This window comes from Thamnophis elegans, chromosome 3, assembly GCF_009769535.1.
Source record: "Thamnophis elegans isolate rThaEle1 chromosome 3, rThaEle1.pri, whole genome shotgun sequence".
In the NCBI taxonomy this organism is placed as follows: Eukaryota; Metazoa; Chordata; class Lepidosauria; order Squamata; family Colubridae; genus Thamnophis; species Thamnophis elegans.
Genome location: NC_045543.1, coordinates 34,935,770 through 34,996,717, shown reverse-complemented (window position 1 = coordinate 34,996,717; position 60,948 = coordinate 34,935,770). Strand labels below are relative to the sequence as shown.

Sequence of the window (60,948 nt, the reverse complement as noted above, 5' to 3'; positions counted from 1 at the left end):
ATTCTTCAATTTATGCAAATACATTTTTTGTTTTCTTTAAAATTGTCATCAGGACATATTGATGCAAATAATTTATTTCAAGTCTTTTTCCCATATCTCAACTGTGTGAAAAATTCTGACGCTACCCATCACTTTACTTCCAAACTTCATCATACATGTATTTCATTATTGTCTTATTTATTCAAGACACTTAAATGCAATGACCATTGAAAACAAAATTCAATTGCAAGAAAATGAAATGCCCGAAAAAAAACAGTAACATTTAATGATTTAATTACAAGTGAATTTTAAGATGCAAAAAGAAACATAAAAAGGGATAAGAACAAACCACAATGCAGGAACTAAGAATTTCAAGACGAAAACTCTGAAACGAAATTGAGATTCGAGCAAAATATATATTCATGCACATTGTAAAAAGGGTTAAAAAGACACAAAGAATTTTTTTATAGAAGGAAAGCAACAAAAATCATAGCGACAAATTTAATGCCTTAAACTAAAGAAAAAAATATATATCTACACAAAAAGTTTACACAGAGCACAACAAAAAAAATTGAAACCATAAAACAGAGAAAATATAATATTGAACTGGAGTGCATGCTAAAAAAGTACAATACAAAGAGACACACAAAATGTTTTACAGAGCACAACAAGAATTCGAAAATGAAGCCGAAAACTCAAACTGGAACGTGACATCCAATGCAAGCAAATACAATGATAAGAGCTGAGACAATTATTAAGAAAATGTATGTACACAAAAAGCAAAAAAAGAACTTCAATGGCTGCCTTGTGTTTGGTGTGCTGATACCAATTTCTTGATGTATGGAACCATTTTTGTTAATTTCATTCTTAAATCGCCGCGCTCAGTGATCTTCAACATGTTCCTTGACTTAGAAAGGATCTATTGGACGGCGCTGAAGCCCCTCTCCACTAAGTAAGTGGAAGGAAAGGCTAAAAAGAAGCAACTTAATTTCCTCCCACAATATTGGGTAAGTGTTCCTCATTTTCACTCAAAAAGCTTCGCAGCTGTAACTCTGAAAATGTGATTGGGATTCACAGTCGTATTTCAGATCTGTCAGTGGCTCTTGCAGTTTGGGATGAAGTTGTGCAAAGTCTGCTGTGAAAGGATTTAGCACCCAAGTGGGCACTTCCAGATTTATCAGATCTTAGAATCTGGTTTCCATATCTTCTTTTAGTTGCTTCAAGTGGCAGCAAAAAAGTCCAAATCTTCTGCTTGGAGTTGACGTTCATTACCAAGGCTTGGGAATTGATACAGCTCCTGGCGACTCATATTGCTTGCAAGGAGGTCCAATTTTGAAATAAATGAGCAGATTACTCCTTTGGCCTTAAGAAAATTGATTTTATCTCCTTGCAGCTTTACGTTCACTTCATTCACTTTGTCAAAAACATCAGCGAGATAAGTTACATCCAGACGTCGAAATTTAAGAGAACTGCTTAGATTTGGATCAATGGATTAAAGAAATTCAACAACTGTGTCAAAAAGTTCATGGAATCGCCGCAAACACTTTCCTTTTGAAAGCCACCTTACTTTGGTGTGCAAAAGGAGACGTTCAAACTCCTCGTCATATTCTTCACAAAGCTTGTGAAAAAGTCGGTTGTTCAAGGCATTTGACTTAATTTTATTCAGTGTTAATGACATAACGTATAGACTCGTGCAAACGGCCACTCAATTTTTTTGAGACAAGGTGCTGTCTATGAACAACGCAATGGACAGTCATAACTCCAGGTACAACTGATTTTAGATGAGCTTGAAATCCGCAATATCGTCCAACCATGGATGCAGCTCCGTCGGTTGCACGTCAAAGGGATGTTTTTCTCATTAAAAAACTCTTCAACCTTTTTAAATATTGAAAAACCTTTTGTGTCGGTGGCTAAATTTCGAGCAAATAACAGTTATTCCCCGATCTCTTCATTTCCATTGATGAAACAGACATAAGCCAATAACAAGGCTTCATTTTCACGAATTGTTGACTCATCAATCTGCATCACAAATTCTGTACTTTTCAAGGTGTCAATAAACCTTTCTTCCACTTCAGCAGCCATTTCATCAATTCTTTTTGATACAGTGTCATTGCTCAAAGGAATCGATTGTGTGAAAGTGCTTGCGCTGGGCCCCAAAATGGTGGCAACAATCTGTTTCACTGCTGGTAAAATCAGTGTTTCTCCGCATGAAGATGAGCGATGCTTATTCACATATGTACGGTGTTCTGTACTGAAGCTAGCTGCAGGAACATTTTAAAACACAGTTCAATCCACTAATGGTGAGCGATCTGATGTTTTTTTACGACAGATATACAGTGGTTCACTGTATGAAAAAAGTCTCAAAAGTGTCCCCGAAACTTCTCGCTCCATCGCCTCCATATTGCCCATCTTCCATTCCTTGGCCCCCACATCGCCCATTTTCGTTCCATCCCCCCCGAAAAATGAAATCACCCTCTGGGGGGCCATATCGCCCAGGTTAAGAACCACTGCTCTAGGGGACATACAGTACATTTTTGGTTTGGTAGTTTAGCCCCTAGTAAGATCTCGATAGTGCAATCTGTAACATGGGGGGGGGGGGTAGTTCATCTGAGCACTCTTCGCTGAAAACCTCTGCTATGTGCCAATATTCTTTTGGGATGCCTGAGGTCACCACAGCTCGGATGTGCTTGGCACATTGCTGTTTCGTTCTCCTCCCCCTTTTCTTTTTCTGCTTTTCATGTCATGTGTTTTTGGAAATTTATGGTCCCATTTCCAATTTACTCTAGAGTTTCATTTTTTCAGCCATGTGAGTCCCAGGACTAGCAACCATTCCATTCCAGGGACTACTATGAAGGTTAAAGTCTCATCATGGTGTCCTAGGCTTATTTGCAAGAATTCTATGGCAAAGATTGCTGTTCCCCCCCTCACCGCTATGGACACATTGAATTGGCAGAAAGCAATGTGGTTTTTTAGTTTCAGGTGGATCCCTAGCCTTCCTACCAGGGTGGAGCTAATTAAGCACCGGGTACACCTTGAGTCCAGCAGTGCTGATACTTTGTCCCCCTTCCCTTGGCTTGGGATAAACAGTCTTAGAGGTAGGGTGAGTGGTTGAATTGGTTCATTTACCAGCGGGTTGTCATCTGGATTGCTTTCAGATGGATTTGGGTCATCACAGGAGGGTGATGGAGTGAATTGATGGACTCCTTTAGCGAGGGGTGGCAGGTGAGGGGGGAATAGCGAGGTGCGCCTCTTACCTTTCCAGGTCCGTTACGTTCCTCGCCCTTTCATCCAATGAATCCCTTTGTAAAAAAAAACACGAGTTCAACTTGCGAGGTTTTTTTTACAAGGGACTTCAATGGGCGAAAGGGCGAAGAACACAACGGACCTGGAAAGGTAAGAGGCGCACCTCGCTTCTCCCCCCCCACCTGCCACCCCTCGCTAAAGGGACTGTGGGGAAGGGAACCAGGTAGCTGCCTTTACCATTGTGGTGAGCTGAGTGGTATTGGGCCATGAGGTGTGCCTCTTAGCTTTCTAGGTCCGTTGCATTCCTCGCCCTTTCATCCAGTGAAGACCCTTGTAAAAAAAACATTGTGAGTTGCAGTCACGAGGTTTTTTTACAAGGGGATTCACTGGAGAAAAGGGTGAGGAATGCAACGGACCTGGAAAGGTAAGAGGCGTGCCTTGCTCCTCCCCTCCACCTGTCACCCCTCGCTAAAGGGACAGCGGGGAAGGGAACCAGGCAGGGGAAGGGAACCCTTTACCATTGGGTGGGCGGTGTTTTTTTGCGCGAGAAGGAACAAGCGGGAGAGGGTGATCGCATTGCTGGTCTGCTGCTGTTTTTACGGCGGGCTTTTTTGCGTGGGAAGGAAGGGCGGGGGGTGGAAGCACTTTGCTTCACCTGCTGCTGTTTTTGCAGCGGGCTCTTTTTGCGCGGGAGGGAAGGGCGGGAGGTGGAAGCACTTTGCTTCACCTGTGGCTGTTTTTCCGGCAAGCCCTTTTTTTGCCCCACAAGCTGTACTGGTAGGTGGTACAGTGGTAATGGCAGGGACTGGTTGCACATTCGCTTCAATAGTTGGGGGCAGGCTTATTTTCGAGGGAGGGCTTATTATGGCGCATGCTCTGAAAAGCCCGATTGGGCATTAGCAGGGCATGTCTTATTTTCGGGGAAACACGGTAGTAATATGGTTATCAAGTGAATCTGGCTTCCCCATTGACTGTGCTTGTCAGAAGGTTGTAAAAGTGATCACATGTCCCCAGGACACTTCATCTGTTATAAATATGAACCAGTTGTCAAGCATCTGAATGTAAATCACATGATCATGGAAATGCTGCAATGGTCATGAGTGTGAAAAATGGTCATGTCACTTTTTTCAGTGTCATTGTAACTTTGAAAGGTCACTAAATGAACTGTTGTAAGCCAAGAACTACCTGTAATGCTAAGAGCTGACACTAACTTGACTGTATATAATCATCCAACTGTGTTATTTATAATTTGACACAGTAAAAATCTAGTTAGTGATTTGTAGCAGGGAAAAGCTACTTGAGAAGGGCTAACTAAAAAAATTTGTCTGTTAATAAAACAGAAAATTGGAATACAAAATGCATGCTTTCAAAAGGAGGAGGGGGGAGAAAAATGGGAACTGAGGGGGCTACAAAATTGGGTAACCAAACTGAGGGAGAATGTGCAAGATTAAGAATGAATTATCGTAGTTAATTATTTGCAAGGCAAGGCATCATGTGAAGCACAGAATGATTAAAGAGTTTGGGTGACAAGGAGATAATTAGAGTGACAAACAATATATAGAACTCCTTCTGGCTGCTCTCACTACATGTTCTTAGTATCTTTCTAAAACATGTAACCTGCAGGGATTTTTTGTTAGATTTTTCTTCCTTTTTTGAATCAGCTGAAAATGGAAAGGAACAACAAAACTGGGTGGGCAGTGTTCTTTCTGCTCATTACTAGTCCATAGGTGGATGCACCAGGCAGGAAGGTGTGAAGAGTAAGTAAAAACAGGGAGGTCTCAGGGAGGTCATCAGGGGAAACCAGGTCCTCCAAGACCTCCTCATGCAAAGATTGTGTGGAAGCAGTGGCCTGATCAAGACCTCTGATAAGGTCAGTTTAGACAAAACACGGGGCTAAAGTGGGACCAAGTTGGAGGAAGGCCTAAATCCAAAATAGGGCTTCTAAAGTGGTAAATTGTTTCCTAGCAATTTATCATGGAAGTCAAGTGCTTTAAGATCCCAGCCCAGAAAAGCCTTTGAAGGAGGTGTGGAAAATTATCACCCAGCCCTCTCCCAGAAAAATGAAATATCCTAGGAAATATTGAAATGGCAGAATATTATATTTCCTTGGATGTGAAAAGGAAGAAACATGTTTTAAAGAGAGAATAGCTCCCTGCAGCTTCCTGCCCCCATCCACTTTGTCAATGGGCCATTAAGAAGGCCAAGCCAGTCCCTTTACATAATAAAGAGTTCTCCCCTTCAGCTCCAAGAAGATGGGATTAAGGCATGATAATATTGGTCCTTTACCCAACTCACCACATGGCATCTGAGAACTCAACCAAACCTGGATTCAAAATGCAGCCTAGAGAGTTGCCCCTGCATGGCCCCATGGGAGTCTGACAATCAGAATTCAAGATCAAGATCAAAGGCCAGAGAGGGCATAAAACCAGGGACTCAGCATCTCAGTCCTCCCTTCTCTCCAACGTTGAAGCATGTGATCACCTTTTCTGTTCAGGACTCAAGCCATGTGGTCCTGTCCACCATTAAAACCACCTTTCCAAGCAGCCTCCATGTCTCCGATGTCTTTTCCCCACTTGGAGCCGAACCCAAGACATTTCTTTCAAAGAGGGGAAAAAAATAAGCCGAGAAATACACAATAGCTTCTTAAAACATCCGTATTAAAACAGTCAGCAAGACATCAGTCACCAGCCTCAATTCTGTGGCGGGAAAGGACCCAGTAACAGGGGACTGCAAACTTGTTGCTGATCTACTTTTCTATAGCTCCAGTGATGGCTGCCTCTGCGAGGACAACCCAAAGCAGAGTGCAAGCCTCGGTAGTCCCTAGCGAGTTACATCGGGGCCTAGAGGCGGAACGCCCCGGGTCATGGTGAGTCTCTGGAACCGCGACCCTCAGAGCGGGCAGGCCGGCGCAAGGAAGAGCCCTGCGGGGAGGTGATCCGGGATCCTCGGAAGCTTTGGGAAAGTTAAGCTGGGATTTTCCCATCCAGGAGACAGGATGTAGGTGATCGTGGCTCGCACGTAGATATCGGGAAAAACGCAATTCCCCGCTTCGGCGCTGTTCAGTGCAAGCTCCTGGGCGGCAGCAGCAGGAGGAGCTGATTAGCCGAGCTGCCATCTACAGACGCCTCTTCGAAGCGAGTCCTATAAAACTGGGAAGGAGCGGTTCAAAGGAGGCAGTCGCTTGCCGAGCCGCCCGAGGGAGGAGAAGCAACTCCCTGCGCTCGAGTGGAAGGGAAAAGGCGACCTCGCGGTAAGACAATTGCTCGGCCCTCCAGGGCAAGAAGCGTGCTGGCTGAGCCAAAGGGCCGGGGCGGCGAAGTGGGGCGAAGCTGCGCCAATCGTCTCGGTGGAGGGGTGCAGAGCTTCAAGGCTTTGGGCGGGCGGGCGAGCGAGCGAGCGAACAAAAGCCTCCAGGAGGCCAGCTTTCCTGGCCCCTTTTTTTGTATCAGTGGAGGAGAGGTCCACTTTCGGCGGATCCACTTTTGTGGTCTTTTGTAAGTTTTGGACGCTGCCCATTTCAAAGTCCAGTCTTGGTCACCTCTGTCGGGAGAAAGAAGTCCCGTTTCCGGAAAGAGACCCCCCCACCCCACCCTTGAGCCCTTTTCCTTTCTTTTTCTCTTTCTTTGACAGTAGAAGCCGCGCCTTTGCTTATCCCGGGGCGAATACCATGACTTGCTCAAATATGGCCAGACTTGTCTGCATCGTTCTTTTCAAGACATCTTATTAATGTATTTACTATTCCATTTTTTGCAATACTCTTCATTTAGCTCAACAAACAACTTATGGGCACATTTATTGCTTTTCAAGTTCGTTCTTTCTTCTTTCAGGATCTTAAATCACCTATTTCTTACTCTGACCGATCGCAGTTCTGCAGCCTGATCCCATGTAAATTACAGCACTTGCGTTAATGCAGACGTTATTATGCAATGTAATGCAGACATGCATTTGGAGTTACGATTTCAGCGGGGTGCACTATTAAATGAATGATTCTATAACTCCTTTTAAAATAGGATTTACTTAAATAGCATTGCATTTGGTCAGGCTTCCCAACTTCATTGCTAAGCCCACATATTGAGGAATCCTGCACATTAAATACACTGAAACTTTTAACCAAGCTTTTTTGACCAAGCTTTCTTGAAATGTCACTGAACTTGTGTAAATAAAGGGAATCTGATGGAGAGGGAAGCCATAGCAAATACCTTTTGATTCTCTGTGCAAGGTTGGCTGCTTCTAGACACTTTCTTAATAGCAGTTATGTCAGTGATCAATAGTTTAGTGAAATTGTAGGAAATCAGCCCCAGCAACCCAGGCAGTACTGCCAAGAAAAGTATGGTACTACTGAAGATGGTGGAGTTGATGTCAAACCAAACAAGCATTTAAATCAGATCACAGATATTTGACAAGTGAGGAGCCGTCTATGCCTTTCAATACTGCTTAAGAAGACCCCCAATATCTATCTATCAAAAAAGAAGATCCAGGTTTGCACTGTCATCTGTTGGGACAGGCACTCCTTGCTGACAAAGCATTCAATCACATCAGGAGTAGAAAGCAATAAACAGTTCCCCATACAACCTGGAGCAGTAATGAGAATTGTAAAGTTATTGTTAGTTGTTAAAAGCAGAATAATGACAGTTTTTAAAGGCAATAGAGGAGCTCATTAAAGGGTTTATGGTATGTTGAAACTATTTGGGGATATTCCCCAAAATATTTTACTCTACAAAATTACAGGGTTAGTTATGGGAATGTTGGGTTTCTTTAATAGTATGGATGCAGTTGCTGAGTTTGTAGAACAAATGATTCGTGTAAGAAGAAAGTTATCCAGAGCAATGTTCCTCTCTGCTGAACTTGCTATCAGCAGATCATCTGAGTTACTGATCTCTGGAACAGCCTTTTTTCTGTGGAAAAAAGAAAGGGAATTCATTCATATACTGCATACTGCAAATGATTTTGTTAGCCTTCTGAGCTACAATTAATAAGTTATATAAAAATGAAGTGCATGTATGAAAAAATGTCACATGATTTTCATAATAGTTTTTCTTCTACAAGCCAATATATAGTTTTAAACCAATAGGATATTCATTATAGTTAATGACATCTTATAAAGAATGGAGGAGCACTAGTATTTTAAAACATCTAATGCCATTTATTAATAGCCAGCAGCACTGTCTATAAATATTTTATAATATTATCTTCATTGTATCATTTGAGACTCAGCTCTCTTGTTATTCCTATTTTCATTTGCAGAACCAAAATCTGGATGCAGTTAGTTTGATTGCTTTAAGAGCCAAAAGTGTTTAAGAAACTTAACTTCAGAGGTTCATAGTTAATACTTTGGCTTTGTGCATGCTTGTTTATTTAGAAGATACTGAGCAGTTCTCTAGCTTGCTGTTTAGCTAAGTTGTTTGTGTTTGTTTGCAACATGATAGAATTTACAAAGAGACTTAATATGATGCAGGATATGCTGGACTATATTTTGTATTTCTTTTGTGAGACTTTTTTCGAAGATGATTCATTAGTGCAACCCCTTGGTACAGAAGCAAATGATGCTATTATTACTTTTGATTTCTCCACAATTATCATACAATAAATCCAGTGCTGCTTCTCTGCTAAAATATGATTGCTTTTAATTCAAAGGTACAAAAAGAGCAGATAAACCAGGATATTTCAAAAATATTACCTTACTTTAAAAAAATTATTTTGTGATAGTGAATTGAACAAATCCACTCTGTTTATCATATGCTCTGATGTTTCAAATATTAAAAATATTATTGAAATCTAATCAAAATTAAATGGCAGTTAAAATTCATTTATGGCATGGATTGAACAAAGTGTGCTCAATTCTGCATATTTAAAACCAGTGATTCTTAATGTTTACTTTGACAGAACTCATATCATTTACATCACCTCTTGATCAATACTATTGTTCTACTTTTCTTTTTATATCTTTCTCCTTCCACCAGTTAAGAACTTGGAGCAATTTAAAAGTTTCTGTATTCCTATAACAACAAAAGCTATCCCAATTACATTTTGAGTTACGAGCTATCCCAATACCATTTTGAAACAGATTCTTTATGTGCCAAGTACTGGATCAACAAATTGCATCAACAAATACTTTGTGAGGCATTTGTCAAGCATGTCCCATATGAAATATTTGTGTGTGCAGTCAATTGAACTAGATATATCTCTGCATTTAGTAAAGAAGGCAAAAAGAATGGTATGTATATTCCTTTCTGAAATGCAGCATTTTGCATAACATTGAAAATGATTATCCATAATGTTTAGAATGGTTTGAAGTTGTCAGGATAAAGTTCTGTAATCTAAAAAGAATATTCTAGAAGTATTTTAAATTTGTTAGCCAGATATTATCAGATCAGGCCATCCCTACCCTTTATTTAATAACATGTTAAGATCAACAAGGTGAGTTATTTAACTACTGTATACAATTTGGTGAGGGCAATAACCTCTAGGCTCAGCAGTATAATGGTTGCCAGAATAGTACTTCTAGGAATAACGATAGCTCAGAAACCCCCATTTTCACTCAGAAAAGAGCTATCTAAAATCAAAGTCAAAATACAGAAGGAAGACAATAGCAACATAATATGCAAAATCAATTGCAACAATTGTAAGCAATTCTATGTGGGACAAACAGGAAGGCAGTTGAAAACAAGGGTTCATGAACATCAACTAGTAGTTAAATGGCATGACCAAAAATCCCTGATCTCAAACCATATTGATAATAAAGACACCAGTTTGATTGGGAAGGAACAAAAAACATTGGCCATGCTAACACCTGCTACACACATGAATTTATTGAAGCCTGGTATTCTACCAAAGGAGCAATTAACAAGCCTATTGATCTAGATCAACATACGATATAAGAAACCAGACCATTGGAACAACCAATCAACAAGAGAACCAGTCAGCTCAGAATTTAAATATAGCTCTAAACAAACAACCAATCAAATTACCAACTGGCACACTGGCACACAAAGACATTTGTAAACTAAGGAGAATAAGACAAGAAAATCCTGCTGATTACCTAGTCTGGTAATGAAACGTTCAGAAATTAAATTAAAACAAGCTTGAAGAGCAACCACTGCCAAAATCGGTAGTATAATCTATCTCTATAGAAAAAGAACAGGGAAAGAAGCAGATAACATGGGAAATAACATGAGCCAGCAAGGACTGATGTATGAAGAGGAGAAGGGAATCAAGGAAGATGGAAAAAACAGGTGTGTAACTTTCTTTAAGGAATGCGGTGGCTTATGGCTAAGATGCTGAGTTTGTCGATCAGAAGATCAGCAGTTCAATGGTTCGAATCCCTATGTAATGTGCCATGTAATGGAGTGAGCTCTCGTTACTTGTCTCAACTTCTGCCAACCTAACAGTTCAAATCACGTAAAAAATACAAGTAGAAGAATAGGGACCACTTTGGTGGAAAGGTAACAGCGCTCCGTGAGCCTTCAGCATTTAGTCATGCCAGCCACATGACCACAGATACATTTTTGGACAGCGCTAGCTCTTTGGCTTAGAAACGGAGATGAGCACCACCCCTAGAGCTGGAAATGTCTAGCATGTATGTGTGTGGGAACCTTTACCCTTACCTAACTTTATTTAGAGATCCTGACAGGATAATTCAGCAACCTGACCTTTCAGCTTTTCAGCTCTTTTGTTTCTTCTGCCATTTTCTCCCAACTTTCTTTCTAAAAAGGAACTTGGAGACCGAAAAGAAAACAGATTAGGCCTCACTGCCCAGCCAAATACCTGCCTCTGATTACTTGAATAATCCCTACACTAGAATTCTACTTCAGTAATGACTGTTCCTGATCATACATGTTGAAAGCTAATCCTCTTGATATTCAGAATATCATTTTTCTGGCTGGACATGTGAACCTCCCAATCCCCCAGGAGTTACAATTTCATTGCATTCTGTTTAGCTGTAACACTGAACTAGGCTTTTTTTTTCTTCTTTTTTTTTTGCTGTTTTTGAGATGAGCACAATCCAGTTTATTCCCATCTTTCAAAGGTTTCTCTTCTGTTCCAGTGATGAGAAGAGAAGCACATAGTTTACTAAAACATGGAAATTCATTTAATTATTGATTTCACTGAGTGTTGCTCGTGGTGGCACCATTGATCAGCCTGAGGTCTTTTCTGAACACATTTGTTAATATTCATTCTGCAGTTCTCTTACATTAGGAGGAATGGGATGCTTTTAAAGAACACTTCAAGTGTAATGATCTGTTAATTCTACATTAAACCAAGTTAATTGTCAATGTGCTTGACTAAATTGGATGATTTCTTTTCAGTTACTATTTCAATTGTGATGACAACCTAGTACTACTAGCAGCAATAAATCAGTTTGTGCAAATCAAAGGAAAAATGATAAATCAAACAAATATGCATTCAGATTCCATTTTAAATATGTTTAAATTTGATTTAAAATAAATAGAATATCAAAGGGAAAAAAGAAAACTTACAAATACTAAAAGCAAAGAACATGAGGAAATCAAACTTTGGGATGTAACTTTTAAGATAGCCAAAAATATTAACATCTATGTAGAATGTTTTTAGACTAGTGTAATAAAAGTAACTGACTCCCCACCCCCATGCCTTTCATTTCCCCAGATGTTAAAGCTGTATACAAGCAAGTAGAATAATAGAATTGGAGGGGTCAATTTAGGTCAACTAAACCCACAGGAATTCATGTTTTTTCCTAACATTCAACTGGAATGTGTTGAAATCTATTCTTCTTGGTGTCCTGCCCTTTGGGATATTAGACAACAGGTCTTGGTCATTCATTTCTTGTGTTTATAATATGCCTGTAATCTTTTACAGATTATGACATGTCTATAATCTTTATTGTAATCTTTTCAAGACTAAATATGCTCAACTCCTTCGATCTTTCTTTGTTGGACTTAATTCCTAATCACTTGATAATCTTTAATTGGTCTACCTTTTTTAAACAATTGCTATCGTAAAGCTAGATATCTCCTATCACTACATGTATGTTTTATTTATTTCTTAAACGAACAACCTACATTCATCTTCATTAAATTTCATTTTGGTGTTCTCAACCTATTGCTCTACCCTATCAAGATAGTTTTGTATTTTATGTCTTTTTTCTAGAATATGGACTGCCTATGGAATATACTGTTATGTGTAAGTTTGATAAGCATTCTCCTAATTCATTAATAAAACTATTTGTTAAGTAGAGGCTCCAGAGTAAGGTACCTTGATCAATGCCTTCTTTTAGTGGGATGAGGAACTATTGATGAGCATTCATTGGATATGATTTTTGAGCCAGCAATATATTTATTCAGTTTTTATGCCATTCAATGCATAGATAATTGACTTGTTGGCAGGAATGCCATGGAATCCTTTATGAAATGTGTATTATGTCAGCAGCATTCCTATAATCTATCAAATAAGTTTCTTGCTTTTTAGTAAACAGATAAATTTAGTCTGATGAGACTTTTCTTGAGAAATCCATTCCAACCTCTAATAATTACAGCATTAAGTTAGATCATTTTCTATTTGAACAGAAAAATAACACTCTAGACATTGTCTTTTTCAAGTTTTCCTTTAAAAAAGCATAGTTTCTCCTGGAACCTTCAGATGCATACCATTATTAATTGTTGTTTTTTTTACTAGAGAAAGAGATAGATCACTCAAAATAGAACTGCAGGGACAGCAGCACCAGGGACAGCTAAGGAAATTTTAACCCAGTAAATACTTAGATGGGAGACCATTAGGGAACCTAATACTATAATTAAACTTATCATGAGTTCCCCAGAAAAAGAAGAGAGTAAAAATAAGTATTCTTTTTTTCAGTCTTTTTTCTACTGTTAATAAGATTACAAATTTGCGAAGGTGGGATTGGTGGGGGAGAAATTGTTTCTTTTGGTTATAGCTGTTCTCAGGGGGAAAGGTATATATATATATATATATATATATATATATATATATATATATATATATATATATATATATATATATATATATATATATATATATATATATATATATATATATATATGCATGCTATATTTATGCTGATAAATAAATAAAGGGAGACTAGTATAGATCTATTTCAAGCTATTTAGCTCTCATCAGCTAGCCATACCCAAGTTGGGAATCGAACCTGTGCTCTGTTGCCTCCCAGGCAGGGAGTTAACCATTTGAGCTACAGAGAACGACTCCTTATCAGCCAGCCAGGGTGGGAGGTATATACTTAAAGTCACAACCCCTGGTATGCCCAAGTATGGGAGGAAGGTCACACTTCCACTCTCTGTCATTAGGCTCGTCACAAGAGACCATCCGGACAGAAACCCAATATTTTTTACTGTTGCCTTTTTGTTACATTTGCTATATTTATGCTGATAAATAAATAAAGGGAGACTAGTATAGATCTATTTCAAGCTATTTAGCTCTCATCAGCTAGCCATACCCAAGTTGGGAATCGAACCTGTGCTCTGTTGCCTCCCAGGCAGGGAGTTAACCATTTGAGCTACAGAGAACGACTCCTTATCAGCCAGCCAGGGTGGGAGGTATATACTTAAAGTCACAACCCCTGGTATGCCCAAGTATGGGAGGAAGGTCACACTTCCACTCTCTGTCATTAGGCTCGTCACAAGAGACCATCCAGACAGAAACCCAATATTTTTTACTGTTGCCTTTTTGTTACATTTGCTATATTTATGCTGATAAATAAATAAAGGGAGACTAGTATAGATCTATTTCATGCTATTTAGCTCTCATCAGCTAGCCATACCCAAGTTGGGAATCGAACCTGTGCTCTGTTGCCTCCCAGGCAGGGAGTTAACCATTTGAGCTACAGAGAACGACTCCTTATCAGCCAGCCAGGGTGGGAGGTATATACTTAAAGTCACAACCCCTGGTATGCCCAAGTATGGGAGGAAGGTCACACTTCCACTCTCTGTCATTAGGCTCGTCACAAGAGACCATCCAGACAGAAACCCAATATTTTTTACTGTTGCCTTTTTGTTACATTTGCTATATTTATGCTGATAAATAAATAAAGGGAGACTAGTATAGATCTATTTCAAGCTATTTAGCTCTCATCAGCTAGCCATACCCAAGTTGGGAATCGAACCTGTGCTCTGTTGCCTCCCAGGCAGGGAGTTATATATATATATTATATATATATATATATATTAGATTTTTACAACCCCTGGTAAGCCCCAATTATGGGAGGAAGCTAACTGCTTCCATCATCTGTCCTTCGGCTCGTCACAAGAGTCCATCATGACAGAAACCCAATATTTTTACTGTTGCCTTTGTTATATTTGTGTCTTTTTATTTGTGCTGATAAATAAATAAAGGGAGACTAGTATAGATCTATTTCAAGCTATTTAGCTCTCATCAGCTAGCCATACCCTTACTGGGATTTGAACCTGGGCTATATGGCATACTAGGCACACTAGGCAGAGATCTTAGCCATTAGGCCACAGGCTCTTATCCGTTTATCAGCGAAGCCAGGGTGAAAGGTATCTATTAGATTTTTACAACCCCTGGTAAGCCCCAATTATGGGAGGAAGCTAACTGCTTCCATCATCTGTCCTTCGGCTCGTCACAAGAGTCCATCATGACAGAAACCCAATATTTTTACTGTTGCCTTTGTTATATTTGTGTCTTTTTATTTGTGCTGATAAATAAATAAACGGAGACTAGTATAGATCTATTTCAAGCTATTTAGCTCTCATCAGCTAGCCATACCCTTACTGGGATGTACCTAGTATGCCATATAGCCCAGGTTCAAATCCCAGTAAGGGTATGGCTAGCTGATGAGAGCTAAATAGCTTGAAATAGATCTATACTAGTCTCCCTTTATTTATTTATCAGCACAAATAAAAAGACATATATATATATATATATATATATATAATTTTTACAACCCCTGGTAAGCCCCAATTATGGGAGGAAGCTAACTGCTTCCATCATCTGTCATTCGGCTCGTCACAAGAGTCCATCACAACAGAAACCCAATATTTTTACTGTTGCCTTTGTTATATTTGTGTTTTTTTATTTGTGCTGAAGTCTCCCTTTATTTATTTATCAGCACAAATAAAAAAACATATATATATATATATATAACAATTATTCATGTTGAATATGCACTATGGCTTCTGTCCAGGGTCCTGAGCCTGATGTATAACCAAAAAAAGGCTAGAGGGCAGAAAACCAAGTGAATGGCCAAATTCATATGAAAGCAAGCAACCCTTTCTCCAAATTTAAGGGCAAAAGACCCATGAGGGACAAGACTGGATCCTTCTCCTCACAGGTCACTTATTTTCTTATTGGTCCTCGGTATCCTCAGTTTTCTCCTGAGTACACTTACATCTAAGAATTTGAATTTCAGGAAATAAGCGAACAGTCCAATAGCTACAGCTGTGCAAATGTACAGTTTCTACTAGATTGTGGCAGGGTTTGATCCAAACACAGCTTCCTCCTATTTCTATTCTCCTATTTTTTGCTCTTTGGATAGCACTAATAATACCAAAAAGCACATTTGAAGCCACCACATTCTCCATGATATCGACGGGAGACTTCAGGATAGGTTATTCTAGCCTGCTATCTTGTTGACTGAATTGAAATTCTGAAGACACGCCTCCTTGCCAATGGTCCTCAGTCTTTCAATTCAGTCTCAGCTCGCAGGACTGTTTTTCTTGAGCTCTCAGCTCAAGTTTGAAAGATTGTTGGATAATTAGTTTTAAAAACATCAAAAATTAATTTAACTTGAAAGAGGATTGAAGTGCCTTGTTGAGCGTTGTAGGCGCATTGAGGGCTTAATTAGCCAATATTTACACCGTTTGCCACCTTAGGCTATTGAGAGCCAATAATTACCTCAGCAAATAAGGAAGATCGTGCTGATAATTATATGGTGCAAGGTTAAAGCGACAGCTGCTTTGGGAGCACTGAGTGATTGCGTGGCAGTCATAGGCTGCAGGAACGCGAAAGCGATAGCACTAGATTTAAAGTGACAAGTATGACTGAGGTATCGGGGTCAGCTAACCAATTCATCTGTTTGTAGCGGTGGTGATGGAAAATCTGAGGCTTCAGTTACTCTCCGGGACAAGGAGGTTGCCTTGTTTTGCCAATGAATTGTCCTGAGTGCAAATCGGCAGTTAACGGTCATATTGAATTCTTTCTACTGTGGCGGCCATTTTCTTTGATCCATGCAGTCGAAGTTGACGCACGATCGATCTCCTCAGAGATTTAAATAGAAGTGGCCATTTTGTTGCCATAATGACTATTGCAAAGCTCTGTGGGCCACTTCATTACCTTTGGCTGCTATTACAGCGCTTTGAAGACTGAATTAGCGCAATTTAAAATATGGGGTTTGGGCCATTTTGCCTACCCCTTGATATCTAAGCACCTCTGACTGCTATTATAGCACCATGGGCTACTTCATTGCCTCCGGCTGCTATTGCAGATCATGAAAGAAGCTGCGATCTGAAATACGAGAATTTGGCCATTCTGCCTACCCCGTGGGCTGATCATCTGCTCAAAGGAATTCAGGTCAATTTGGCCTCCCTTTTTTTGGCAAAAGTTATTCTGATATCTATCTACCCAACTGAAATTCCATCAGTTTATACATACATACATACATACATACATACATACATACATACATACATACATATTACTATTGTTGGGAGTAGTTTATCATACTGATATGGCAGAAAACAATGATAATTCGAGACGAGATCAAATGGGTTCTTCTCCACTGACATCAGAGGGCTAGATCAAAGGTCGCAACAAGCCTCGCTCAGCTAGTTTGGCTGCAGCAGCAAAAATTAATGCTAAGGCCAGAGCTAAAAATAAGGTTTCTAGAGCTGAGGAGAAGGCAGCAAATCAAAGATAAATATTATAAAGCAATAGCTAAGACTAGTACACAACATACTAAGTCTTAAGACATTAGACATCGTTTCATTATCACTACCTGATCTCTGTGTTTTATGCGAACAGGGTGGTCCTGCGGACCCTGCCTTTTTGGCAAAGGTCTTTGTTTCACCAAGTGCAGGAGTTAATACTACCAGACTTCTGTTCAAAACCTCAACATTCTTTAGAAAGGCAATGGCATACTTTAGATGTAAGAAGGGGACTCCACATTTATATATATAGGACCAAGGAATTCAGAAAGACCAAGGCTCTGTTCGTATCCTTTCTGCCGTCAACTCTGGGCCACAAGGTGACATCTTCTACAGTGGGGCGTTGGTTAAGGGCTTGTATAGCCAAAGCATATGAAAGCCAGTCTATTACTGCACCCAAAGGGATCACGGCTCATTCTACGAGAAGTGCGGCTACTATAGCAGCGACATGGACATTGCCAGTATCGTTCATTCGTCATTATAGACTAGATGCCTTTTCATCTGCAGAAGCGGCTTTTGGTAGGCATGCACTTCAAAAGGTGGTAGAGGAAGACGCCAATTTGGGCCAAGACAGATCCTGCCCATAGGACTGCCAAAAACCTTGGTATATCCCATCCTGGACTGTCCCATCAATACCATGGAGAGAGTTGTTGGTCTTACCATGAACAACCTTTCTCATGACGATCAACGGGAGCTTAGAAATTTTGTCAACTAATTTTTGTTTAGAATATGTTATAAAAGTTTAAGGCTATTGGATGACTTTCTAATAATTAATGAAATGCCATTAGGTGGTTGTGTTTTTAACTATGGATTATTCTAGGCAAAAGGACACTAAAACAATTTCAGTCAAATAAGAACTATGATATATTGAAAGTAAGACTCATTAACATTTGACATTTGATATGAATGTAAGTAATGACTGGAAGAGATGCACGAAAGCTAATTGTAACCAAATGACACACTTTCTACAAGATGTAAGATGATTAATTTTTTTTTGTGTTGTTTGTTTAATAAAAAAAATTGTGCCAACCTAGTTGAAGGTCATGTCCTTCTAAAGTTAATAATCATATGTGTCAAGTTAATCCATTCTTTCACCCATGTGAATATGAGGCCTGGTGATACAGTTCCCAATTTGGTAACTCAAAGCCCCCTCTTTTTGGCATACTGCAACATTTTCAGGTCTATTCTTGCTTTTTTTCCCTAAACAAATGTATCTTCACATTATTTTATTTAATGCTTCAAAGTATTTTTCCCATTTTAATGGAATTGTTTGGAATAGATATAATAGTCTTGGTAAAATATTCATTTTTATAGTAGCTATTCTACCTGTTAATGACAGTTGCAAATTTTTCCATTTCTCCAAATCTAATTTGCCTCATCAATTTCATATAATTATCTTCTTTAATTGTTACACATTTTGTTGTTAATTGTATTCCAAGGGATTTCACTTTTTTGACTGTATTTTCTTTCCATCAACACTCTTTTCTGTGTATCTGTAAGATGTTTAACTAAAATCTTCGTCTTATCTTTGCTTATTTTTAGTCCAGCAACTTCCCTATATTCTTCTATTTTTCTAATTAGCTTTGGTCCAGTTTCTAAGGGGTCTTCTAATATGAAGACCAGATCATCTGCAAATGCCTGTAGCTTATATTTTTCTTTTTTTATTTCCATTCCTTTTATTTCTTCATCTTGCCAAATGTTTCTGGCTAACACTTCCAAAGTCAGTATAAATAGCAACGGGGACAGTGGATATCCCTGTCCAGTACCTTTCTTGATATCAAAGTTCTCTGTTATGTCTCCATTTACCTTGGCTGATTGTTTATGGTATATTGCTTTACTCATATTAATAAATCTCTCCCCAAAGTCCATATATTCTAGTTGTAATAACATAAATTGCCAATTAACGTCAAATTCTTTCTGTGCCTCTAAAAGCATCAATGCCATTTGTTTTCCAGGGTGTATTCATAATACTCCAATGTATTTAAAATCATTCTCATGTTGTTTTTAATCTGTCTCTTTGGTAGAAATCCATTTTGGTCTAGATGTATAAATTCATTCAAGTACTTTTTAAATATCTCTGCTATTATTAAAACATATATTTTATAGTCCATATTCAATAAAGATATTGACCTATAATTCTTTATCTGTGTTAAATCTGAATCATCTTTTGGTATAACAGTAATATTTGCTTCCATTCATGAGTTTGGTATTTTTGCTTCTAGAATTATAGACTTCCAACATCACTGGGATTAATATCTCTATAGAATAAACAAACATATTTATGTCCAATAAATACAATGTGCAATTTAATCCTAGTTCACAGAACGATTCTATCAGCAATCAACTCAGCAGTCCAAAGCTTTATAGAAGAGTTGTTTTGATAGACTCCTTGGTAGAAGAACAAAAACTGGCTGGATGTGTCTCCTTTAGTTAAGAAAAGGTACTGCCACTAAGGAAGACTTGGGTTGGCAGTCTTTTTACTAAGTAACTTAGTAGGACAATTCCCTGATAAGAAGGAGCTTCTTCCTGATTACATAAGACCTTTAACAATGAAAGCCATCACTTTACATTTAGCTTAAGTCTTTCTTCATTGCCAAAGTATTGCTTTAAATATTGATATGGCAAAAACACTAATTAAGCCCTTGTCATTTGGATTAATGGCACTTTCTCAACTTGTTGGAAGGCTGATCAGCACTCAAGAGCATCACGATGCTCCAGCTTGAACTAAGACAAGGATAATTATTTCCATGTCTTTTTAGCAGGATGTCAGAGAGTAGGATAGAATTTCACAAGGATTCAATTAACCTGAAGATAAGGTTGATTCTGTAACTCTATGAATAGGAAGCAAAAGAAAATGGCTAGCGTTGTTTGAAGTTTATTCCTCCTAACTAACCACTTCCAATTAACTATCCATCAGTTTTTCCTCTTCAAAATCCCAGTTCCTCCTTGGCTTTTGAGCAGGGGACTTGAGTCACAGATCCATTTATATTCAGAACATAGAGTCATCAACTAACTGCAGAAAAAAGTGACCTCTAGTTGCTTCTTGCAACCTGAATCACAATGCTACTTCTCATTGGAAGACAACAGTGTCTTTATAGAATTATAGGATATTTAAAAACATCATTAGATCTTCAGGTTTATCAATATATAATACTGATTTGCATTCACATAATTATAACACTTTGATACTGACAGTATAAAATGGGATGTTGAAGCTAGTGAAAGTAATTTTCTTTGTTTTCTAGATTTTTGCTAGAAATATAGTTAATAATCAAGGCTGAATTTCCATTATGACAGACCAATATTTATGTAGGAATTAAGAAATTATTAATTTGGGGGCTAGAAATATGTGTTTACTCAGGGCTTGCCATATTGTAGATGCAAACATCTGGGCATTGTGTTTGAACTCATTGACCATATGTATCTAAAGAGAAAAAATAATTGCTAGTATTCCAGTGAATACAATGAACTGTTTTCTATATGCCAAGGAAGCAATTTGGGGCTCTTCAGATGATTTGGAATTCATGCTTGCAAGGATTGTTGAGAGTGGATAAATGGTAAGGGACAATGTGCTATAAATATCTGGAAGGTACTAAATTGCCTGGTTTTGGTCTGTAGGATTGTCAAACCTAAGCTATCTGTAACAGGAATCATTTGTATTTTAAAGATGTAAGGTGATGTCTGTTCTTTTGAAGAACAGTGAAAATCCCAGGCTGCAGTGCAAACAGGGAAATAAAAAGTGGCATATAGTCAAGAAAATTGCCTGCCATGCAGCTTAATTTCAGGAATTCTTTACTTTTTATTAGGGGTGGGGATCTGAAACTTGGGCTGAAAATACAAGTAGTCCTTGACTTACAATAGTTCATTTAGTGACCATTCAAAGTTACAACTGCACTGAAAAAAGTGACATGACCAGTTTTCATACGACTTTTGTAGCATCTCTATGATTATGTGATTAAATCCAGATGCTTGGCAACTGACTCATACTTACGGCCGCTGCTGTGTCCCAAGATCATGTGATCACCTTTTGCAACCTTTTGTCAAGCAAAATCAATGGGGAAGCTAGATTCACTTAATAGCCATGTTACTAATTTATCAACTACGGTGATTCACTTAACAACTGTGGCAAGAAAGCTCATAAAATGGGGCAAAACTCACTTAACAAATGTCTCATTTAATAACATAAATTTTGGGCTCAATTGTGGTTGTAAGTCGACGACTACCTATATCTGGACGCCCACCAGACAGCAGGAAATCATTTTCTGCTTTGCCACCACCTAGTGGATATTTGGATTTCTGCAGCTCAAATATCATCCCAGAAATCCCTGTCCAGTGGGCAACTGCAATGCATACCAGATATTTTCTTGTGTCCATCACACTTTTCCTGATTCTTTCTCAAATAAACGTTAAACTTTCCTGATGTAATCACCAATTTGTTTCAACAACTGACAGTAAAAAACCTCAGCAAATACTATACACATCTTGAAATTTGCTGATTGACAGATGGAAGTTTAAATGGAGAAAATGAGAAAGAATATCACCTAAAGATGGAAAGTAATTTTAGCTTGTGGTATAAAGCAGGAAGCTCTTGTCTGGCATTGTACCACAGTCCAATTGCATGTCTATTTCCACAACTTTTGAAATGTTGTCATCTTCTGCATAGGAGGCCACAATAAGAGCTCTGCCTGTAGGAACAGCTTGTTGAAGACTCTTGAGCTTTGCTCATGGATCTTCTTAAGATAATAGTACAACCTGTTGCAGATATACAAAGAAAGTTTCATCATTAAATCAGAAAATATTTACTTTTCCTGCAGATCGGCGGGAGGGGCTACAGCTGGGTTTAGTCACAGCCGGATTGGTCCAGAGACTGAGGGAATTTTCTTAAAGTCACCATCCTTCCCTACTGGCGCCCAGTTTCCTCTCAGTCTCTGGTCCAAGCACTGGTTCTGGCTCCTTGAGGTACTGATAGTTATTTAATTTGGTTAATTGGGTAATCTAATATTCTTAAATTCTCGGACTGCTGGCCATCAATTCTGCCTAGTCAGTCTCATAAGGAGGCAGGGCTGCCTGGTCCCTGCCTCTGGGCCTGGGGGGCTCTGCCCAATCCCTGGATGTGCAGGGGTGATGGGCTTCCATTGCAGCCGATTTTCCCAGAGGCTTCCAGGCAATTTATTCGGCAATAGCTCTTCAGCTCCACTTGCAGAGCACCGCCACTTGAATAGCCTCGCCACGATTTCAAAAGCCTCGCCACGGCTTTTAACAGCCTTGCCGCAGCTGGGAGAAATTCACTGCACCACCCAAACCTCCCTGTGGTTTTAACACAACCACGGCTTCAAAGACTTGCCGTGTTCCCTGAGGCTCAGAGAAGTTCCGCAGCGGCTTAAAAGGGCAGCAGCAGTGAAGGGAACAGCGCGAACAGCCTCGGCTTGCTGAGAGGCCATTGCCTCAGAGCCGATTCACTAGGCAGCCTTCTCCTTCGGTTCACCATGAGGCACGGTGGCCATTTTGGAACGACCTTGTGGTGGTGGCAAAACTCTGCAGCTGAAGCCTGCATCGCGGCCACAAATGGAGGCTGGCAGGACACTATACAAGCCACATCACAGCCAGATATTGAGGCCAGGAGACTCCGATTGATTCTCCATGAAGCTCCAGGCACGTGAGTGAGGCATGGCCTCCACAAATACCGGGTCAGCGCAGGCCCCTGAGGGGAGCATTGATGAAGTGAGAGAGGAAGGCCAGGGCATTCTGCGAACCAGGGCAGCGGCTTCCAGGCCATCTGCGGATCAGCGCCCTTCTAGATCTGCAGTGAGGGATGAACTTCAAAGACAAAAGTCCTTGAAGAAGCGAATGGCCAGAGCTGAGTCTGACATTAGACACCACAGGTCTCCCTCTTCTTCCTGGGGTCAAGGTCTGCCTAGGGTCCCTTCTCCATCTGTGGTCAGCGAAGCCTCAGTACTGGGGGAAGGGACTCATCCAGACTCCGGTTTCTCAGACAATGAGGACACTATTCCTCTAGACTCCCCGTCCTTTCCAGACCTCTTTGCCCCACCAGCCTTCAAGCCCCTCTTACATAAGGCCAAGAAGACTACTCAGATTGGTACAGGGGCTCCACCAGTGTCTCAACACAGGGACCCCAATCTAGCTATGTTTATCAATCCCAATACAGATAAGGAGGAGGTCCCAGCCCCTCCTCTTATCCTGAAGGTGGTTCAAAAGGTGGTTCCTCCTTGCCCAACACTGGAAGAAATGACCGCCTCAATATTTCCAAGCCTCTAAGTGGCAGTGCTACTTCTTTTCATCTACTTTCACTTCCCTCTGTATATTCCAGAAAAGAAAGAAAACATTTTAAAGAAGAAAATACTATAGGGCATTGAAAAAAGAAAGTAAATCTTTAAAAAGAAAGCAAAATAAAATCAATCCAGTTTAAAAAAAATAAAAAGTGTTTGTAGAAATTCCAGCAGTAAAAGGATTAAAGAAAAATGACACACTAAGTTTAACTTAGGTTATCTCGCCACTTGACCTCTTCTGTCTTCAATTTTAACTTTACTTTTAATCTTTTGGGATGTTCTCTCATCTAATAATAAAAATTATCTCACCAATTAGACACACTTTCCCTCTAGCTTGCCTTCCGTTTCTGGAGCTGTCCCAACTTTGACCAGCTTCAATGGCTGCTTCTCTCTTGCCAGAAAAAGGGCTTCTCCTGAATCAACCAGGGACTTTACGATGTCCCTGGGATCAACAGAATGTGCCCTTCTCTATCACCATCTCTACGGGACTGTTTAGGTCCAAAAGGACCGTCCAGCAACAGAGATATCGATGGCGATCTTGTGCTTCAAGATCACACGTCATACTGTTGCAACATCAGATCCGCCTCCGGGCAATAATCTGAGATCTGACTCTAGCTGAAGGAATGTGTGAATGCGCTCCCCCCCCCTTTCCTCACCATGGCAACTTATAACAACATGCCAATGCTTTAAGCAATACCCATTGCTTCAATTTCTGCAGCATCTCTATTTTACTCTTTAGTAAATAGCAGAACCTAAATCTGCTGTAGTCATGACCAGTGCATACTTTGCTCCTCCCAAACTGGCTTGCCTTGGCCCCACCAAATCTGCATGTACCAGCTCTAGAGCTCTTGTTGTCTGCCTTGTACTCTTCTTGCTTATTAGAAATGCCTTGGACTTCGATGATTTACATTCTACACAGTCCAAGTATGCCTTACCTCCCTTTAAGTTTATACTTTCTGCAAACTGTTGTATCCTTTGCAAAACTCTGAAGCTGGCATGCCCAAGCTTTCTATGCAAGATGTGAGATGTAAAACCCCAAAATCCTCACAATGCAGAAAACAAGTCTGGTTTACAATTCAAAAGTTTATTTTGAAAGCATTTGCAAAGACGGCCTCCAAATCTCTTCTCAAGTTGGATTGAGAACAAGGAGAGTAAGAAACAATACTCAAGCTGCATATTTTCTACTTTCTTCACAATGCATGCCATGTCTAGGAAGCCCTCCCCCTCTTCTAAGTCATTATTTTAAGTCATTTTACACTACAAAGGGTCAGCATGACCTTTCCTGCAGAACCCCAATTATTTTATCTTTGTTTCCTTGTAGTTTTCGCCCTAGGCGAAATCAGATGCTCCTATCTCACCAAATGGGGGCCTTGTCTCAGACTTATGGGTTTTTTTTAGGGGAGTTTTAGCAAGTCATCACGTACTGTTTTACTGAGTACATTTTATGGTTAATTTGAAACAGTAAGAACATCATGGCTTATCAGTACATTAAACCCTTTTATATAAGAGTAACTTACCATTTATTTCCTTCAAAGAGATGAACACATGAATTTGTTGTGGCACATTTTCAAATGTTTGTGCACATTGAATATTTTGTCCCTGCAACACAGAAAGATCTTTTATGTCCTGTGCACATACATTCCCATTTCTCTTTATGAGACACCTTCCATTTGCAAATGTGGTCTCAAATTTTTGCTTGTCTTAACTAGAGACACTCAGCAAATTATGCTCTATTACAGGTACACATATCATTAAACTTCGTTTCCAGATATGGAATTTGCACACTGCCTCTTCCAATGATCTATCTAGTTGGATGAAGCCCCGCTTTAGATTCTTGTCAATAAAAGTTTGCAGTTCCTCCAGCTCTTGCGGGATCATTGAGTATATGTTTGGCTTAGAGAGTTACACCCCAGGGAGGATTTCTATGCTGTAGTCTGTGGGACAATGGGGTGAGAACACATCTGAGCCCCTCTCGCTGAATTCTTCCCTGAGATCCCAATATTCTTTGGGATTTTTTCCTCACCGTCTAGGCACTCGCTCGCTACAGCTCTGAACTCTCTGTCGGCCTTGGCTCTGGGTGGGGTTTTTCCTCCCCCTTTTCCAAGCTGGGTGGAACAGATTCGTAAAAGCCCCTTCCTCCAATTCACATTGCGGGTTCCATTTTCAGAGCCAGGGTAATCCAAGCAAGTCCAGCCTTTTCCCCCATTCACTTTTTTTCCTGTGGTTGCTATTCTCTGCCTGTTTAGGTTTTTTTAAAAAAAAAAACCTTTTAATTAAATTATTTAGGAGGAAACCCCCCACCCTACCCCTGCATCTGCATGTCTGCTGTCTCTGCTCTCACCTAACTAATTCAAAACAAAATAAAACAGAAGACTCGTATTTCTATTGTTTGAATCAGTGGTGGGTTTCAATTTTTTCCCCTACCTGTTCAGTGGGAGTAGCTTGGTGGGTGTGGCTTGATAGGGGTCATGTGACCAAGTGGGTGTGGCCAATTTGACATCACTCACACCATCACATAAAACCACGTGCACAACACACAGAAAAGTATTCTAGCGTATTCTGCCAAGTATTCTAGCGTTCAATCTGGCTGCTACTTGCCTCCTTCTCATGTTTGCTCTGTGTGTATGAGCCCAAGAAGGTGGATAGAAGCAGGCATGTTGAATACTGTGGCAAAGAGAAGCCAAAGTTTTTTGCCTCCTTCCGCAGCAAAGCTGTTCGGAAGGCAGCTCCTGCGGCTGCCTGTCCCTTTATGGTCCCCCCTCCCCCCTGCGTCGAAGTACCTTAAAGTCTGAGACTGGCAGCTTCCTTCCAAACAGCTCCTCTGTGATGCTGTTCCTCCAGTGCAGAAAGCTGTTGTCCTGGCTGCGGCTGGCTGTGAGCTACACCAACAGGCAATGAGGTGCACATGTATTACCAGCGTGAACAGGGCGGCAACAGTGGTGATGATCAGGGGACAAGTTGTCCTGTTCTCCTCTTCTCATGAAGGCGGGCGGCAAGTGGGCGGCAGCTCCAGGGCAAGGCCGAAGCAGGGGAATGGTGTGTTCCGCAACCTGGCTGAGGCAGGCGGCAGCTCTGGGTCTCAGGGAATGGTCCATCCCTGGGTCCCCAGCCCCAACCCAAGGCGAAGGGCGAGCGGGCAGGATACTTACTGTGTTTCCCTGAAAATATGACATGTCCTGAAAATAAGGCCATGCCACATTTTTTTTGGTGGGCAAAAATATAAGCCCTTCTCTGAAAATAAGCCCCCTGGACAACCCCCACCCCCGTCGAGGCAGAGCACTTCTTACCAACCTAATGATATACCGAAGGTGCCAAGCTGCGGGAATTGTGGGGGGCAAAGGGGCTTGTGTTGCTTGGCACCTTCGGGATACTGCTCAATTGGTGAGTGGCGCTGTGCCCAGCTGGAGAGGACAGCTGCTCTTTTGCGAGCGGGCTGCTGAAGAGCTGGGCACAGGCTCAGGCGAACGGCTGTGTTGCGCTGTCGCAGCAGCGCAACACAGCAGCCATGAAGTGACCACGCTTATGAGCAGCCACCTGGCAAACCTCTTTTCCAGACGGGCACAGCGCCATTCACTGACCTAGAGGTATCACGAAGCCACATGAGCTCCTGTTCGCCACTCCCATGGCTTGGTGCCTTTGAAATGCCAAAAGAGACACAACAAAAAAGAAGTTTATGATTATCTTGCTCAAGATTCAAAAATGAAAAGTCCAAGCAAGGAAGTCCAAAGGCTGGGAATTAGGAAAAAAAAACCTTTCCAGAAGACAATTGTAAATTACTGTATTGTTTTCCAATAAAACAAGAGTATATAATTACCATATAATTACTAAGATTTCAGTTTGACTTAGGGTTTGGTTGCACTATTTTGTTCTGAAATTCCCCTTCCCTGCATAATCTCCATTTTTACTCCAGTAAAATAGAAAAAGCTGCTAGCTCCATAAATCAGTGGTGATTGCCCTGTCCTGTTTAAAAGAGTGCTGCTTGTCCTAGGAATGAGAATGTCTTTTAATCTTACTTTTCCTGATAAGAATAGGATTATTAGTGTTGTTTGTTTTTCATACAGCTTACAGTTTTGGGTCTTCCTTATTCCATATCTGCAGTTTGTTGAAATTAAAATTATTTACACAATGGTATGTATAAAATTCTGCCTAGCCAAAACTTGCAATACTTTTCATAAGTTATTTGATATAAAGGCAACTGCAAATAATGTCTATTCAACTAAATTGCTCATGTTGTCTTTTTTGCTCTTTTTTTCAGACTCATTTCATCAAAAATCATCTGCAATGAATACTATTGACATGCCTCCAATATTCAATCTTCTGGAAGTGGAGAATCTCAATGAAACCAATGTAACCTGCAACAATGGAGAGTGTATCACTGTGGACTCCCTATTGTGCCCAAATGTGATTAACAAAAGTGCTCTGCTCTATACCCTCTCCTTTTTGTATATCTTTATTTTTATGATTGGCTTAGTGGCCAATTTTGTGGTGGTCTGGATGAATTTTCAAACAAAAATTACTGGCTATGAAACTCACTTATACATCTTCAACCTTGCTGTTGCTGACCTTTGTGTGATAATCACTCTTCCCATCTGGGTAGTCTCCTTTGTTCAACACAGCCAGTGGAACATGGGGGAAATCTCATGCAAAATAGCTCACCTTGTGTTCTCTATCAATCTATATGGCAGCATCTTCTTCCTGACATGTATGAGTGTGGATCGGTACGTCTCAGTTGCTTACTTCCAACCTGCCAGCAGCGTTAAAAAGAAGAGACTCCGTTGTTGCATTTGCATCTTGGTATGGCTCTTTGCCTTCTTTGCGGCCCTTCCTGATACCTATTACCTGACGACGGTTTCCTCCAACAATGAAACTTATTGTCGTCCTGTCTATCCAGAGGAGACTGCAAAGGAGTGGCTAGCTGGCATAGAGCTAACCTCGGTTATTTTAGGTTTTGTCATTCCTTTTCCTCTCATTGCTCTTTCCAATTGTCTTTTAGCCACAACTGTATTGGCCTCTAATGATCAAGAGAGGAATAGTAATGTGAAAATTATTTTTTCCTATGTCCTTGTATTTCTTGTCTGTTGGCTGCCATACCACATAGTTGTCTTACTTGACTTCTTGTTGGCCTTCCATTTTATACCCTTCAGTTGCCAAATGGAGAACTTCCTTTATGCAGCTCTTCACGTTACTCAGTGCCTCTCTCTGGTTCATTGTTGCATCAATCCCATCCTCTATAGCTTTATCAATCAAAACTACAAGTATGAACTCATGAAGGCATTTATCTTTAAATACTCAGCTAAAACTGGCCTTACAAAGCTGATTGATACTTCCAAGATTTCAGAAACAGAGTACTCTGCTTTGGAGCAAAATGCTAAATGATCATTGCTTTGCAAAAGACATTACTGGGGAAGCAGATTACTCCATATATATATATATATATATATGATATTTCGCAGTTATACTGGAAGATAAATATATTTAACAATGTATGGTTAAGATTGAAAGTATAAAATACTGTAGTGTTAATATTAGATCTTCATTCAGTTTTCTATTGTAAGAGTAGATTGCATAACAAATGAAAATTATATGTATTTTAAGTTGGTCTTTAAATTTTGTGACAACATGATTGTAATATATTTTTTAAATATTAATTATTGCATGTTAATATGTTTCATGACCTTTGTCTAGTTGCTTCTTTCAGTGCCTTATCCTCCTATTTGTAAGTTATTTTTCAAATGCTATCTTGTAAAATAAGATGTAAACGAAACAGTATGCTATTTGTGTGGGGGGCAGATGGACCTGATATTTAATTTTAAATTCTTTTTTGAGTCAATAACAGGTATTTCTGGTGACTCCACTATAGTTTTATAGACAGCACTACAGAAGGGGTTGCATTAGTTCTCTTCTTAAATTCCTTTTCAGATTATATCAGATTATAACCTGATATTCCCTGGAAGTCTTCCAGCAGCAATCAGAACATTTTCCTACTCAGCCAAAATAGTATAGAGTTCTGAATTATAGATTCAGAGGCAAATCCCCCCAAAAGTATGGTTTGCAGGGGTCCCCAACCACTAATTCCTCAGCCCAATGCTGCACTGCAACCCATTGGGAACTGGGCCATGAAAGTGGTGGGCATACATGTACAAAGCTGCATTTGTGAAAGTGGTACATTGTTTGCACAAAACCATTCCCTTACACCAGTGCACTGAGCCAGAAAGGTTGGGGACTGCTGGTTTACAGTATCCTGCTTGTGACGCACCTGCATCAACTAGTTTATGAATGGATTCAAAATATTGATGAACAGGGTTCCTCCAGTTTTTACCAGCAATTTTATTTCCATAATCACGTAGAACTTATTGTGCATGAGTGTGAGTGGGCACACATTTGTATGCTTCTGAATATAATTGGTCTCTGTAGTCCATTTGTGTTCTTTTTCTGATCCTAAAACTATTTAATAAACAGACAACATGTTAAGAAATTTTATCTACTCAAGATACTTTTTTGTTGTCATTATGTTGTAAGCTACTCTGGAATAACCTGGGTTTGGAAGATGATATGTATGTTTTTAAAAGATTTTTTACATAAATGTTTAAAACCAAATAATATTGAATTACACATAGCCTTACAGCAAAATATGAGAGTGGTGACTGAAGAGTGCCTTGATATCAGAATCCATATTTCACTGGGGAATTTAGAATTTTTGGAAGCCTTTACTCTTTTTGGACAATTCAGGAGTGTCACATTTATTTACATTAAAAACTATTTGGAAAAGTAGCAGCAATTGTCACAGAAAATGTGAACTTGTCTCTAGGTATGATCTCTTCTTGTATATTTTGTGTGCTTCTGGAATAGGCAGTTTTGAGGACAATAAACAGAGCTGACCATATCTTGCTTCTGAATCATCCATGAACTGGTTCTTTTAAGCCTCATCCCCTGGGTCGACCCTTCAGTTTGCACAAGCTCTCCCCTTTCAACCATATGCTACCGTTGAAAACTGACCAGTGGCCCAAGCCATGGATTCTACTAGCTGGGGCTGGGGCTGCTTTTCCTGTAGTTTCGGCGGTTACAACAGGGTTTAGTCACAGCCTGATTGGTCCAGAGACTGAGGGATTTTTCTTAAGTATCCTCCTTTCCCTCTAGACTTCCAGTTTCCCTCAGTCTTTGGTCCAAGCACTAGCTGTGGCTCCAGCGAGATACAATTAAAATGTGGTTATTTAATTTGATTAATTGGATATCCTAAATTTGATTAAAATGGACTGCGGCCAGAAGGGACTGTCTCCAGTCTCACGGGGGAAAGGGGGGGCTTTGCCTCCTACCTTGCAGCCAGTCAGAGAGCTGCCTGATTCCTCAGAGAGCGGGGGTGGCAGTTTCTCTAATAGTCTCAGCAGCTCAAATGCAGCCTCTAGCGATTTAAAGCTCAAAAGCTCCGCCGCTATTCAGTTCCCTCATTGGGCCCCACTCTCACACCTGTGGATCGCCCCCTAGGGGCTTCAGTCCTTCTTCCCCCTCAATCTCTCCTGCAAGGCCTTGCAGGAGGGTTGCCTCTCCTTCACCCCCCATATCACCTAGAGATTATAGGAAAGGGGTAGAGGACCCAGGAGAAGGGGGATCTCAGGATTACCTCCCGGCAGCCCAACTTGCCCCATGGGGGCAACCATCACGGGGCCCTTCCGAGGAAGATTTGGAGGATTTGGACTGGCTGCCTGATTGTATTAGGAGACTCATCTCTGCCGCTATATCTAGGAGTATTTCCTCGGGCCTATCCCAGAGGGACAATTCCTCCCAAGGGGCGCCCAGGCCACCCGCAGTCTCCAGGCGCAGGTCCCCTTCCTCTTCCAGGGGACAGGATAATTCTAGACCGCCTTCCCCTTCAGTAGTCAGCGAAGGTTTCATCTTGGAGGAGGTGACAGACCCAGACTTGGGGTTTTCGGAGGATGAGGATTCAGTTCCTCCAGAAGCACCAGCATTTCTGGACCTCTTTCCTCCTCCCTGCCTTCAAACCTATGTTACATAAGGCCAAAAAGACTACTCAGATTGGCACTGGGGCTCCCCCAGTCTCCCAGCCCAGGGATTCCAACTTGGCCATGTTTATAAATCCCAACACGGATAAGGAGGAGGACCCAGCCCCTCCCCTCTTCCTAGAGGTGGCTAGTTCTTGGTTCGTGACCAGCCCCCACCCCTTGTGGGCTTTTATGTGTTAATCGAGGCACGGATGCTGGAGAGGAAGGGAAGCCGGCTGCTTTCACATAATATGTTTATCTCAGAGGCTGAATTAATCATGTGGGTCAGAAAGACATGGAACTTTCAGCAAGTTTCAGCCAATCACTCACAATGAACAAATGTCAAGTACTGAGTAGCGTACCTCCAAGTGATTCCTCCTAGTTATGACTGTGGAAGAGGAAAGTCCTGCTGAGGTTTCCTTTCATGGGACTTGTTTTGCTCCACAGCAGGAAAAAGTCATTTACTTCATTGGCAGGGCTATCATAACAGAAATCAGACACAGGAAGCCCTGTACTCTTGCCATGATTGCAGTGCATTCTGAAAGATTACAGCTTTCTGTTTCTTGATCTGCCACTAAATATACACTACATAAATAGATGGAGTATATCTTACTCTTTTTGCTGCAACTGATAAGAAAAGGTTATTCATTTGGTATTTTATAATGTTCTATTTGGTTAAGTGAAGTTTTTTGAGAAAACAAAATAACAGAGTTGGGAGGGACCTTGGACATCTTCTAGTCCAACCCCTTGTTTAGGTAGGAAATCCTACACCACTTCAGACAAATGGTTATCCAATATCTTCTTAAAAACTTCCAGTGTTGAAGCATTCACAACTTGAGGCAAGTTGTTCCACTGATTAATTGCTCTAATTGTCAGGAAATTTCTCCCTAGTTCTCCACTGTTAGTGGAGATAGCATCCAGGAATGGGTTAACCTCGTCTATTATCCAGTTGGACTGAGTCTGCAAATGTTAATGTCCTGCCTCCTCTGGTAGCTCCTCCCAGCTTTTAGACTCTGTCTACCTTAGGACTGGACGTGTTCTTTTGTCTCTCTTGTTCAAATTTGGCTAGAATGGAAAACAAAACAACATCAAATGTATTCCTTTTTGAGGCTGGCTCCCTTCTTCAGATCTCAGGTTGAGCAGCCTCTTTTACAGTGACCAGGGCCTCCCCTGGATTGTGCAAACCACACGGCAGGGATTTTTTGGCACTGGGACAGCAGCAGGGGTGTTTACCTTTGCAGTCCCTACTTGCAGGAGTCCACAGTGGATCATGGGGGTAAGTGGATCATAGAGAGGCTGGAAATCCTCCCCATGGCTTGTCCAGAACCATTTTAAATGGTGGCCATTTTGGGGGCGATTGAATTAACGGGCACAATTTTGTTGTGGCACAAAGAGGAATGGCCGCCATTTTGCAAGCCCTAATTGCCGGAGCTTCCCCAGTTTAGGGGAAGAAGAGCCCTAACCAAATTGCCTCACTGCCCAGTGGTGCAGCCACTATCCTCCACTGCACACGCCCAGGTGAGCCTCCTGTTTGATCTCACAGGCTGGTCGACCTGAAATTCTCCATCTAGACAGACATGGGTGATGTGAGCTCTGAAGAGTCTCACATGAACCCTGTCTGACAAACTGTCTCTGAGATCCGTTTTTGGATCAGAACCCCCCTGTGGGGAGAGTGAAGAAGGGCAGTGTCTCATCAGACCCAGAACGAGTGCAACAGGTCCCTTGTAGGTCAGAGATTTGCCCTCTGAATCAGAGCCAGGGCAGCAGCATGGCAACTTGGTTGCACAAGAGCTAGCTCCAGGCCAAAGCAGCTGAACAGGAGAGTGCAGACGCAAGATGAAAGCCTGGTAAGATCTATTAACCCACAGTTATAAATGAGAATTTGGAAAAGGCAAAGAATCTTGTGAGCATAAATAATATTGATGGACAGATCAGGATTTTTGCGAAAAGAAAGAAGGGGAAAAATGGAGGGTTGAGTCACTAGCCCCAAAGAGAGCCATTTGTTTGAAATAATTTGGATAGAAAGGAGAAAGAAGAGAAGTGACAAACCCACTTAAACACAACCCAATTAAACACAAACTGTAAATTTGGTTTTGGACTTGAAAAGATTGTTTTTAAAGGAGTCTAGGAACGTGAAGATTTGCTTTGTCCGAGTGTCTTTTAACTAACTTATATTAAACAACTCCAATGAATGAGAACTGGAATGCAACAAGGGAGAAAGATCAAGAAAAAAACACCATCTCCTTACTGAGAACTGAGAACCTAATCTTGTCTGTGTGGGAAATTTTAATCAACCAACTACTATAAATCAGAACTTGGAAGGGAAGAGAAACATACCCAAATTTGCCTGTATGCAAATTTGTTCCAATTAATATATTTTGAGTGTTAATATATTTTATATATTAATATATTATATATATGATATATTAATATCAGTGACGTGCGGTGAGGTTTATGGCTGGTGAGGCACTGAAGTCATCACCCAAGATGCTGAGAAACAGAAACATTTTACATTTACAAAATATAACAAAGACATTTCAGTACTTCAACAGCATACAGGTAGTCCTCAATTTACAACTGTTCATTTGGTGACTATTCAAAGTTACACCACTGAAAAAAGTAACCATTTTTCACTTATGACCATTGCAGCATCCCCATGGTCACATGATCAAAATTCAGATGCTTGGCAACTGGTTCATATTTTTGATGGCTGCAGTGTCCTGGAGTCACGTGATCATTTTTTGCAACCATCTTACATTTTGTAGACAAGCAAAGGACAAATCATTTCTCATGTTGCTTCTAAGAAAAAAAAGGAAATTACAAGAAGAAAGATTATGTAAGGAGCTTATTTATTATTTGCAGTTAGAGGCAACTCTGGGTGGCTTACAATGTAATAAAACATGGAAACATAAAAACAATTATAAATATAAAACAGTAAAATTTCCAAAAAAAATTAAGAACGGACTTTAAAAACCACAGTTTTGGAGTGGAATAGCAATGGTGTCTTCTCTGTCATTACACCAATTACCTACAATCTACAGCTTCTTCTTCAGGGCCCCATATCAACTGACATAGCCAGCTTAATGTTCTTATTGGAGGGCAGAAAAGAGAGAGGGAATCTCATTTCTGGTGGCAAGATATTCCAAAGAGCGGGCCATGGCAGAAAAGGCTGTTCTCTTGCACCAATCTCATTGGGAAAAGCCAGTTCTTCAGATATCTTGGATCCATGCTATAAAGAGCCAAGGTGGCGCAGTGGTTAAATGCAGCACTGCAGGCTACTGCTAGATCAGCAGTTCAGCGGTTCAAATCCCACCGGCTCAGGGTTGACTCGGCCTTCCATCCTTCCGAGGTGGGTAAAATGAGGACCCAGATTGTTGGGGGCAATATGCTGACTCTCTGTAAACCGCTTAGAGAGGGCTGAAAGCCCTATGAAGCGGTATATAAGTCTACTGCTATTAAAGGGCTTTACCGGTAATGACAACATGTTGAATTGAAGCCAGAAGCAAATTGGCCACTAGTGTTCTTGTGTAACTAATTTAACAGATTAACAGAATTAAAAGAGACCTTGTAGGTCATCTAGTTCAACCCCCTGTCCAAGCAGGAGACTCTACACCATTCCTGTCAGATGCAAGTCCAGTCTCTTCTTGAAAGCCTCCAGTGATGAAGCTCATACAACTTGTGAAGGCAAGATGTTCCATTGGTTCATTGCTCCTAGCGACAGAAAAATTCTCCTTATTTCTAGGTTGAATTTCTCCTTGATTACTTTCCATCTATTTGAAACCCTGACATCAGCTTTCTCTCTGCTTTCTCTCTGCTGCCTGTTACTTCCTTGCCTTTTTCTCTCTTTAGTGGATCAACTGTTTCCTTGATTTTTTTCTTGTTATTTATATGTTGGAAGAAACTTTTTTTAAAATTAAATTTGATTTTTATTGCAAGTTTTTGTTCATTCTGAGTCTTTGCTTTCCTGACTTTGTCTTTGCAGATTCTGGCTATCTGCTGATATTCCGCCTTAGTTATGTGTCACTTTCTCCCCCCTCCCTTTTTTTGTACTTGTCCTTTTTGTCTTTCAGTTTATCAGAGAGATCTTTGTGCAGCCATGCTGGTTTCCTCTTGGATTTCTTGTTATTCTTTTTCAGTACTATTGGGCTGGACTGGGCTTGTATGATCATATTTTTCAGTATTTCCCAAGCTTCTTGAGTTGTTTTCCCCTTTAGGATTTTTATGCAGGGAATCTTTCCCAAGTTCTCTCTGAATTTGTTAAAATCAGCTCTTTTAAAATATAAAATTCTGGTATCATAATTTTCTGTTGCTTGTGTTTGCATTATGTTGAATTCTAGTATGACATGGTCACTCCCACCCAAGGTTCCTGCAGTTAGGGTTTCAACTCCCTCTATCATTTCTTCTCTGTTTGTAAGAATTAAGTCCAATATGGCTGTCCCTCTAGTTCCCTCCTCTACCTTTTGGACAACAAAGTTGTCAGCTAGGTTGGTCAGCAACCTATTGATTTCTCACTTGGTGTAGAATTAGTCTTCCAATTGATGTCAAGGTAACTGAAGTTCCCTATTACTTTTGTAGTATGTTTCCTACATATATTTGTTAGTTGGTTAGCAAAAGGTACGTCTATTTTTTCTGTTTGTTTGGGTAGCCTGTGGTATACACCTATGGCCATATCATTTTTCTTTTCTTTTATATTGAGGAGGTTTTGTTTTCTTTTATATATAGGAGGTTTTGTCTTTGGTTTCTTGCATTTCTGTAGCAATATAGTTTGAATATTGTATAACTCCTCCTCCTCTTTTATGAGGTCTGTTTTTTGTAACCATTAACATTTTTATTGAGTTGTAAACTACCATATTTTTGGAGTATAAGACGCACTGGAGTATAAGATGCACAAAGGTTTTGAAAGCCTTCTACAGGCTCTGCAAGGCCATTTTGGTGAAGAGAGCGGGGTTTCAGGAGGCCAAAAATGCTGTATTCAGTGTATAGATTTTCAGATTTTCAGCCTCTTTTTTGAGGGAAAAAGGTTCGTCTTACACTCCAAAAAATATGGTAATGTAAAATACACAATACAAAGTAAATAGGAAAGCAGTGGGAAGGGAAAGAGGAAGGAGAAATGAGGAAAGATTTAAAAAAAAACCAAAAGAATCACTGACTTTCAACTCTCTCTGTAATAATAAATTTAGACATTAACATCAAATCACAACTTTTTGCTTTTTCATAATAATATGAACAAGCCATTTATATAAAGATCTATCACTCTAATCCATAAAACCCAAAGTCAGAGTTTCATTTTTCTCCTCAAGCATGAAGTTCAGAAGTGGAAACAAAAGTACTTATATTCTTTTTTTTAATCAAAGTAGTCAATTTTGCCATTTCAGCCATCAACTTTTACGCCGCCCTGAGTCCTTGGGGAGAAGGGTGGCACATAAATCCAATAAACCTAAACCTAATCTAAACCATTCATCCATAGTAGGAATCGAAGTGTTCTTCCATTTTTGTGCATAAAATAGTCTTCCTGCTGTCAACATATATAATAAGAAAGTTCCAAAAAAAAATTCTAGTTCTTTTTCCATTAAACCCAAAAGAAAAAGTTCTGATTTTATTTTTATCTCCATTTGCAATCTTTTTTGTATTAAAATATGAATAATACTCCAATTTTTTCTTGCTTTATCACATGTCCACCATAGATGATAAAAGTCCCCTTCTTTACTTTTACACTTCCAGCATTCATTTGACATACCTTTATACATCTTAGATAACTTAAAGGTAAAAGTTCCCCTCACAAATATATGGTAGTTGTTCCCAACTCTAGGGGGCATCACCATTTCAAAGCCGAAGAGCCAGCACTGTCTGAAGACATCTCTGTGGTCATGTGGCCGGCATGACTAAATGCAGAAGGTGCACAGAACGCCTTCACACCAAAGGTGGTCCCTATTATTCTACTTGCATTTTTACATGCTTTTGAATTGCTAGGTTGGCAGAAGCTGGGACAAGTAACGGGAGCTCACCCTGTTACACGGCATTAGGGATTTAAATGCCAAACTGCTGACCTTTCAATCAACAAGCTTAGTATGTTAGCCACCAAGCCACCTCATCCCTTCATAGATAACTTATCTGGTGTTAAATACCAATGATACATCATCTTATAAAAGTTTTTTTTTTGAACAGTTTGTATCCTTCTGTCAGTATGTTCCAGTCATGGCTTTCATCCCGCAAGTTTCTGTAATTCCAACTATATCATATCTACCTTCATATATTAATAGTTCAAGTTAATCCTGTTTGTTCTCCAGACTTTGTGCATTTGTATATAGGCACTTGAGATCTTTATGTCTGACTCTGGGTATGCTTCCTATTTCTCCTATTTGGTATTTGAGTTTGTCTTCCTTTTCATCCCTCCTTAGCTCATTGTTTGACTTGTTTACTTGGGATTTTTGCTTGGAATTAAACCCTGGAGATTTTAAAGATTGGTCACCCTCCCCCCTCAATTTTAGTTTAAAGCCCTCCTGATAAGTTGATCCAGTCGTTTTCCAAAAACATTCTTCATAGTCTTTGTGAGGTGCATTTGTTTATTAGACATTCTCACAGAAAATATTCAAATTTGTACTATTCAGGTTTCTTTGGATGACTGTCTTTCCAATATAAAAAGATAAAAGATTATTCCTATACATGACTTTTAACTTACCTATGGTTTTATACCTTATCTGATATATTAAAAATTCACATTAGTCCTTTAAAAAAAAAATCTATCTAGCATCTCATTTGGACTTGCAAGATTCTGTTACAATAATTGTTACAATTTACAGGTAAGGATTCTAGATGGCATTCATTTCTTAGCCTAGTCTACGATGTAGGGCTAACACCCATTCACACCACACAGTTTCATGCCTTGAAATTGAGGTGACTGCCTGAAGAGGGCTAAGATTTCAAGGAATCTTTATAAGCAATTCCCTAAATGACCCACAGAGCTGTAGGTTTGTTACACATTGTGTGTTATGTTTTAAGGAAAACAAATAATCTTTTGTCTCTTGATCTTGAATGATCTGTGAGGCTCACAGCAAAGAATGCCTTTTCTTTTTCCAGGTGGCTGCTTTTCAGCTTTACTCATGTCTGCTCAGTTATAGCAATGAAATCCAAACATTTTGGCTTCAATCACTTAGCTTTGCATGTTTGTGCATATTTGTAATTTCCCTTTTCCACTTGTGTCCAGTTGTGATGATGCAGTTATGGTCAAGGATTTCCCCAGCTCTTGTTGTCTGACTAAGGTTCCATTGTCTGATCACTGGCCACGAGGGAATGCAAGGCAGAAGGAGAGAGACTGGTTCAAGCAACCTTTTTCTTTTCTTTTTTTCCTTTGGTACATGTTTGTTTTAAAAAATGCCAGTCTAAAATCCCTCTCTCCTCTCCTCCGATGACTGGCTGATGAGATATAGGAGAGGGATGGGAAAAGTGGGAGGCAATTCCTTTGATGTATATGGAAGCACTATCTTAATAGAATGGTGATATTTTTGTTGAGATTACTAATCCTATATTTCTATGGCAAAAACACTTATTTTTGAGTAGGATGAACCTGGAGGAATGCTAGAAATCTCCAATCCTGTCTTGTTACAAATTGGGGGTGATGGATGGTTATTTTCCATGCTATTAGATGATCCTAGGTGAATGGGAAAGGAAGGTGGAAAATCCATCAATCACTATCCTGACACTCTCCAGCACCACTCCTGGGCCTCATTGCTGAAGCATAAGTATGGGGGACGAGAAATTATGTGGACATACTTTTCTGCTGAGTTAAGGATGGAGAAATGCAAATCCATGTGAACCTAGGGAATTGCCACTGGATCACTCATCTAGCTGGCTTGCCCTGAATTAGCCTTGAGGGGAGCACACAGATGAATGAGGAACTGCTTATAAAGGACTCTTAGCATTTCAATAATATAATAGTATATTATATAGTATGCCGATGGTCCTTGACTTACAACAGTTCATTTAGTGCAGGGGTCTGCAACCTTAAACAATCAAAAAGCCATTTGGACCTATTTCCCAAAGAAAAGAAAACACTGGGAGCCCCAAAACCTGGGTGGGTGTGGCCAACTCAAAGGTCACTCCCACCCAGTCACATGACACCACCACCCCCAGCCACACCTACCCAGGTTTCATGGCTCTCGGTGTTTTCTGTGGGGAATGGGTCTTTCTCTCCCTCCCTCCCTAATTTCTGTTTGTCTCTTTTTTCCCTCTCCCTCTCTTTTCTTCCTTTCCTCGTTTTCTTTCTTTCCTTTCTTGCTTCCTTCTTTCTTTTCCTTTCTTTCTCATTGAATATGATAGCAAATCCAAAATAATGTTATTAATTGTGGGAAACTGCTTCTCTGTAATTTTTTCATAGTGAACTCTAAGTTGATAGAAGGTGGCAAGCTTGTACTAACAGCAATAGCATACATATATACTGTACATATACACACACACACACGCACACGCGTGCACATGCGCACACACACATATGCAACGTTTCAGCGAGGTCTCACTTGCTATCTTCAGGCTGGTGTTGTGGGCTTAAAGTGTGATCGGAGCTGCTGTCCCTCTACAAACCTTGAGGGGGGGGAGTGCTGGCCCTGTTTCAGCAAGTGGATTGATTGGATGTGTGGCTGTATCATGATTGGTAGATTGGTGCTGATTGGTGCTGGCTGTGGGTGCATTGTTGTTTCGTGTTGTAAAGGACTGGGTTGTGGGTGGGGCTGGTTTCTTGACTAGGGCTGGTTTCCAGATATCTGGTATGCAGGAGGTATACATTTATTCTCCTGTTTGTTTGTCCTATGTATGTTGCAGGGCAGATTTTGCATGGTATTTCGTAGACTCCTTGGTTTTCTAGCTGGATTTTGTCTTTGGGGTTTCTTAAGATGTTGTCTATTTTTGCGTCAGTGTTGAAGGCTGTCTTGATATTGTGTTTATGGGGAATTTTGCTGATATTATCTGTGGTGCCTTTGATGTAACGGAGGAGGGTGATGTCGTTGTCCTGTTCCGTGTCTTGGTTTTTTGGGGGAGTCTCCCTTTGGATTAGGTTGGTAATTGTTTTTCTTTGGAATCCATTGGAGATTAATACATTTGTGAGAGTGTGCAATTCAGTTTAATTCATACATAGGACAAATGAACAGGAGAATAAATGCACTCATCACAGAACACAAGAACGCAGTAAGAAAAAAAGAAAAAACTTCCTCCCTTTTCCAGCACCTTAAAGCAAGAGGACATGAAATTAATTTTGAAGGAACCAAATTAATCTCCAAAACTGAACACTTCAACAAGAGAATAATTATGGAAGCCATCGAAATAGAGAAACACCCCCACAACATGAATAAACGTGATGATACCTCCCGCCTACCAGACAGCTGGAAACCAGCCCTAGTCAACAAATGAGCCTCACCCACCACCCAGGCCCTTACAACATGAAACAACAATGCACCCACAGCCAGCACCAATCAGCACCAATCTACCAATCATGATACAGCCACACATCCAATCAATCCACTTGCTGAAACGGGGCCAGTACTCCACCCCACCACCAAGGTTTGTGAGGGACGGCAGCTCCGATCATGCTTTAAGCCCAAAACACCAGCCTGAAGATGCGAGTGTTGCTTCCAATTTGTGCCTTCTGGCAAACTACAGTTTTCTTGGCAGGAGATCTAGCTTGCCATTGCTTTTGTCATAAGTCTGTGTTTGTTTGTTTGTTTGTTTGTTTTCTTCCTTTCTTCTTCCTTCCTTTCTTCTTTCTTTCTCTTCCTTCCTTCCTTTATTTCGTTTCCCTTCTCTCTCTCTCTGATTTGTTTCCCTCTTTTCTTTCTCTCCCTCCAGCTCTCTTTCCTTTCTCTCTTTTTCTCCTTTTTTCTCACTTTCATCTCTTTTGCCCGTGCGCAGGTGCACAAGAGAGCCACACTGCACAGGAGACTCCTCAGTGCCAGACTCACCTCACCGCCAGCCGTGGTCCCCTTTACTCCCCATTCCCCTCCTTTCTGAGCCAACACTAAGGGGACCATGTCTGGCATTGAGCTGCCTGCAAAGATGTGAAATTGCAAAAAGCAGCCAGTCATGGGCAGTGCAGAGAAATACTAGGGGCACTTCAGCCTCACAGCTCTGCAGAGAGGCTTGTGCCTTCTTGGGGCGGAGAACAGATCATGCTACTGGGTCAGCAGGGAGCTGCAGGGGATGAGTTAAAGAGCTGCTTGTAGCTCTTAGGCCGCAGGTTGTCAACACCAGGTTTAATGACTGTTACAAGGGCAGTGAAAAAAGTGACCTATGACTACTTTTCACACTTAACAACTTTTCCAGCATCATGATCACGTGATCAAAATTCAGATGCTTGGCAACTGGTTCATATTTGAGACCATTGCTGTGTCCCAAGATCATGTGATCACCTTTTGCGACATTCTGACAAGCAAAATAAAGGGGGAAGTCAGATTCACTTAACAACTGTACTACTAATTTATCAACTGCTATGATTTACTTAACAACTGGGGCAAGAAAGCTCCTAAAATGGGGCAAAATTCACTTCACAAATGTCTCATTTAACAACTGAATATTTGGGCTCAATTGTGGTCATAAGACAAGGACTACCTGTATTGCTGTCTGCGTTAACCTGACCCAAGCAGGATGGGGTTCTAGGTGAAAGTAAAAATCTACTGCCAACAACTTTTCTAGAGTATTATTAATCCTTTGAGTCCTGCCATTTCTTTCTAATGTTTGAAAAATGTTCCTTAACTTCTAGCATTCTGTTAAAGCAGGATGCTTATTATGAGCACTCTGAAATATGAACCTTTGTACAGTGTTCCTCTAGCACGTCATCCTGCACAAAAGTCAGAGGCTGAAGCATACTTGTGGCAGGTTAATTTCTAGTTTTTAAAATCCAGCAATACATGATGATTTATCTTCCTTCTGGTAATTTTTCTTCTCTTACTATTCTGTTCATGCACCATTAGTATGGAGATTTGTTGTTTCTTCACATGCAGCTCTAATCTTTCCAGCGTCTGGTTATATACCTTCATTCATGCTTCAAAATCATTTCATTGTTCATTGTAAGAATGTCTGACATTATGAGAGCCTTGGGCTCTTCTGACAGCTGACAGAAAGCACCTGAGTGATCATTTTTTAACTTGATCTATAATTAATCTTTCAGAAATAAGCAAGTATATAAAATCTCAGTAAATTTAGTCTAGTGATCGCTATTGATTTTAACGAAGAATGCCCTTTCCCCCAGAAACACAAAATAAATGGTTTGGAAAGAATAATGTGAGATTCTTTATGTATAGTGAGAAAATTTGCACATCGTTTTGAGCCTTTTTGAAGTCCTTATACAGACTAATCTTGGGTCATATTTTTTTATTTTCCTCTATAGTAAGAAAATACTTTTAATCTCTCCCTCCCTAAAAAAAAATATAGTTCAACATTATAGTAGTGTCCGCCTCTATAATCGCTTTGCTTGCTGTCGGCTGCCATAGTAACAGGGAGGGAAGGGGTTTTGGTATTTGGGAGGGGAATCGTGCTGGAGGTGATATCTCAGAACGAAGAGGGAGTTTTGTTTTTACCATCTTCTGTGCATGCTTAATGGTCCTGTTTAGATTTGGTTAAGGTCAACCGTCTCTGCACACCAGATGGATGAGGTCTTCTGAAGATGCATCACACATGACACCCTTGGGGGCTAGAGATTGGACATTTAGCTTGGGGTTGTTGGGTGGGAGGGATTTGGGTAAACTTTTGATATGTACAATTTTGCACCTTTTAGCCTCAGATCTTGCTTTACTTGCGATGCTATCACTTCATATTCAGTAAAAGTACCTTTTCTCTAAAACAATGGAATTGGGGGATTCCTTTTTTGAATTTTGAAGGAGGCATATCTGATATTAAGAAAGATCTCCTGGCTCGTTCGGGTTGGGAAGCAGCGGAGTGAATGGTAACCCTTCACAATGATGATTCTCCATAGCTGAGAGATTATGATGGTTTTATGACAGCCCTAAGTGTGCACTTTGAAAACTCCCTAACTGAAGGCAGGTGAGGACCAGAATGAAATCCTTAACCCAGGGCCGAAAATCGGTGGCAGAATACACCCAGGAATTTCCTGAGCTGGCTGCCCATATGCGGGGGTGGTCTCAGGAAGTTTTAGTGGAAAACTACAAAGATGGTCTTAATGACTACATCTTCCAGCTCTGCATTACTTGACACACAAACACACCGATGCCTTCAACGTTGGTATGTGGAAATTGGTTTGGCAAGAAACTGACACAATGTGGGCAGCAGCTGGAGCAAACCTCCCTTCTCAGCATCAAAAGAGGCCCCTAAAGCCATAAAAGGGTGGTCAGCCACCAAGCCCAGGTGATGTTTCAGATGCAGGAAAGAGGGGCACTGGGCTGCCAATTGTTTTTCTAAGCCTGCCCCAAAACCAACCTCAGCTGGAGGAAAAAGGGCTGTGAAGCAGCTGGCAAAACATCATGAAACAGCCCTGAAAAGTGTAGAAATCACTGACTTCACTCCTCCAGGCCTGGAGGAGTTGGGAATTTCAACCTCCCCAGTGGAAAGTGAAACAGACTCCAATGACAACCCCCTGGTAAGTCCACATGCAGGCCCCCTAACCATCCAGTAGAATTAAGAGTGCCTTCCACTGGCACCCAAGGGAAGATGCTAGCCCTTTTAGACTCTGGTTGCACCAGGTGTGTGATTAGCTCAGTAGTGGTGGAGAAAATGGGACTAAGACTAAAAACAGTGAAAGTACCCATTGCCTTTTGCCAGCTGGATGGGTCAGTAGTTGGGGGGCAGCCCATTTTGTGATGAAATGAGTGGAGATGTGGATGGGTGACCACCATGAATCTTTAACCTTCATCATTGCCCCTCATACTTGGATTACCCTGGTTACGGAAGTAGAACCCTCATGTAAATTGGAAGAAGAGACTGCTGTGCATCCATTCCACCTAGCCAGGAAAGGGGGAAGGGAAAATTTCCTATCTAGCCAAAGCCAAGAACGAACTAGCAGCAGCCACACAGGAGAGAATTGAGAGGGAGGAGAAAATCCCTAAGGAATATTGGGACCTCAGAGAAGTATTCAGCGAAAGGGCTTCCGATGAGCTCCCACCCCTTCGGCCTATCAATTGCAGTATAGAAATCCTCCCTGGGGTGAAACTCCCTAAGCCACAGATTTACTTGATGACCCCACATGAACTGGATGAACTATGAAACTTCATTGATAAAATTTTAATGAGGGGGTCCATCCAGCCAGATAGGCCATGGGTAGATGCCCCAGTGTTATTTCAGGAGAAAAAAGTTTGCTCTCTTTGCTTATGTGTCAACTACAAGAACTTTAATGCCATTTGCATGGCAAATGTATACCCTTTACCCCTCATAAAAGACATATTAGCTCACCTGGCCAAGGGGAAAACTTTCACTAAGTTGGACTTAAGGGAAATTTACTACAGAGTTCAAATAAAAATAGGGGATGAGTGGAAAACAGCTTTCAATTGCCCCTTGGGTTGTTTCCAGTTTAGAGTGCTCCCATTTGGACTGTAGGGTGCACTGGCTGTTTTTATACAGTTGATAAATGAGGTGCTGCATGAACATTTGTATAAAGGGGTGTTATTTTATCTCGATGACATCCTTATCTGTTGTGGCCCAGCAGGATCCAGTCGAGCTGCTGATGGACTCGTATAGTGAGGAATCATATGAGTCTGCCATGGAAGATGTGGAGGATCCTGTGCAGAGTTCAGACTCAGAGCAGGGACCAGAGAGGCTGGTTGACCACCAGGAGGCACCTAAGGCATGGAGAGTGTGGAAGATCAAAGGCAGTTTGTCCCTGATACTATATTGAGAAGGGCTGAGAAACCGAAGCAGCAACTCCGTAGGCACAGAATCACAGAAGATGATTAAGCTCAGGTGGTTGTTGATTGGCCCCTCCCAAGAGAGATTATAGGTGAGGCATTGGGAGAGGACATTTGCAGGAAAAGGCCCCTGAGCCTGATTTCTGAAGCTGCTCGGGGAACTGCGATGAAACCCTTTTCAATGAAAGCGTTTTTGGGCTTAGGGTCCCCTCGGCAATTCCAAAAAGGGCTCATGCAGAGACCAAATAAGTGCATCATGTTTCAGGTGGCAGGCAGTTCCAGCACGCGCTGCCACCTGAAAATGCTTTATTTCCCAGTTCCCCAGTGCACATCACAGAGCCACGCGCCCTCTCCTCCTCTACAGACTCGCTGCCTGTTTTCTCCTGGCCAGCACCGTAGACTGGGGGAGGCAGGGAGAAAAGCGAGATGCAGTTGGACAAGGGCACAGGAGCCGAGTGCAGACACAGGTCAGGCAGATTAGAGACAGCCGGCTGATTGCTGGCTGGCCGGCTTGGTTGCTGGCCACCTGGAGTGTGCAAGAAAACCCGGGTTGTGGCTCTATTAAGATGCGCATTTTGCGGTGGGGAACAATTTGGGGTGCAGTTGGGACAGGGGATGGGGTGCCCTGGCAGCTGCTTCTTGGAGCCCACTGCCCATGCCTTTAAGTGTCATTGCCAGATACCACAGTTTTGTGGCCCTTCTCCCAGATAACAGGAGAGGCAGCGTGCCAGGTGAAGTTTCTCCTGCCAGGTCCCAGTCTGAAAGGCACCTTCACCATCCCTGCTCCAACTAGTGAGGGGAGGGCAGAGTCCAGCACCACCCAGGGCACTTCTTCGCCACTGGCAGGGATGCCGGGCACCGCCCCACCTGCCACCCCAAAATTGTGCCCCACTGTGATAGAGTCTGGATAGAGTCTTAATAGAGTCTGGCAGCTCCATTGCATCTCTCGGCTGGTCTTTGCAGGGAAAACCTTGCACAGTAAATAAAAACTTCATGAGAAGTTTTTCTTTACTGTGCAAGATGTTTCCCTGCACAGAGCGGCCGAGAGAGAGAGGTGGTGGAGCTACCAGACTCGAATAAGATGTGTGCCCCACCCCGCCCCATCCCCTGCCCCATCTGCCACCCCCAAATTGTTCCTGAACATCTTTTTAATTTTTTAAAAAATTTTTAAACATAAAAGGTCAACCTCACATAACATATAAAACTCATCCATTACATACAGCATGTTGTTTGGTTACAAACATTTGTGCATCCATATTTTCAATTACATATAACTAAGTACCTCCCTTTCATTGTACATCATGTATTCAGTTACAATTAATATTCCTTCCTTTTCAGCAAACCTAATTCCTTTGCACCCTTAATTATCTATTTAATAACAATATACCTTTATATAATCACCTATCTCATTCTAGTTATTTTTAGTGTGATAGAATTTTCCAACTGTTTATGTTTATACATCACTACCTTCAATTATGCATAGTCTCGTCAATCATCAAGTATGCTTATATTCATTGTTGTCCTTGTGCATCATACATTCAAGCACAAATGTTATTCCATCGTTTTTAAACAGTGTTCTAAATATTCTTTTCATACATGTACCAATATTTCATTACTTCCTTAAACAACAAAATATCTTTGTAATATACATCACTACTTACAATTATGCATAATATCACCAAACATCTATCAAATATAAATAGGTTCATTATTATCCTTATCCTTCATTTTAGAACAAAATATTCTAAATTATTCAATTCATATATATACCAGTCTTCCATTGTATCGTTATTAATCTATTTAACAACAAAATGTCTTTATATTATCACTTATCTCCTTCAATTGAAACATGAATAAAACATTTTTCATTCCCAGTTTTTTTTTATAAAGCCACTGATAAAACAAGTCCCATATCTTATAGCTCATCTTCTTGTTCTCTAATTTCAAATGTCAATTTACCGTATATACTCGAGTATAGGCCGACCCGAATATAAGCCGAGGCACCTAATTTTACCACAAAAAACTGGAAAAGTTATTGACTCGAGTATAAGCCTAGGGTGGGAAATGCAGCAGCTACCGGTAAATTTCAAAAATAAAAATAGATACCAATAATGTTTTTGAATATTTATTTCAAAGAAAAACAGTAAACTAGCGGTGTATTCAATGAAATACTTCACTCACCTCATGATGCTGATGTCCCGCTGTGATGATGATGTCCCGTGCAGCCGCGGGAGCGATGTCCCGCCTCCTATGACACACGGCACAGTGATTCCTATCATTGGATCACTGTACCAGAGGAGGTGGACATCGCTATGTGGCTGCTTGCCATAACAAGGAGGAGGTGGGACATCGTTGCAGAGCGGCAGGAGGGGGAGGAAGGGGAATCGTAAGACAGCCCTGCATTACATTAGAACGTGAGGAGGGGGGATGGTGCGGTGCGCGCTGCGCGGCAAACTGACACAGAGGGAGGGGAAACTCACAGGGGCACTGGGCCATTCACGAGTGTCACCCAGCGGCATGGCCCCGCCCCTTTTCCTCCTCCATTTCGGGCAAATTTTTCACTGACTTGAGTATAAGCCGAGGCGGCTTTTTTCAGCCCAAAAAGTGGGCTGAAAAACTAGGCTTATACTCGAGTATATACAGTACTCATTTCAGCACACTCCATTATTTTTTGAATAACTTCCTCCTGTTTTGGTATTTTCTCATTTTTCCAGTTTTTTGCAAATACAATTCTAGCTGCTGTTAAAACATTTACAATCAGACATTTCAAGTCTTTATTGTAAATTTCTGGTATAATTCCCAATAAAAAAATCTCTGGTTTAAAGTCTATGTGTTTGTGTATCATTTTCTCCAACCACATGTGAATTTTAGTCCAGTATCTTTTGGCTTCAGTGCAAGTCCACCACATGTGGTAATATGAGCCCAGTGTCTGATGACATTTCCAACACTTTTCCGACTTATTTTTGAACATTCTTGCAATTCTTGTTGGGGGTAGATGCCACCTGTAAATCATCTTATACAAATTTTCTTTATACGCAGTTGACATTGTCATTTTATAATTTTGAAATCACAGTTTTTGCCATTTCTCTAACTCAATCCCATGTCCAAATTTCCCCCCCAAGCTATCATCATTTCTTTGACTTGTTCCTCTTGTAGTTTAACCTCTAATAAATATCCATATAATTTTTAATTACTTTTTCATCAGTACCTCTTAAAATTTTATCTAGCTCAGTCATTTTGTTGTAAAGACTTTCTGATTTTCTATCTTCATTATATCTAGAGTATACCTGCACATATGAATACCAATTCATTTCTATTCCTTCTTGTTTCAACTCTTGCATAGATTTGAATTCACCCTCTGCATTCAATATTTCAATATATCTAACTGTTTGTTCCTTTTTATATATTATTGGATATGAAAATGCTTCAATTGTTGATATCCAGACTGGAGTTTTTAAGTAATGTAACCTTTTAACCTTCTCCCAATTTAATAACAAAGCCTCCCTTATATAATGTCTTCTAAAAGAACCATGTGCTTTAGTTCTCTTATACCATAAAAAAGCATGACCCTCTACATTCAACAATCTAGAGTTTCTTAGTGTTATCCACTCCTTAATCCACATCAGGTTTGTTGCCTGGTAATATAGCTCCCAGTCATCTTTCTTGAGTCTGGCAGCTCCACCACTTCTCTTTCTTGTCTATTCTGTGCAGCAAACATCTCGCTGCTGTTGCTCAAATTTCTCGAGGCACATAGGCAGGAGGCAGCAGTGGCCATGACACAGTTTTCTTTTGCTGCCTGCGCACTCTGCATAGCCAGCAGTCGAGCCGGCAAGCCTCTAATCTTCCTGCCCTGTGTCCATGCCTGGCTCCTGCACCCTCACCCTGCACTGCCCTCTCACTTTTCTCCCTGCCTCCCCCAGCTGATGGTGCTGGCCAGGAGAAAACAGATGGCGAGTATGTAGAACAGGAGAAGGGTGCATGGCTTTGTGATGTGCACCGGGGAACTGAGAAGGAAAGCATTTTCAGGTGCCTCTGTACACGCCCTTTTTGGAATTGGGGGGGGGGGGATCGTGGTGCTGCCGCCCAAAAATGCTTTCATTGAAAAGTCTTTGATTCCCTGGGCTGCTTTGGGAATCAGGCTACATGTGAAAGTGAGGATTCCCGCCACATGGAACCCCCTGAAAATGCAACGCGTGGAGTGGGTGGGTGGAGCTACATTTGGAGTACATTTGGCTTTTTTGGCTGCTGCCAGACATTGCTGACTCATATTTAACTGGTTGTCCACTAAGACTCTAAGATTCCTCTCGTAGTTACTGTTATTAAGCCTGGTTTCACCCAGTCTATCTGTGTACTTTTGGTTTTTCTTGCCTAAGTGTAAGACTTTACTTTATGTTAAATTTCATTTTGTTAGATAGGGCCCTGTGTTCAAGTCTGTCAAGATCCATATACATTTTGAGCCTATCTTCTAGCGTGTTAGCTATTCCTGCCAGCTTAGTATCATCTGCAAATTTGGTAAGTTCCCCTTCTATTCCCTCATCTAAGTTGTTTATGAAAATATTGAAGAGTACTGGGCCTAAGTCCCATTAAGGACTACATGTTGAGTGCGGTTTGTCAGCCAGTTGCAATTCTATTTGGTGGTGATGCTATTTAACCCACTTTTTTCTAGCTTACTAAGAAGTAGATTTGTCGAATGCCTTGCTGAAGTCTATTATATCCACAGTATTTTGCTGTTCTACTAATTTAGTCACTATATTGAAGAATGAAATAGCAATAGCAATAGCAATAGCAGTTAGACTTATAGACCGCTTCATAGGGCTTTCAGCCCTCTCTAAGCGGTTTACAGAGTCAGCATATCACCCCCACAATCTGGGTCCTCATTTTACCCACCTCGAAGGATGGAAGGCTGAGTCAACCTTGAGCCGGTGAGATTTGAACCGCCAAACTGCAGATAACAGTCAGCTGAAGTGGCCTGCAGTGCTGCATTTAACCACTGCGCTACCTCGGCATAAGATTGGTTTGGCATGATCTGTTTTTAACAAACCCGTGCTGACTGCTAGTTATTACTTTACTTGTTTCTAGACGTTGGCAGATCTGTTTTTTATTATCTTTTCTAGTATCTTCCCGGGTATTGATGTTAGGCCTGTATTGAATTGGTCTGTAGTTTCCTGGCTCTTTTTTGGTTTTGTTTTTGAAGATGAGAAACACATTAGCTTTTATCCAGTCCTTTGGTAGTTCCCCAATGCTCCAGGAGTTTTGAAAGATGTGGTGCAGTGGTTCTGATATGACCTTTGCCAGCTCCTTTACAACTCTGGGATGTAATCCTTCAGGTCCCAGTGATTTGTATTCATCAAGATCAGACAGGTGTTCTCTTACTATTGTTTTGCTTATCTTAATTTTTATTTCTAGACTGTCTTTTACAGTTATGTTTTTGGTAGGTTGGACTAGAGTTTCTTTTTGCATGAAGACAGAGGCAAAGAATGGGTTAAGCAGCTCTGCTTTCTCTCTGTTGCCTATTACTTCCTTGCCTTCTTCACTGTTTAATGGACCATCTGTTTCCTTGAATTTTTTCTTCTTATTTATATGTTAAAAGAAACTTTTTTAAAATTACCTTTGACTTTTATTACAAGTCTTTGTTCATTCATGCTTTTCCAACTTCATCTTTGGAGATTCTGGCTATCTGCTGATATTCTGCCTTAGTTGTGTGTCCCTCTTTCCATTTTTTGTCCTTTTTGTCTTTCAATTTTTAGAGAGATCTTTGTCCAGCCATGCTGGTTTCTTCTTGGATTTCTTGTTTTTCTTTCTCAGTGGTATTGTGCTGGTATGGGCTTTTATGATCACAACAAGGACATTCTAATGATGAAAGATGGCTTAACCTGGAAGTGGTCCAAACTTTATGTCCCCGCTGGGTTACTCCTGGAAGTTCTACAGTGAAGCCATGATGCGAAAGTAGGAGGCCACTTTGGATTTCTAAAAATGCTCCACCTCGCCAGGTGTCAATTTTGGTGGCCAAAAATGAAACCAGAAGTGGAAGATTACATAAAAAGCTGTGCTCCTTGTGCAACGATGAAAATACAACCAGGGAGGCCCATGGACTACTACAACGGGTGGCCAGTCCTAGCTGACCTTGGGAAGAGATCACAATGGATTTCATCATCGAGCTCCCAGACAGCAGTAGAAATAGAGCAATTTGGACAGTTGTTGATTTATTTTCCAAGCAGGCGCATTTCATCGCTTGCTCAGGATTGCTGCCTGCGAAGAAATTAGCGAAAATGTTTGTGAAACAGATTTATCCCCTGAACATAGTGCCCAGGAGGATCATTTCAGACCACAGAGTCCAGTTCACCACCAAGTTCTGGAAAGATTTCCTGAGGTCCATTGGGTCCACACAAGGACTGAGCTCAGCATTTCATCCAAGCACAAACGGAGCAGCGGAGAGGGTCAATGCGATGGTGGAACAATACATCCAGTGTTATGTGGACTATCAACAAGACAACTGGTCGGACTTGCTACCTTTCGCTGAAGTGACGTACAACATCACAGTCCACAGTAGCACTGGATTAATTCCTATCCAAATTACCAGTGGCCCAGAATTTGTTCCCATTCCTGAGCTGCCTAGAGAACCTCCCTCCTCCGTGTCTCTGACTGAATGGATGGACATGCTAAAGATAGGAAGGGAAAATATGAAGAAAGCTCTAGCAGAAGTGGCAGAAGCCTACAAGAAGCAAGCTGATAAACACTGCTCACTCCAACCCCCCTTCTGTGTGGGGGACAAAGTTTTTGTATCTACCAAATACATAAGATTAAGAATGCCTAGCAAGAAATTTGGCCCAAAATTTCTAGGTCGGTTCCGAATAGTGAAAATAATTAACCCAGTTACAGTTCAACTCAGTCAACCCAGAATTCTAGGGAAAATTTACCCAGTATTTCATTGTAGCTTATTGAAGCCAGTAATTGGGTCCAGCAAAAGACTATCCACCCAACCTCTCCCTCCTCCTGTAGTGACAGAAGGGGAAACACATTATGAGGTGAAAAAAATCTTAGACTCCAGGCTGTATAGGGGTCGCTTACAGTATTTAGTGCATTGGAAGGAATACCCTTTGTCCGAAGCTACTTGGGTGAAAAGCTGAAACCTAAAAGTGGATAAGTTAGCAAAATAATTCCATGATAACTTTTCTGATAAGCCAAAGGGTCCCCCAAGGGGGGGAGAAGTGGTTAATTCTGTTATGTTAACCCCTACATTATTCTCTTTTCAGGAAACATTTTTCTTCTGAGGAGCCTGCAGGAGCCTGTTAGGCCTGCAGCCAGTTCCTTTTGGGCCTGCCACACTTCTATCTACTATGCTGTTTCTATAGTGGGGAAATGGGAAAGGGATAGTAAGGATAGTAAGGAGTAGGATGTGATGTAACCAAAATAAAATTCCTTTTAGATTGCCAAGGTCATCCTTTGTCTTGGTACTTCTTCACCTGACCGGAACTGGATGGGTGGATCTGCCAGCATAGCAATGGAAGATTGGACCATGTGATGGACTTATGGGTGTGGGGGCAAGATCGTGAATTTTCAACTGGGTGGGGAAAACCAGGAAGCTTTCAGATTAGGGTTTTCCCAGATGTGCCAACATGACTCTCTAAATAAATTGGAACTTTGAGGAATACTTTGTCTTGGACTCTGATTTAATTTTGGATGTTATTTGGCACCCTGACACTGGGGAGGGCTTATTTTCAGGGAAACAGGGTATTTTTATACCCACTGAACATTCCCTTTGGATTGCACTTTGTCTCTTTCTCCTGCATTATTTGAACACCTATCAGTAAGATTTTCTTTTTTTAAGAGATTTTTCTTTTTTCTCTAAACCTTTCTTTTTTTGAAGAGATTTTTTTCTCTCTCTGTTCTATTCTAAGTTTTTAAGGAATTATCTGATTGATTCTTATTTATTAATCCTTTATCTTCATTATCTTTGTTTCTTGCATCTCATTTTGATTTTTTCCTTCCACTGCTTCTTCTATTTTCTCATCTATTTCCTGAATATCATATTCCTCTCCCTCCCCACCAATTGTTGAATGGTTTCTACACTCATTTCTTTATCTTAAAATAATCCTCTTGTCTCCTTATTGGTCTTTATAGTTTCATACATGTTTTTAATCATCAAAATTATTTCTTCATTTGCCTTTATTATCCCCTGTAGATCCCTTTTGTAACAATTTAATAAAAATTACTCAGTATTCTTCTTTGGTTGTCTCAATATTTAAAAACTTCAACTTAATAAAATTCAATCAATCACATAATTATGCCTCCAAATGGCATACATTTATAATCTTTAAAAAATTTAAAATTTGATTTTCCAATTACATATCTTCCCAATTGTCCAAACGTTAAAATCTTATTTAACTTTTCTTCTTTTCTCTTTTCTTCTATCTCCTTTCTTTTTTTGCTTCATAGAATGCTCTGTCAAATAGTCTTAATAATCCAAATCCAAATTAATCTGCTAGGTTCTTCCAAACTTTCAAATCCATAATCCAATATCCAGTTTCAATAAAGTTTAGTTACTTGCAATTTAATTCATCTTAAAAATCTTCAAGAGGAAAAAAAATCATTAGGTATTTTTGAAATATTCAAATCGTCTTCTCGAATAGAGTCAAGGTCAAACTGCCTTCCAGCTGTTATTTACTTTCTTCTATTTTCTTCTATTTTGTGTATTAGACTTTATGTGTATTGGACCTCACTTTCACTAAGAATACTGGCGCTAGAGTGCTGTAGTGCTCATCTTCCATTCGATTTGTTCATCTTCTAAATTTAAGATGATGTAGGCCAGTGCCTCATCATGCTGCCTTTAATCTTCTGCTGCTAATAGTGCCTAGGGTGGATTAATAACAATATTCCAGAGCTCCTTAGCCTTCAGGAAACATTCTGTTTCCTGAATAGAGCCGAGGTGGTGCAGTGGTTAAATGCAGCACTGCAGGCTACTTCAGCTGACTGCAGTTCTGCAGTTCGGCTGTTCAAATCTCACTGGCTCAGGGTTGACTCAGCCTTCCATCCTTCCGAGGTGGGTAAAATGAGGACCCGGATTGTTGTTGGGGGCAATATGCTAACTCTGTAAACCGCTTAGAGAGGGCTGAAAGCCCTTTGAAGCGGTATATAAGTCTAACTGCTATTGCTATTGCTATTCCATCTTTGCAGCTCAAATAATATAATTCTTCTATCCCAATCTAGGCAGAGAGCTCTCTTTGAACTCAACAGCCAGCTTGCAAGCCTTCTCAGCCTTGTTCCCTTTTCCTTATACTGTAATACTGGCTGTCCTTCAGCTTAATTATAGTTCAGTCTTACTGTGTGCTTGTTGTGTTCTGGGTCCATAACCTATTAGAGTTTGCAGCAATCCAACCAGCAAACAAGTAAACAATTCAGCAGGATTCATGTATAAAAGAAATTTCTTTATATGCAGTAATATAAAGCATGATTCATGTATACAATACCCATGAAGCAGAAGCCAGAACCAGAATTCAGAATCTAGAAGTACAGAATCAATATAATCACAGAAGCACTAAAGCTGTGGTGGTGAACCTATGGCATGCATGCCCAAAGTGGCATGTGGAGTCATGCTGCCTGGCACATGTGGCATTGCCTGTTCTTCTTCCGGGTTTCTGGCGTGCATGCGCGTGCGACAATCAGCTGGCCTTCATGCATGTGGCAGTGCCAGAAACTGGAAGAGCTGCTCTTCCAATTTCCTGCATGAGCATGCGCACCAGCCAGTTGATCGTAATGTGCGCATGCATGCTAGTAACCAGAAGACTAGCTAAAAATTCATTTTCAGGTGTGTGCATGCACCCTGGGCAGCTCCTTTTCCGGGTTGCAGCCCAGACGAGTGCGTCCATGCACATTCACTTTTTGGCACTATGTGCCAAGCCATCTGACATGACTCTCAGTCACCAAGCAGTTCCCAATGGCTGACTTGTTTTTATGACTATCTAAGCTCATAATTACACTGACAATAACCATGACAAGTTTACCTGGAACGTGGTTGGAGACATCTTGGGTGGGCAAAAGAGGAAGATTACCACTTTGGGAGAACCATTTGATGTGAAGTAGGCATTTTTCATTGTAAAATCAAGTTCTCATTTTCAAGTTAAAGCTATTTTCACAAATATTGTATTGTATTGTATTGTATTGTAAGTTTATTTATAGGCCGCCCTTTTCCCTGAGGGGACTCAGGGCGGCTTACAACTTGTGGGGAAGGGAATACAAACAGTGACATATAGAAACAGTACATAATTAAAAATAGAAACAACATTCATCATTCGGGTGGGGACGAATTACAATCTTTAACCCCAGGCCTGACGGGATAGCCAGATCTTGAGGGCTGTGCGGAAGGTCTGGAGGGTGGTGAGGGTACGAATCTCCATGGGGAGATCGTTCCAAAGGGTCGGAGCTACTACTGAAAAGGCTCTCCTCCATGTAGTTGCCAGTCGACACTGACTGGCAGATGGAACTCGGAGGAGGCCTAATCTGTGTGATCTGATAGGTCGCGAGGAGGTAATTGGCAGGAGGCGGTCTCTCAAGTACCCAGATCCACTACCATGAAGGGCTTTATGGGTGGTAAGTAGCACCTTGAAGCGCACCCGGAGATCAACAGGTAGCCAGCGCAGCTCGCGGAGGATAGGTGTTATGTGGGCGAACCGAGGTGCACCCACAATCGCTCGCGCGGCCGCATTCTGGACTAGCTGAAGTCGCCGGATGCTCTTCAAGGGCAGCCCCATGTAGAGCACGTTGCAGTATTCCAGCCTAGAGGTCACAAGGGCACGAGTGACTGTTGTGAGAGCCTCCTGGTTCAGGTAGGGTCGCAACTGGCGCACCAGGCGAACCTGGGCAAATGCCCCCCTGGTCACAGCCGACAGATGGTGGTCAAAGGTCAGCTGTGGGTCCAGGAGGACTCCCAAGTTGCGAACCCTGTCTGAGGGGTATAATATTTGGCCCCCCAGCCTGAGTGATGGAACACTAGTCAAATTATTGGGAGGGAAACACAACAGCCACTCGGTCTTCTCCGGGTTGAGTACAAGCTTGTTAGCCCTCATCCAGTCCCTAACGGCTTCAAGACCCCGGTTCATCACGTCCACTGCTTCATTGAGTTGGCACGGGGCGGACAGATACAACTGGGTATCGTCCGCGTATTGGTGGTATCTTATTCCGTGCCTCCGAATGATCTCGCCCAGCGGCTTCATGTAGATGTTAAATAGTAGGGGGGATAAGACCGAACCCTGCGGCACCCCATATGTTAGGGGCCTAGGGGTCGATCTCTGCCCCCCAACTAACACCGACTGTGACCTGTCCGAGAGGTAGGAGGAGAACCACTGCAAAACAGTGCCTCCCACCCCCACCTCCCACAGTCGTCGCAGAAGGATACCATGGTCGATGGTATCGAAAGCCGCCGAGAGGTCAAGGAGAACTAGGATGGAGGCATGGCCTCCATCCCTGGCTCTCCAGAGATCATCGGTCAATGCGACCAAAGCGGTTTCTGTGCTGTAACCAGGTCTGAAGCCGGACTGGAATGGGTCAAGGTAACTGGCTTCCTCCAAGGACCGCTGAAGCTGGGAGGCCACCACCTTCTCAACAACCTTCCCAACAAAGGGGAGGTTGGAGACTGGACGATAATTGTTAAGAACGGCTGGATCCAAAGATGGTTTCTTCAGGAGGGGTCTCACCACCGCCGCTTTAAGTGCGGAGGGGAAGAATCCCTCCCGAAGGGAGGCGGTAACAACCGCCTGGATCCAGCCCCGTGTCACCTCTCTGCTGTTGGCAACCAGCCAAGAGGGACACGGGTCCAGTACACAAGTGGAGGCACTCACAGCTCTCATGGCCTTGTCCACATCCCCAGGGGCAACATCCTGAAACTCAACCCAGCGATGGTCTGCTAAATTATCCTCCTGTGCCTCGGCTGGATCTGCAAAGGTGGAGTCCAAATCCGACCGAAACCGAGCAACTTTGTCCGCTAAGAATTGGACATAATACTCAGCCCTACCCTGCAAGGGGTCCCACGTATCCCTCCTATTTAGGAGGGAACGGGTTATCCTAAACAGGGCGGCTGGGCGGGACTCAGCGGACGTGACCAAGGTGGCAATATACGATCTTTTTGCTGTCCTAAGTGCCCTGATGTACTCCTTGGTGCACGTTGTTAAGAGTGCTCGGTTCGATTCGGATTTATCGGACCTCCATAGGTGCTCTAGGCGTCTCCTCTGGCGCTTCCTCTCCCGGAGCTCCTCGGTGAACCAAGGAGGCGTCCGGGATCCGATGCCTCGGAGCGGCCGTAGTGGCGCAATCCGGTCAAGGGACTCCGATGCTGCCGAGTGCCAGGCAGCAACCAGAGTCTCCACCGGACTGTGGGCGAGAGTATCAGGAATAACCCCAAGCTCCGTCTGGAACTTCAAGGGGTCCATAAGTCACCTGGGGCAGAACCACCTGGTCGGTTCCTCCTCCCTACAGTGGGGATTGATAAGTAAACTACTATGAACCAAAGCCAGTACTTTGGCAATGTTTCCTCATAATCATATAATTTTAAATATTTAATTATTAGTAAAGGAATACTATTTAGGGCTCCTTATAATAATTTATAGGGACTACTGTGATGAATATCTACCAGAATCTATCATATTTCTGATGGTTGAGGTGTCCTGTAGTCACATGGTCTCCTTTTGCGACCACCAAATCAATGGGGAAGCCAGATTCACTTGACAACCTTGTGACTAGCTTACCAACTGCAGTGATTTGCTTGATGATGGTGGCAAGAAAGCTTCTCAGAATGGGCAGGACTCACTGAGTAAGTGTCTCACTTGGTAATCAAGATTTTGGGCTCAGTTGTGGTTGAGAAACACTGGATTGACAGTGTTGAATCCAGACAAGTGTACGAAGCAATTCACTTTGGAGAAAATGCTGATGTCTCAGCCAAATTGCAGCTATTCTATTAAAAAGTTTTTTAGGTTAAACACTTGACTTACTCTGTTAGAGCTTCGGCTGGTTCCCCACAGCTCATTAGCATTAATGATGCAGCAATGTGACCGCTATCAAGGTAATTAGTCTCTTATTGTCTGAATCATGGGTTGAGTTCTTCCTTTACCCTACTTGAGAACTACAAGAGCTGATTCTCCTTCAGCCAAATCCAAATAGCTGAGCTTTGAAAGAGGGGTGCCTTTTAGTGATGGAGGGTGACAGTCCCCCTATCTGTACATGCACTCACTTAACCAGATCAAAAGATAGTTTGTTTTTCTTTGACCTTGTGAAACAATATAAATTCTAAGCAGATAGACATTGCAATTGAACAAGTGGCTTTACTTTATGTATTTTGCATCTTTAACTTTTTCGTAATAATTAACAGTTATTCTGTGGTAAGATGAGCACCCAGTAAGTTTGAGAAATAAATAAGTATTTGTTTGCTTTCTTTTTTACCCCTCTGTGTCTCGACTTTCATTGGACCACTCCCTAGGATTCTGAGCTTGTAAAGGAACTGGGTTGATTTTGCTGCAGACCAATTTTAGTGAATAAAGATAACAATAAATAAACCCCTTACCTATTGTAGAAGGTTGAGCAGGGTTAAAGTTGCTTTAAATGGATGGCTAAATAATATGATAGTTTAGGGAGTTTAAGGATGGTCGAGGGAGCCTAGGCATGTCTAGTTTATCAAAGAGAAGGACTAGAGAGGACCAGATAACTGTCTTCTAGGGACGTGCAGTCAGGGGAGGTAGGGGAGGCAGAGCCTCACCACTGTCATCATGAAAAGAAAAAAAAATGTAAAAGGAAAAAGGCAAGAGCTGAGGTCAGGCTGAGCTAGTTGCTGCCAGAGTCACTGTGGATGACTCTGCTTAATGCTTAACTGTTTAAAAAAGCCTCTTAAAAAGTGCCCATTACAGGAGGAGGCAGGAGAACCATGTGCCTCATCTAGTCTGTCTTAAGGCATTTTATGATTACTCAAGCAGAGTTAAGCAAGGGTTAAAAGCCTAAAAATTCCTGATGTAGGTGAGGCACGTCGTTCTCCTGCTTCCTCCTGTAGAGGCCGCTTTTTAAGAGGCTTTTTTAAACAGTTAAGCAGAGTCATCCATGGTGACTCTGGCAGCAACTAGCTCAGCCTGACCTCAGCTCTTGCATTTTTCCTTTTACATTTTTTTTTCTTTTCATGATGACAGGAAAGAGCAGAGTTGAAATCCTCCCTGGAACAGCTGGAAAAGGTACATGTGGGTCGGAGGGAGGGGGAGGAATTCAAACTTCATCCTCAAGTGTAGATCCCTCCCCAAGTGTAGTTTGATTGCAGGCAGAGCCACGTTGCCTTTTCAAACACACACACACACACACAAAGCTGGATAAAACTATATAAGCCCAGCTTCACTGATTACAAGTTTGGAAAGGCAATGTGGCTTTGCCTGCAATCAAAGGCTTGGATCGGCTCCAATCCAACTTCTGTGTTTGTGTTTGTTTGAGAGAGAGTGAGTGAGAGAGGGAAGGGGGTAGGAGAGATAGTCCAATTCTCTCTCTCTGTGTGTGTGTCTATTTGAGAGAGGGGGGAGAGAGGGAGGAAGGAGGAGGAGGGAGAAGAAAAAGAATGAAGGAAACTTTTTCGCAAAGGAGAAAAACAAATGCTGTCGCTTTAAATCGGAACTGAGCATGCCTGGCTGTGGAATTCTGGGAGTTGAAGTCCACAAGTCTAAAAAAAATTGAAACCCACCAATGTGTCAGTGCCTCACCAGCCATAAACCTTACTGCACGTCATTGCTGTCTTCCAGTACTTGAGGAGCTCTCAGGGAGAAGAGAGGACTGACTTGTTCTCCTAAGTATCTGAAGGCAGGAAAAGAAGCAATGGGTGGAAATTCATTAAAGAGAGATCCAACCGAGAATGAAGAAGATACATTTTTTGATAGGCAGAGCAATTAATCAGTGGAACAACTTACCTTCAGAAGTTGTGGGTGCTCCATCACTGGAGGTTTATTTCTTAATGTTTGCTGTGATCCCACAGAATTGGCCTCCTTAGGGTGCCGTCGGCCAGACAGTGTCAGCTAGTGACCTCCAGGGGGAGAGCCTTCTCTGTGGGAGCGCCTTCCCTCTGGAATGAGCTGCCCCCACAGCTTCGTATAATCCCCAACCTCCGGTCCTTCCAACGCGCCCTAAAAAGTTGGCTTTTCCAGCAAGCCAGCCTGGCCTGAGCAAAACAAAATAAATTATTGATTATTGTTAATTTTAATCAATTTTTTAAAAATGTTATTGTTAATCTTAATTGGGTTTGTTTTGGATATTCTATTTAATTTTTTTTAACTTTTGTAATATGTGTTTTTTAATGTTGTACACCGCCCTGAGTCCTTGGGCAAAGAGTGGCATATAAATCCAATAAACCAAACCAAACCAAACCAAACCAAACCCAGGCAGCGACCAGGAATACAACCTGGGAGCTGAGGGATCCTCATGTCCCTTGGAGACGGAGCGGATGGCAGAACTGAATTTGGAGGAAACATCCATCCGCCCCAGGTGGTTGTTGGGAGTGGGACAGAAGTATGATCTTGAGGAAATTCTGGTTGGAATTACAACAACCCGATGTCGGTGACCGGCAGCTGCCTGGCAGGAAGCTGAAGAAGAGGATTTCATGATGTTCCACTCTATGAAACTCTTCCAGGAGGTTTGGTAGAAACGTTGTTTTCACAAGACCAGGTCTGGAAGAAAAGCTGATTTCCCTGATCAAGAAGAGCGA

At 41.4% G+C, this 60,948-nt stretch overlaps 1 protein-coding gene across 1 annotated transcript; it reads left to right on the top strand.

Moving 5' to 3' along the window:
- The first annotated feature begins 6,147 nt into the window (after positions 1–6,147).
- On the top strand, positions 6,148–29,882 carry ACKR3 (atypical chemokine receptor 3). Its single transcript, XM_032212629.1, has 2 exons — positions 6,148–6,472; positions 27,657–29,882. Exon 2 carries the CDS (start codon positions 27,683–27,685, stop codon positions 28,775–28,777), a length of 1,095 nt encoding a protein of 364 aa, XP_032068520.1. The 5' UTR covers positions 6,148–6,472; positions 27,657–27,682; the 3' UTR covers positions 28,778–29,882.
- Positions 29,883–60,948: the final 31,066 nt, after the last annotated feature.

Bases quoted from the DNA above. Each gene is read 5' to 3' on its own strand.
- ACKR3 (XM_032212629.1), top strand. From the start codon at position 27,683: ATGAATACTATTGACATGCCTCCAATATTCAATCTTCTGGAAGTGGAG.